This window comes from Caretta caretta, chromosome 24 (assembly GCF_965140235.1).
Source record: "Caretta caretta isolate rCarCar2 chromosome 24, rCarCar1.hap1, whole genome shotgun sequence".
Classification (NCBI taxonomy): Eukaryota; Metazoa; Chordata; order Testudines; family Cheloniidae; genus Caretta; species Caretta caretta.
Genome location: NC_134229.1, coordinates 19692737 through 19763185, shown reverse-complemented (window position 1 = coordinate 19763185; position 70449 = coordinate 19692737). Strand labels below are relative to the sequence as shown.

The 70449-nt window shown below is 48.5% G+C and overlaps 4 protein-coding genes across 4 annotated transcripts; 2 read left to right on the top strand and 2 right to left on the bottom strand.

The window, feature by feature from the left end:
- Positions 1-3854: 3854 nt before the first annotated feature.
- LOC125625990 (C-X-C chemokine receptor type 3) lies at positions 3855-15225 on the top strand. The gene is made up of 3 exons (XM_048828658.2): positions 3855-3956; positions 7248-14159; positions 14687-15225. Exons 1-2 carry the CDS (start codon positions 3873-3875, stop codon positions 8313-8315), a joined length of 1152 nt encoding a protein of 383 aa, XP_048684615.2. The 5' UTR covers positions 3855-3872; the 3' UTR covers positions 8316-14159; positions 14687-15225.
- Positions 15226-34928: 19703 nt separating this feature from the next.
- On the top strand, positions 34929-38909 carry LOC125625992 (serine protease 1-like). The gene is made up of 5 exons (XM_048828660.2): positions 34929-34968; positions 36925-37081; positions 37219-37478; positions 38417-38553; positions 38726-38909. Exons 1-5 carry the CDS (start codon positions 34929-34931, stop codon positions 38873-38875), a joined length of 744 nt encoding a protein of 247 aa, XP_048684617.1. The 3' UTR covers positions 38876-38909.
- Positions 38910-47852: 8943 nt separating this feature from the next.
- Positions 47853-53084, bottom strand: LOC125626066 (anionic trypsin-2-like). The gene is made up of 4 exons (XM_075122821.1): positions 52986-53084; positions 49283-49409; positions 48209-48344; positions 47853-48037 (listed from the first exon to the last, which is right to left on the bottom strand). The coding sequence occupies exons 1-4, from the start codon at positions 53082-53084 to the stop codon at positions 47887-47889; spliced, it is 513 nt and encodes a 170-aa protein (XP_074978922.1). The 3' UTR covers positions 47853-47886.
- Positions 53085-60075: 6991 nt separating this feature from the next.
- Positions 60076-62945, bottom strand: LOC125625780 (serine protease 1-like). The gene is made up of 5 exons (XM_048828267.2): positions 62906-62945; positions 62657-62822; positions 61601-61860; positions 61245-61381; positions 60076-60225 (listed from the first exon to the last, which is right to left on the bottom strand). The coding sequence occupies exons 1-5, from the start codon at positions 62943-62945 to the stop codon at positions 60076-60078; spliced, it is 753 nt and encodes a 250-aa protein (XP_048684224.2).
- Positions 62946-70449: the final 7504 nt, after the last annotated feature.

The following is a 70449-nucleotide window of genomic DNA, read 5'->3' as shown; positions in this document are numbered from 1 at the left end:
TGCACACAAGTAACAATATTCACATGCACAAACCTTTGCAAGCTCTTTGGGGCAGGGACTGTCTCACTCTGTGTCTGTGCAGCGCTCAGCACAACGGGACCCCAATCTGTGCTGGAGCCCACACAACAATCTGCAATGCCCTCCTCCCCCATCTCAGTGTTTGTACGGTGCCTGGCACAATGTGGGCCCAATCTCACCAGGGGTTTCTGCAGCACTCAGTGCAATTTCCCCTTCCCCACTTCAATCTCAGCATCTATGTGGTGCCCAATGCAGTAGGGGGTCCTCAATTGGTACTGGGACCCTCGAGGCACTTCCATAACCCAAATTATTAAATCCCAAATCGATCCAGCCCTGGATCTACCCAGCCTAGCGCTGCATTGTCCCACAGGGAGGAAAGTGGATCTGTGCACAGCAAGGATGATGTGCCTTCCAGGGACATGCTGACAAGGAGGGTGCGCTCAGGGCTGATTGCTTGTAAAACAAAAGCAAACCACAGTTTCGGAATCAGTGCTGCTCGGTGTTCAGGCTGGCATTTTTGACAATTACACTGACACACACTGAGGCAAAGCCAAGTTCAGTCAGTGGTGAGTGATATTACACTGATGGCTCAGGAATTCCCACCAGCGGCCTCCAGTGGCAGCACGCTGCAAATCCCATTTTGGGACTTGCTCCCTTGCTGACCCACAGAGACCTTCCTACCAAGACTACAAAGAGAAGGATTCTGGGTGGACTCCTCCTGAAGGTCGAAACAGTAGACTGGACTTCTACATAGAGTGCTTCCGCCGACGTGCACGGGCTGAAATTGTGGAAAAGCAGCATCACTTGCCCCATAACCTCAGCCGTGCAGAACACAATGCCATCCACAGCCTCAGAAACAACTCTGACATCATAATCAAAAAGGCTGACAAAGGAGTTGCTGTCGTCATCATGAATAGGTCGAAATATGAACAAGAGGCTGCTCAGCAGCTGTCAAACACCACTTTCTACAAGCCATTACCCTCTGATCCCACTGAGGGTTACCAAAAGAAACTACACCATTAGCTCAAGAAACTCCCTGAAAAAGCACAAGAAGAAATCCGCAAAGACACACCCCTGGAACCCCGACCTGGGGTATTCTATCTCCTACCCAAGATCCATAAACCTGGAAATCCTGGATGCCCCATCATCTCAGGCATTGGCACCCTGACAGCAGGATTGTCTGGCTATGTAGACTCCTTCCTCAGGCCCTACGCTACCAGCACTTCTAGCTATCTTCGAGACACCACTGACTTCCTGAGGAAACTACAATCCATCGGTGATCTTCCTGAAAACACCATCCTGGCCACTGTGGATGTAGAAGCCCTCTACACCAACATTCCACACAAAGATGGACTACAAGCCGTCAAGAACACTAACCCCGATAATGTCACAGCAAACCTGGTAGCTGAACTTTCTGACTTTGTCCTCACCCATAACTATTTCACATTTGGGGACAATGTATACCTTCAAATCAGCGGCACTGCTATGGGTACCCGCATGGTCCCACAGTATGCCAATATTTTTATGGCTGACTTAGAACAACACTTCCTCAGCTCTCGTCCCCTAATGCCCCTACTCTACTTGTGCTACATTGATGACATCTTCATCATCTGGACCCATGGAAAAGAAGCCCTTGAGGAATTCCACCATGATTTCAACAATTTCCATCCCACCATCAACCTCAACCTGGACCAGTCCACACAAGAGATCCACTTCCTGGACACTACGATGCTAATAAGCGATGGTCACATAAACACCACCCTATACCGGAAGCCTACTGACCGCTATTCCTACCTACATGCCTTCAGCTTTCATCCAGACCACACCACACGATCCACTGTCTACAGCCAAGCTCTATGATACAACCGTATTTGCTCCAACCCCAAAGACAGAGACAAACACCTCCAAGATCTCTATCAAGCGTTCTTACAACTACAGTACCCACCTGCTGAAGTGAAGAAACAGATTGACAGAGCCCGAAGAGTTCCCAGAAGTCACCTACTACAGGACAGGCCCAACAAAGAAAATAACAGAATGCCACTAGCCATCACCTTCAGCCCCCAACTAAAACCTCTCCAACGCATCATCAAGGATCTACAAGCTATCCTGAAGGACGACCCATCAGTCTCACAGATCTTGGGAGACAGGCCAGTCCTTGCTTACAGACAGCCCCCCAACCTGAAGCAAATACTCACCAGCAACCACACACCACACAACAGAACCACTAACCCAGGAACCTATCCTTGCAACAAAGCCCGTTGCCAACTGTGTCCACATATCTATTCAGGGGACACCATCTTAGGGCCTAATCACATCAGCCACACTATCAGAGGCTCATTCACCTGCACATCTACTAATGTGATATATGCCATCATGTGCCAGCAATGCCCCTCTGCCATGTACATTGGTCAAACTGGACAGTCTCTACGTCAAAGAATAAATGGACACAAATCGACGTCAAGAATTATAACATTCAAAAACCAGTCGGAGAACACTTCAGTCTCTTTGGTCACTCGATTACAGACCTAAAAGTGGCAGTTCTTCAACAACAAAACTTCAAAAACAGACTCCAACGAGAGACTGCTGAATTAGAATTAATTTGCAAACTGGATACAATTAACTTAGGCTTGAATAAAGACTGTGAGTGGATGGGTCATTACACAAAGTAAAACTATTTCCCCATGTTTATTATCCCCACACGCCCCCTCCCCCCCAGTTCCTCACACATTCTTGTCAACTGCTGGACATGGCCCACCTTGATTATCACTACAAAAGGTTCCCCCCACCCCCCGCTCTCCTACTGGTAATAGCTCACCTTAAGTGATCACTCTTGTTACAGTTTCAGAGTAACAGCCGTGTTAGTCTGTATTCGCAAAAAGAAAAGGAGTACTTGTGGCACCTTAGAGACTAACCAATTTATTTGAGCATGAGCTTTCGTAGCTCACGAAAGCTCATGCTCAAATAAATTGGTTAGTCTCTAAGGGGCCACAAGTACTCCTTTTCTTGTTACAGTGTGTATGGTAACACCCATTGTTTCATGTTCTCTATGTATATAAATCTCCCCACTGTATTTTCCACGGAATGCATCCGATGAAGTGAGCTGTAGCTCACAAAAGCTTATGCTCAAATAAATGTGTTAGTCTCTAAGGTGCCACAAGTCCTCCTTTTCTTTTTGCTATTGAATGATCATCAGTAAGATCAAGTCTTTCCTTATGTGCCCTAAAGACAGCCAGGTGGCCCATACCTCTAGCTCCACAGCCCTGCAATGGAGGCGTCTGCCCCATTCAGACAAGAAAACAAACAACTGCTGGCAGCACATCAGAAATGCACATCATCAGGAATCACAGCTGCAGCTCCCATTCCCACCAGAGCAGCAGGGCTCCCAGAGTGCATCAAACTGCACAAAGGGCTGCTTTTTGGGGAGAACAGGTTATGGTCTGTTGTTCAACGCATGCCACCTCCAAGCACAGACACCCCAGATCAAATCTTTCCTCCCTCTCCACCTAGTACAGCCTCGCAAATTAAAGCTTTCCTGTCCCTCTTCCCTTCCTCCAAAACAGTCATGGGGCATCCAGGACTCTGGGAGTCAACCTCACCCACATGGACTAGAGATTTAATCATTTACCAGACACATAGACTCTGGTGAAAGTTGTGGGGAACAGAAGGCATTCCCTAAAATCTTTTCAACAGGGGGGCTCTGCTAGTCTGCACCCAGCCTCATGGTTCTACCTATCAGTAGTTTCTTTCCCTAACACAATCAGTACTTTCATCACCGGAAGCTTTTCTATTAGCTACAAGATTACTTGCTGGACAGTTCTGCTTTTTGCTATGGGTCTCACCTTTAGTTTCAGTGCATGATCAGGGAGGGTCTGGCCAGCAGCAGAATCAAGTCCATTGGAAACATGGGTCTCACCACAGTGTCTGATGATTTCTCTGAGGTAAGTGTCTTCCAGAGCTCAATTTACTGTCTATAAATTTGTCACAAGCTGTGGGTCTGTAACAGAATGTACCCCACGCCCGTGCCCTATACACTATTGTAATAATATGTGTACAAGGTATGTCTTGTAAGATATCATTTGAAAACTCATAATTTGCTGGTCAATATTATCCTGATAAAATGTATGTGGCAACCTTGGATGTGAAGTTATACGATTTCGCTGTATGATATTATTAACACGTGTACCAAACTGAGGTTTGTCTCAAACAAAGGAATGTGTCCTGTGCTTAATTTGCATATAAGCAGTAAACAGAGTCATCAAGCACAAAGGGAGACAAAGGGAGTTCAAGCAGTTGGGAAAACCAGCAGGGAACATCCTTACATATGGGCACGCTCTTCTGAATCTCAGCTGGAAATGTTTTCCAAGAGGAGGGCTGACACTTTAAAAAGGGGGACAAACACCACAAAAAACCTCCTCCTCCCTCTCTCTCTGTCCATCGATTCATTGCACAAGAAGGGACAAAGGAAGAAGCCATTAAACAGAAGAAGGGGTCCTGGTCCAAGAAGTTTGGTCAGTAAGAGTGTTGAGGATATGTGGTGAGAAAAACTTTGCTTTGAATTTAACATAGTTTGTTACGTGAGGCACCAGTTGCATTTTTTATCTTTATTTTTCTTGTAACCATTTCTGACTTTTATGCCTCATGACTTGTATTCACTTACAATCTCTCTCTTTACAGTTAATAAATTTATTTTACTGATTTATTGAATCCTGTGGCTGTAAATGGAAGTGTCTGAAGAACTCTGAAATAATATGCTGGCATATGATTATATTAAAGAAATAAAAGACTTAACATACTTGCATTGTCCAGGAGAGGGCTGAGCAGTACAGGACCAAGATTTCTAGAGAAAAATCTGAGAGTGGGTTGGGATCTGGTACTATAACCAAGGCTGGTGAGAGCCCGGGGTGGTTGGCTGACTGCAGCACACACAGACATAGCTGGGAGTGACTTGCAGGTTGGAGGCTGTTTGTGAGCAGTCCGGGCTGGAGGCTACAGCAACCAAGCAATGTAAAGGGCACCATAGGTCAGAGGGCAGGGGTGACACAGCTATTCATTGGTCTGAATTGTACAGGGTCACTGGGAGAAAGAATGCTGGAATCCTAATGTATCATTTCTGAACCAGGGGGGTTAATGGCATTAGTAATGGCCATTCACCCAGGAAGTCAGACGGTGTCATCGGTGTGATGGCCACGGAGGCCAGACTCTGACCGGGGGCATGGGGGGTTTGTATTAGACACATTTGCCCCAGTGTGATATTTAACCTTTGGGGAATGCTAATTGAGCTGACCGGGAGTTTGGGGGCTGGCTTCCAGGCTAAATTCTTCAAACCTGACCCTAGTGTGTTTAATAGTAAGTGAAGACACGTTCCTGCTGCGCAGTGAGTGAGACTGATCATTACTCATTTGAAGCTGATAAAGGCAGCCTTGGGGCCTTGGAGGGTAGGGATAGGATACAGAGGGACCTAGACAAATTAGAGGATTGGACCAAAAGAAATCTGATGAGGTTCAACAAGGACAAGTGCAGAGTCCTGCACTTAGGACGGAAGAATCCCATGCACCGTTACAGACTAGGGACCGAATGGCTAGGCAGCAGTTCTGCAGAAAAGGACCTAGAGGGTTACAGTGGACGCAAAGCTGGATAAGAGTCAACAGTGTGCCATTGTTGCCAAGAAGGCCAGTGGCATTTTGGGCTGTATAAGTAGGAGCATTGCCAGTAGATTGAGTGGTGTGATCATTCCCCTCTATTTGGCATTGGTGAGGCCTCATCTGGAGTACTGTGTCCAGTTTTGGGCCCCACACTACAAGAAGGATGTGGAAAAATCGGAAAGAGTCCAGCAGAGGGCAACAAAAATGATTAGGGGACGGGAACACATGACTTATGAGGAGAGACTGCGGGAACTGGGATTATTTAGTCTGCAGAAGAGAAGAATGAGGGGGGATTTGATAGCTGCTTTCAACTACCTGAAAGGAGGTTCCCAAGAGGATGGATCTAGACTGCTCTCAGTGGTAGCAGATGACAGAACAAGGAGTAATGGTCTCAAGTTGCAGTGGGTGAGGTTTAGGTTGGATATTAGGAAAAGCTTTTTCACTAGGAGGGTGGTGAAGCACTGGAATGCGTTACCTAGGGTGGTGGTGGAATCTCCTTCCTTAGAGGTTTTTAAGGCCTGGCTTGACAAAGCCCTGGCTGGGATGATTTAGTTGGGGATTGGTCCTGCTTTGAGCAGGGGGTTGGACTAGATGACCTCCTGAGGTCCCTTCCAACCCTGATATTCTATGATTCTATGATTTATGGCCCATCACTTACAGCCAGAATGAGAAGGCAACAGATGTGCACTGCAAAGCCAAAATGACTGTGCAACGCTCCAGAGATGTTTTAAACAGGACAGTAACTGAAACACACTGAGCTTTCACATTTAAAGCAGCAAGAACGAAGGGCAGATGTATCCTATAGGGGCCCTACCATAATACCAGCAGCATATGCCCCATAGGTAAAACTTTCGCCAACACCTGAGTGATTTACGAACCAAAGTGCTGTTTTCAAGGGTCTCAAATCCCCACATCTCTTGAAAATGGGATTTAGGAGGCTAAGGCACTGGAACTTCTGAAACTTCTACCCATCGTCCATTTCCATTTCTGTGGGTGTGGCCCCAACAGGGCCCATGCAAGGCCTGGGGCCCCACTGTGCTGGGGACTGTACAGGAGTCCCTGCTAGGGTGACCAGATAGCAAGGGTGAAAAATCAGGACAGGGGCTGGGGGATAATAGGCACCTATATAAGAAAAAGCCCCAAATACCAGGACTGTCCCTATAAAATCGGGACATCTGGTCACCCTAGTCCCTGCTCGCAAATACTGAGGTAACAGATCGGGAAGGCCAAGGGAACAAGAAGACTATCATGATGTTTGATTACTAATGCTGCCAGCTGCCCCCATGCCACAACCAGGTGCAAATCATTATTATTCAGCCCACTCTCCAGCATCCGCCTCCCATGGCGAGCACATAGGAAAAAATAAAAGCTGTCCACAGAGAGCCCCACCCCACATGGCTCAGCAAGGCTTGGCAGGCGATGTCACCGGTATGTCTGTCATTCCCCTCTAATTCCCCCTTCTGGGTTATGCTGGTGTCAGCCCAGGCGCCCCTGCCTGGCACAGTCACAAAGGCTACAGATGGCAGGTAAACGGGCGACTCTCTCTGGCATCCCCTCTAAGCCCTCCTCTCTGTCTCTCCCTCCCAGGACTACACCAGCTACCCAGACATCAGTGAGGACACTGCCCCCTGCAGGCTGGATGCGGTCGGTGCGTTTGGACGGTACTTCATCCCCCCTGTCTTCGCCCTGGTCTTTGTGGTGGGGCTGGCGGGGAATGGGCTGGTGTTGGTGGTGCTGGGGCGGCGACGATGCCCCTGGCACCTGGCGGACAGGTATCTCTTCCAGCTGGCGCTGGCTGACATACTGCTGGTGCTGGGGCTCCCCTTCTGGGCTACGCAGTTTGCCCATGGCTGGGTGTTTGGGGAGGTGCTCTGCAAACTGGTGGGGGCGCTGTCGACTGTGAACAGCTACAGCAGCATCCTGCTCCTCGCTGGCATCAGCATCAACCGGTATCTGGCCATTGTGCATGCCATGCAGCTGTTCCGGCGTCTGCGAGCCCTGCACCTGCACCTGGCCTGCGCCCTCCTCTGGGCCATCTGCCTGGCCCTCTCCATCCCGGAGCTGTACTTCCGCACTGTGCCCTTCCAGCCCCAGGGCCGTGCCTCCATCTGCCACCGGGGCTTCAGAGCCCATGAAGCCCAGGCCTGGCGGGTGGGGCTGTGCCTCACCTCCTTCTTCCTAGGCTTCCTGTTGCCGCTGCTGGTGATGCTCTTCTGCTATGGCCGCATTTTCTGCACACTGGATCGGGCACAGCTGCTGGCCAGGCACCGCCCACTGCGGCTGGTGCTGCTGCTGCTGGCACTCTTTGTGCTTTGCTGGGCCCCCTTCCACGTCTTCCTGCTGCTGGACAGTCTGCAACGCCTGGGCTATGTTGGCCGCCACTGCGCCCTGGAGCGGGTGTTGGACTTCGGGCTGCTGGTGACTGAAGTGCTTGGCCTGCTGCACTGCTGCCTCAACCCCCTGGTGTATGCCTTCGCTGGTGTCAAGTTCCGCAGGGAGCTCTCCCAGCTGTGCTGGAAGGGACCGCGCCACAGCCAGGGCTCGAGCCAAAGACAGATCCTCTCCATCCGGGAGCAGAGCCACCATAGAGGGGGAACGTCAGTACACAGCACCCCAGAGGGGGACACAGACCATGACTACTCAGTCATGCTGTGAGAGTGGCTGAGGACAGTGCGCGCCCTGCTCCAAAAGGCTGGGACAGGGCCTCTCTGCTCAGGATCATACCGATCAGGGGCACCAGTGAGGACACTGCACACCCCATGCATCGCACCCAGTCCAGACTCCCATCCCTCCCTCCCCCAGGGACACTGGAACTGGCTCCTGCACAGAGAGACCCTTTCATCTGTGGTTTCCACCCCACACCAGCCCCTTACAAGAAAGGATGAGGGGTGTTGCAACAGCCCCAGCTGGTTACAAAATGCCGAGGATGTAACATCCTGCCCTGCTGCACATTTGACTGGGAGCAACTGGGATCTACCCTCCAGGGTTCATCTGTCTGTCTGGGCTCCAAGCTGAGTCCCGGGGCCAAGGCCCCAAGCACAAACAGACACCGAACCACCAGCTCCACCCGCAGGGTGCTTGCATGGAGAGCTCTGGAGTCAGCTGCCGAAAGAGCTACCCCTTGGAGAACATGGCTCCTTTCAGCTCAGAGACCAAGCCAGTAAGGGCCCTGCCACTCTAGGTGCAGCATTTCATAACTGAACAGTGAGATCATTTATCCTCAACCCTTAAAGGCTAAAAGCCCTATAGAACAAAAACACAGGAAAGTACAGGGGTAATTCCTCTGTTTTGCCTGCAATCAGCAAGGATATTTGTAAAAGGAAGGGATATTTTAAGCAATAATCTGCCACCCCAAAAGGGGTAGAAAAATGTTCTTTTTGTCTTTCAGAACTTCAGGAAAAGCTGGTACCATCTGAAGAGCAACCCGGAATACCAAGAATCTACTTTCACGACAAAAATTGTGTTTTGTGTTTTAAGTTTTGTCTTGTGTTGTTTGTCTTGTTGCTAGCATTATTGTGTATTGTGTTACAAAAAAAAACAAACCCTACTGCATTAGGCAGAAAAGGATTAATAAGCATTTTAACTGTATTTACAGAAACCAGTGTTGCAGAACGGCGGAGGTCAAGGAATGCCAGTCTGTTAATAGGGTTTTGGAGCAGAGATTATGAATACTGTAGACCTGGTGGTAATTAAGAATAAGTTAAGTTCCTTGTCACAACTGCAAGATAGTCTCATTCACAAGCAGGCAGATACTACTGTGGACTTGGTACAAATAGAACTAGGAAACCTAAAACCAACACGGAATATATGGTGGTGGTTGAACACCACCACGTGGCTGCTGTATAAACAACAACTAGAATTAGGGAATAAAACTGCCTTGGCTGTAGGATGTACTGAGACACAAATTCTTAGTTTAGCATCACTTGAACATGAAATGTTTTGAGTAATATCTGGGAATGTTAGGGTATTAACACATCTTTTAAAACAACGGAATAGGTCCTAGTTCAACACCTACGAATATGAATGGATGCAATATGTTTCCAGCATGTTTAAGCCTGATTTGCTATTAGGTGAAATTATTGTTAAAATTGCTCACCGACAGTCTGTGGAGACAGAAATATGGAAAGTGAGCCCGCTCCCAAAACTGACCATAGGATCCTTTTGGTTACCCCGGGTTATGAGTCAGTGGGCTGGGAAAGAGGAGAAATTATTGTATACCCAAGGGTGTACGGAGTGGAGCCCTCAGAAATGGGTGTGCTTTTCCCTACCTGTCACCACAGAACCATGTAGTAGGGATACATCCTTGGGAACACGTGTGTGGGATGAACTAGAAAATGTTATGCATGCTTTGTACAACGGACATTGTGTATGTGTTACATCCCGGGAAACAGTATTTTGGGAAGATGCAAGTATCAGCCAACCCCCAGTGGATGAATATAGATGTAATGCCAGCGTATTATATACTAGCAATCACATGTACAATTTACCAAAGATAGAAAAAGCACAGAGCACTATACCTGCTACCCTGGTTAATTTCTCTGTTACCCTTGGTCTGGACTCGCACGATTTAATTGATCACTTGTTGTCAGAAACCAAGGTGACTCCGTTTTTACAACAGACACAGAGGGTATGTCTACAATACAAAATTGGGATATAGGGAAGCGTGTCATTCAAATATTACATGCAAATGGACACATGCTAAAAATTGCTAGGTCTGAAAAAGAACGAACAGCCTATCATTGGTATGATGTTTTTACAGGCTGGTCCCCGACTTCTAAGGGCATATTGTTTATCATGTTTCACCCATTGCTAGTTGTGTTAATATTGTCCTGTGTTTGCTTGCTAGGAATGTGTTGTATGTGCTGTTGGACAAAAAGAATGTTTGTTAAATTACAAGCTCAAATGGCCTCTCAGTATATTGCTATGAAACAGTTGTATAAAATAAGACCCACTTAAGAATTGTTCTTGAGGGGTCAAAAGGGGGATATGTAGTAGTAGGATTTTATGTTTGTATTTTGTATAATTTAGAATAAAGGATAAAGAATAATAATGTAGCATGCATTAAATGTATTGATGTATGATTTGATCATATTCTGCTAACCACTCTTTCTGAAAGCAGAAATGAATGGCCTAGTGTGCCATTGGTAAAGATGCATCAGCCAGAATCTTGTGTCTGAAGCTGATTTCAAGGCAGTGACAGACCTTTAGAGTCACCATTTTGTTGTAGGTTTAGCATTTTTGAAGTAAATAAAAGAATGTAATGATTGTTTTCTTTTGCATTGCAACTTGATGTTCCTGTTCAAATGCTTTGTGTAAAATCAATCCTGTTTTGTGTGTGAATGAGGAATGTGTATGTTAGAAGATAAGTGTGAAGGCCATCACCGGATGTAAAGGCGACAGGAGATTGCAAGATGCCCCTATTGAGATGTCAGAGGATGGCAGATTGACAACTCTAAAAGATGTGGCAGGCACCCATCAATGGGGACAAGATAGCTGTGATCAAAACTAGCATGGGGTAACTCCCTGAGAGACTGATGAAAGAACAAGATAAAGGATGAGAAAAACAATTTAAGAAAACAAGCACTCCAGCAATTGGTTACAGCATGACGGTGCAAAACTCATGGGTCCCAATGAAGGAAAATCACAATATAAACAGGGGGCCTTGCCATGAAACGTTGGTTTCATCCTGCCAAGACTTCCCCGGAGCATCTTGTTGCGACCGACGGAACCCGGCTCCTCCCTACCCGTGATCAATCTAGCTGGCCACTAGATTGATCCGGACTCTGGACTGGTAACTATAACATCAACTGGCAGGACAGTGTGTGTGTGTGTGATTGAATGCATATGCTAATTGTTGTATCTCCAATAATCGGGGCGTGTTGCCTTTTCCCCTCAAAAAGATCCCGTGTGTTTCTTATAAGCATAACATTTTTGGTGGAGAATTGCGAAAGGGGGAAGACATGCACTGTGATTGTTGAAAATATTGCTAAAAGGTATACCATATATATAAAGTGAGTGATCATTCAGGTGTGCACACTCCTGGTCGTAGAAGTGCCGGGCAATAGGGGGAGGATTAGATTCCTTGCTCCTACCCGTCTATCAGGGAAAAATTGCATAGGTGAATATACCCTCGGTCTTAGCAGGATTGAGCCCAAAAGGTACGGGACTTAGCTTTCCCCCCCTCCAGCTCTGTCAGGCAGAGTTTTTAGTGGGTATAGACTTTTTGTGTTTTGTAAATCCCAGCACAAAGTGTGGGCAAATTAGGAGTAGATTTCTGTATGATCTCACTCTGAAGGATATAGGAGTGTGGGATATTGTTGTGATTTCACAATTTTAAGAAAAATGTTTAAGAAAAGGGACTAGGAGGGGTGGGGGCTAGTTGAGGAGCCCTCCTTCCTTGCTAAATGGTTAGTGGGACAAAGCCAGTGCCCACAGGAAGGGACAGTTCAGCGAGGAAAGCAGGATCGGGCCCAAACAAGCAGGCAGGCAACAGATAAAGAGATTGGAAAACTGGTTGGGAGCCTTGAGGGGCATAGTGGCAGGAGTAAGGGAAGCAGTAAGCACAGGCAAGGGGATTTCAGATCCCTGGGACAATACAATGGTAAAATCTGAGATGATGAAGGTGTCATTTTGGGAGATAAGCAAGTGATTTAAGGAAAGAGAGTGAGAAGTTAACTCTGCAGAGGCTGGAGAGAATTAAGCAGTTCAATGTTGTAAAAATGTTAAAAAGGAAAAGTGTTATAGAAAGATAATTCTTGGTTTCTTTGCAGCCATTCTGAAGGAAAAATGGGCCCTTTTCCAAAGGAATGTCTGTAAATAAATGAGGCAAAGAGACAGTCTGATTTAAATCATTTGACTATGAACAATTTAGTCAAATTCGCTAAAAGAACATAAGAGGCTTCTATTGGAACTTACCTGCCCCCAAATGTATACAAATGTAATCTACGTACAGCTGTGTAAAAATTAAAGCAGAGCAAGGGATGTTAAGAAAAAAAGAATGTGTGTATAAATATATTGTGTAAATATCTGGAGTGTTTATAACCTAAACCAACACTCCTGGTTTCCCCTTAAAGACTAACAGATTTATTTTGGCATAAGCTTTTGTGGGTAAAAAACCCACTTCTTCAGAAGCAGGAAGTGAAAATTACAGATGCAGGCATTATTATATTGACACATGAAGACAAGGAAGTTTCCTAACAAATGGAGAACCAGTGTTGGCTAACACTGTTTCTCCACTTGTTAGGTAACTCCCTTCTCTTCATGTGTCCAACACTGGTTTTCCGCTTGTTAGGTAACTCCCTTCTCTTCATGTGTCAGTATAATAATAATAAGGTGCCACCGGACTCCTCGTTGTTTTTGTGGATACAGACTAACATGGCTACCCCCTGATAATTGACTCCTGGTTTGTAAAACTCTTGTTTTGTAGGTTTAAGATAAATTGGTTTTGTTTTGTTTTTAAATAACACCACTAAAATCCATTTGAATCTTTCATTCAAAGTTGCAAAACTGAGAAATGCTTTTTGCCAGACACAGGTAACGAGTGTTGTTTGGCTTTGGTATTTAGCATTTAACCCTTAAGGTACCTTAGCCCTGATCTACACTAGGACTTTAGGTCGAATTTAGCAGCGTTAAATCGATGTAAACCTGCACCCGTCCACACGATGAAGCCCTTTATTTCAACTTAACAGGCTCTTAAAATCGATTTCCTTACTCCACCCCTGACAAGTGGATTAGCGCTTAAATCGGCCTTGCCGGGTCGAATTTGGGGTACTGTGGACACAATTCAACGGTACTGGCCTCCAGGAGCTATCCCAGAGTGCTCCATTGTGACCACTCTGGACAGCACTCTCAACTCAGATGCACTGGCCAGGTAGACAGGAAAAGAACCGCGAATTTTTGAATCTCATTTCCCATTTGGCCAGTGTGGCAAGCTGCAGGTGACCATGATGGAGTCCCAGAATCACAAAAGAGCTCCAGCATGGAGTGAACGGAAGGTACGGGATCTGATCAGTGTATGGGGAGAGGAATCCGTGCTATCAGAACTCCGTTTCAGTTTTCGAAATGCCAAAACCTTTGTCAAAATCTCCCAGGGCATGAAGGACAGAGGCCATAACAGGGACCCAAAGCAGTGCCGCGTGAAACTTAAGGAGCTGAGGCAAGCCTACCAGAAAACCAGAGAGGCGAACGGCCGCTCCAGGTCAGAGCCCCAAACATGCCGCTTCTATGATAAGCTGCATGCCATTTTAGGGGGTTCAGCCACCACTACCCCAGCCATGTTGTTTGACTCCTTCAATGGAGATGGAGGCAACACGGAAGCAGGTTTTGGGGACGAAGAAGATGATGATGATGATGAGGTTGTAGATAGCTCACAGCAAGCAAGCGGAGAAACCGGTTTTCCCGACAGCCAGGAACTGTTTCTCACCCTGGACCTGGAGCCAGTACCCCCCGAATCCACCCAAGGCTGCCTCCTGGACGCGGCAGGTGGAGAAGGGACCTCCGGTGAGTGTACCTTTTAAAATACTATACATGGTTTAAAAGCAAGCATGTGAAAGGATTAATTTGCCCTGGCATTCGCGGCTCTCCTGGATGTACTCCCAAAGCCTTTGCAAAAGGTTTCTGGGGAGGGCAGCCTTATTGCGTCCTTCATGGTAGGACACTTTACCACTCCAGGCCAGTAACATACTCGTTCTTTATTTCTCTGTGTTATCCTCAGGAGAGTGAGATATCATTCATGGTCACCTGGTTGAAATAGGGTGCTTTTCTTCAGGGGACACTCAGAGGAGCCCATTCCTGCTGGGCTGTTTGCCTGTGGCTGAACAGAAATGTTCCCCACTGTTAGCCACGGGGAGGGGGGAGGGTTGAGGGGGTAGCCACGCGGTGAGGGGAGGCAAAATGCGACCTTGTAACGAAAGCACATGTGCTACGTATGTAATGTTAACAGCAAGGTTTACCCTGAAAGAGTGTAGCCACTGTTTTATAAAATGTGTCTTTTTAAATATCGCTGTCCCTTTTTTTTTCTCCACTAGCTGCATGTGTTTCAATGATCACAGGATCTTCTCCTTCCCAGAGGCTAGTGAAGATTACAAAGAAAAAAAAACCTACTTGTGATGAAATGTTCTCTGAGCTCATGCTGTCCTCCCACACTGACAGAGCACAGATGAATGCGTGGAGGCAAATAATGTCAGAGTGCAGGAAAGCACAAAATGACCGGGAGGAGAGGTGGCGGGCTGAAGAGAGTAAGTGGCGGGCTGAAGACAGGGCTGAAGCTCAAATGTGGTGGCAGCGTGATGAGAGGAGGCAGGATTCAATGCTGAGGCTGCTGGAGGATCAAACCAGTATGCTCCAGTGTATGGTTGAGCTGCAGCAAAGGCAGCTGGAGCACAGACTGCCGCTACAGCCCCTGTGTAACCAACTGCCCTCCTCCCAAGTTCCATAGCCTCCACACCCAGATGCCCAAGAACGCGGTGGGGGGGGCCACCAGCCAACCAGCCACTCCACCACAGAGGATTGCCCCAAAAAAAAGAAGGCTGGCATTCAATAAATTTTAAAGTTGTAAACTTTTAAAGTGCTGTGTGACATTTTCCTTCCCTCTTCCACCACCCCTCCTGGGCTACCTTGGTAGTCATCCCCCTATTTGTGTGATGAATGAATAAAGAATGTATGAATGTGAAGTAACAATGACTTTATTGCCTCTGCAAGCGGTGATCGAAGGGAGGAGGGGAGGGTGGTTCGCTTACAGGGAAGTAGAGTGAACCAAGGGGTGGGGGGTTTCATCAAGGAGAAACAAAGAGAACTTTCACACCGTAGCCTGGCCAGTCATGAAACTGGTTTTCAAAGCTTGTCTGATGCGTACCGTGCCCTCCTGTGCTCTTCTAACCGCCCTGGTGTCTGGCTGTGCGTAACCAGCAGCCAGGCGATTTGCCTCAACCTCCCACTCCGCCATAAACGTCTCCCCCTTACTCTCACAGATATTGTGGAGCGCACAGCAAGCAGTAATAACAGTGGGAATATTGGTTTCGCTGAGGTCTAAGCGAGTCAGTAAACTGCACCAGCGCACCTTTAAATGGTACCAGTACTGTACTGTCTGCTGCCAGAAGGCAAGGGGTTGCTGCTGCTGTGTAGCAATGCCGTACCGCGTCTGCCAGCACCCAGGAGACATACGGTGACAGTGAGCTGAACGGGCTCCATGCTTGCCGTGGTATGGCGTCTGCACAGGTAACTCAGGAAAAAAGGTGCGAAACGATTGTCTGCCCTTACTTTCACGGAGGGAGGGAGGGAACGGGGGCCTGACGATATGTACCCAGAACCACCCGCAACAATGTTTTAGCCCCATCAGAATGCTCCATTGTGACTGCTCTGGACAGCACTCTCAACTCAGATGCACGATTGTTTGCAGTTGCTCTGACGCAGGGAGGGGCGACTAATGACACGGCTTACAGGCTTGGCTTCAGGGAGCTAAAATCAACAAAGGGGGTGGCTTTACATCAACGAGTATTTCAGGCAGGACTTCACGGAGGGTTCCAATAAGAAATGGTGCACCTAAGTTATTGTTCTTATTGGAACAAGGAGGTTAGTCTGGCCTCTGATTGATACATGGCTAGATTTACCTCGCTGCACCTTCTCTGTGAGTGACTGCAGTGTGACCCAGAGGAATGAGTCCCCTAGACGGGGGGCAGCTTTGCAAATGAGTACAAAACAAATTTGGTCTATTTCTTGTTTTGATCCACTCCATCTATCTTTTACATCTTTGGCTGGCAGCAGACGGTGCAGAAGGACTGCATGCCATCCACATCTCATGGCTGCCCGGCAGAAGATGATGCAATAGGACTGCTAGCAATCCGTATCGCCTGCCTGCTCACCATAAGATAGTTCAATAGGACTGACTGCAGGACTAAAGAGAGTGACTTGATCAAGTCACTCCAACTTTAGTTCCTGCACCCATGTCTGCCCAGGCGCTCCTGATCGACCTCACACAGGCGACCAGGAGCACCTCGGACATGACAATGACGGCTACCAGTCCTATTGCACTGTCTGCTGCCACAAGGCAAGGGGTTGCTGCTGCTGTGTAGCAATGCAGTACCATGTCTGCCAGCACCTAGGAGACATACGGTGACAGTGAGCTGAGCGGGCTCCATGCTTGCCGTGGTATGGCGTCTGCACAGGTAACTCAGAAAAAAAGGCGCGAAACGATTGTCTGCCCTTGCTTTTATGAAGGGAGGGAGGGAACGGGGGCCTGACGATATGTACCCAGAACCACCCGTGACAATGTTTTTTGCCCCATCAGGCATTGGGATCTCAACCCAAAATTCCAATTGGCAGCAGAGACTGCGGGAACTGTGGGATAGCTACCCACAGTGCAACGCTCCGGAAGTCGACGCTAGCCTCGGTACTGTGGAAGCACTCCGCCAAGTTAATGCACTTAATGCACTTAGAGCATTTTCTGTGGGGACACACACACTCGAATATAGAAAACCGATTTCTAAAAAACCGAATTCTATAAATTTGACCTAATTTCGTAGTGTAGACATACCCTTACTGCTTTATAAGTTCAATATCTTTTTAAAGACCAAAGCCATGGCTGCAGCAAGGCAGTCAAAACCAGAAGAATGGGAAGAGATTCTGGATTTGTTTTTTGGTAACAAAATAGCAGATAAGAGTGTAGTAAAAAAATAAGAAATTAAAAAAAAAAAAGACAGTGCCCCACACTGAGCCTTAAGGTGGCTCTGTGTAATCAAACTGTCACTTTAATAAGGGTACATAAAAACTCTGTGAGCACAAAAGAAACAGCTACTCCCTATATAAAAATTTATATGGCTAATCTTATAGAAGTTAAACTATGGAAGCAATGTGCATTTTCCCCAAAACGTGTGCAGTGTATATTGTAGAAGGGGTAAAAGAAATGTGAAAACATACCATACTACTTAATTAAAATCCTATTAGGGATCCAAAGGGAGACACAATAGGTTGTGTTTTCTTTTTCAAATCGCTGTATGTTTTGGAAGCAGAAGTTAAAAGTGGAAAGAAATCAAAACTCTGTTGGAAGTTGCTTGTGTCCCTTTTAAGACAGAGTCTCTGAGGTGCTGATGGCTTTGGATTGAAAAGTAAGCCAGAAAGCCTCTGTGTTAATGCAAATTACCTAACTGATACAGGAAGAAAAGAACTGCCCATAAATGGCAGCACAAAGGAGTCAAACTAAAGAATAAGAGAGGGACAGGTTAACCCTAAGTAGAAAACATATACTAATTTTTGTGTGTATGAAGTGCTGAAATCTGAAGACAGGTACAAAAGGGGTCCGTTTATATGCATGACACCCCTACCTTTTAATTCACCTAAACCCCAAGGATATAATTAAATTTAAAAGCCTGTACAAGGAATTTCAAGAGAACACTGAACACACTGGCCTCAAAAACAAATTTTCTAAATAAAAAACATGGGATAACAAGATACTTTTAATAGATTTGATGTTAATATTAAGTTTATCCCAATGTTTAATGTTACCTTTAAGGTCATATGGTAATGATGCTTCTCAGCTATTACCTGTGAATAAACTTAAAGCTTAGCACAGCAGAAAAAAAAAGCATTACAAACTTGGTCTTCTGTATAAAAAAGGGAAATTGAGGCACAATCTCAAACACTAATGAAAAAAGTTTTGGCACTAATTCAGGAAACAGGGTTTAAAGTAGCCTTAGACAAGGCTCAGTTGGTGCTACCTCAGGCTACATACCTTGGCATAGTTGCTGGACAAGAAGGGAGACAGGTAGATCAGAGGAAGGTAAGGGCACTGGTAGAAATGCTGGCCCTTACCGTCACCCATTCTTTAAGAGTACTGTTAGGAGGATTCAATTTTCTTAGACCACACATTTATAAATATGCTGAAATAACTCACCCATTGTGGAAACTGCTAAAGAAAAAGACAGAATGGGAAGGGGGGAAAGGGCAGGACTCCGCTTTAACCCTGTTAAACAAAAGGTTCTCACAGCCCCAGCCCTGTGTTTCCCTGATGAATCTCAGCCTTTTGTTATTCGTTTGGCAGCCAGTAATATGGCCTTGGCTGCCACACTGTTACAAAATAATGAAGAGGGAAAGCTAGTGCCAGTAGCAAATGAATCCAGGAAATTACAAGGAGCAGAAATAAATTTTGATCCCTGTGAATGTGAGTGTCTAGCAGCTATCTAGGCAGTACAATCTTTTGAGCCCCTCAAAGGAATGGCCCCTATTACTATCCAAAGCACCCACACTCCTCTCAAGTACATTTTGTCAGGGAGATTAATAGGAGGTAAAGCCTCAAACACCCGAACCGCTCAATGAATGCTTATTTTAGTTAACATAGGGGTGACCACAGAAAGAGTGTCCAAGCCAGACATGCTAACACATGCCCTTATTGAAAAAGGAAACTGACATGAATGTCCAGAGGTCACTCTGGAGCAAAGAATTGCCTTGGTAGAGGCACCCCCACTGGAAGAATTAAATACCATGGGTCAAGAAAAGCACATCTGATTTACTGATGGGAATGCAATGGGAGTAAAAGGGAAAAGATGTGTAAAATACGCTGCTGTTAACTTACAAGAGGAAGTCATTCAGGGACATTTAGACCATGGATCGGCTCAGCATGCCAAGCTCCATGCAATTTATCAGGTTTTAAGGCAATACGAAAATTCCCCACGGCCCATGTATATTTATGCTGACAGTGATTTTTGTGTGAAGGGGATACAGATTTGGATACGTGATTGATATCGGAACAAGTGGAAAGCAGAAGATGGAAAGGATATTGCATATTCAGAGGAATGGAAATGGATTTACCAGTGGGTAACAAAGAAGGTGCGACATGTAAAGGCACACAATAAAGGAACGGGTATGGAGGCCACCTGGAATAACCGGGTAAATACAATAGCCCGACAGCATGGCATAGCAGTTGTAACCAGAGGTCAGAAACGGAGAATCTGTGCTGACACATCCGAGCCAACAGATGGCACTACAACCCACCCTAACCAAGTTCCAGGAAGAATAGAAAGACGGGAAAAAGAACAGGAGGACTTGGGGCACCTTAGAGACTAACCCATTTATTTGAGCATGAGCTTTCGTGAGCTACAGCTCACACTTAACGTAGCCCATCAGTTGATGCATGAAGGAGTGGTAGGGACTTTAAGAAGGCTAAAGCAAGTAGCAGAATGGGAGTGTATGGAAGATGATGTTAAAACATGGGTGCGAAATTGTGTGCGGTGCGCTCAGGACAAGGCTCATCCTCCACACTGAGAACCCATGATGCACCAACAAAGGCTTGGGCTGTGGCACAAGGTTCAAATTGATTTTACTGATAGGAGTAAGGAAGGATTCCAGTATTTATTGGTGATAATTGATTTCTTTTCAGGATGGGTGGAGGCAGTTCCTACTAAAGATAATAGCACCAGGGTAGTGGCCAAAAAGTTTTTTAATGAGGTAGTATATAGATATGGCACCCCTGAAATAATAGATTCTGACAATGGGGGAGCCTTTGTAGGAGAAATTTTTACAGCAATGATACAAGCCTTGGGAATTAAACAAAAGCTCCATATACCATACCGGCCTCAGTCCCCAGGCCAAGTTGAGTGGATGAACCGCGCTATTAAGGAAGCTCTCCGGAAGGTAGTAAATCACACCAGGAAAGACTGGCTGAATAAACTGCCTCTGATTTTGGCTGCCATCCGCAGCAGTAATAGACTAAGAACAAAAATTCAACCCTTCCAAATTCGGTTTGGACATCCAATGCGCCTAATGATTGATCCTAGTTACCTGGTACAGGGTCAAGAAGAGAGCTCTAATATAACCCATTTGTTAGTCTCTAGGGTGCCATAAGTACTCCTTTTCTTTTTGCGGACACAGACTAACACGGCTGCTACTCTGAAACCCAGCATGATTATTTTCAATGGCTCAAACAGTTACAAGAAGATAAAACCACCCTCCAGTATCAGGTTAATCAGGCCATCGATCACATGAACAACAAAATTCAGAAACAAAGGCCCACAAAGGCAGCCCTGTGGGAAACAGGGGACCAAGTCATGTACCTTAACATGGGGAAAAGGGACAGCTCACTGGAATCAAAGTGGATAGGTTCTTACTCCATAGTGGACCACCGTAGCCCACTGGTATACCGCATTGAAAAAGATGGAAAACTGAAATGGGTACATATTTCACAAATTGAGCTGTTTACATAAATAATGATGTTTGGATTCTTTGCAGAAAAGGACATCCCAGAACCTGCACACGAGGTGCTGCTATAACCTCCATAAGTCTAATCCACAGAGAATGAGACTCCAGTGTAAGGTCTGGCTTTACCTGCTTCTGGGAACTTTTAGTTGGGGCCAGGTGACACCTTCTGCCTGGGAAACTGGACAAAGGCTGGAGGAAGAGCTGGGAAGTGTGGTTGGGTGAGACTGCGGGAGGGGGTTTCAATTTTCCAGCTGGCTGGGGAAACAGAGGGAGGTCCAGCACCGGGGTCTGGGCTCCCTGCCACCCAAGATGGACCAGACTGAGGGGTCCTGGTTTCTGTACCTACAAGCTCTGTTTTGGGCTGTGTTCCTGTCGTCTAATAAACCTTCTGTTTTACTCACTGGCTGAGAGTCTCAGTGAATAGCAGGAAGTGGGGGGTGCAGGGCCCTGACTCCCCCACACTCCGTGACAACTGGTGGGAGAGATGGGATGTACTGCACCCCGTGGATGGCACTTCCTGCTGTAAGTGACTGGGGAGCAGTAAAATGAAGGGGTATTAACGAGGACCAGGTGTGCTGAAGGCTCAGAGAGGAGCAGTTTCGGGGGAAGGAGAAGCTACTCTTAACCCCTGGGAGGGTGTGACCAACAAGAAGGACTGTTGAAGTAACAGGGTCCCCCGGGGATTGCGGTGAGCAGTTCCAGGGTGGAGGAGTCTGCAGCTTGACCCTGGGAGAGAGAAGGACTGTTGCAGGAACGGGGTCCCCCTGGTGACCAGGGCAGAGGAGTCTGCGGCTTGACCCTGGGAGAGAGGTGGTGACCTGGATAAGGGCTGGCACAATAGGGGTTTTTCCTGGAAACCACGGGGAGCTGAGAGCACACAGGCCTGTGACTCCACAGCCACTTGGGAACAGCGAGACGATGTATAACCATCGCCTTCAGAGGGACCTGGTCGAGCCATGCAAGCAGAGAGGCCTGGGCTTTGGGAAGCTCACCAAAGAACAGCTGATTGCCCAGCTGGAGGAGGAAGATCGCGCAGAAGAGCCAATCCCTGTCTCTGAGGGGAGCAGCCCGACAGATGCAGCGTGGGCACTGGTGTCTGTCCCGGCTGGGAGGGGTCAGACTGCTGCCGAGAGCGCTCCAAGGGCCCTCCTACCTATGGCTATGGGAGGGGCTGGAAGGAGCCTGGTGAACCCCAGGGGCACCATGACCCTTGTGGCCAGCTCCTTACTGGACCCTTACGGCGGAACTCCCCATTCCTGGAGCTGAGGTGGCTGGAATGGGAGAGGGAGATAAAACTGAAAGAGCTGGAAGATCAGGAGAAACAGCGGCAGCATGAACTGGAGTTGGCAAGGCTGAGGAGCAGAGAGCCCCCTGCTGCGTTGAGTGAGGGGGGGACCCAGGACAGCATGGAGCTTTGATAAGCGCATCCTGTCCAAGTTTAAGGAAGGGGAGGACATAGATGAATTCCTGATTGCCTTTGAGAAGGCCTGTGAGCTGCACAGGTTTGACCCTGCAGACAGGCTCTGGTTTCTCACCCCCTTACTGGACCCCAAAGCCATAGGGATATACAGCCAAATGGAAGGGGTGGAGACAGGGGACTATGAACTGTTCCAAAAGGCCCTGTTACACAAATTTGGGATGACTCCCGAGGCATACCGGAAAGAGCTCCGGAGTCAGCGTAAAACCCCTGAGGTCATATATCTGGAACTGATCCTCTGAATGGAGGGTTATGTCCACAAGTGGGCGGATGGGGCCCAGACTAAGGAAGACATGGTTAAACTGATTGTACTGGAGCACCTGTATGAACACTGCCCATCCGACTTGAGGCTGTGGTTGGTGGACAAAAAGCCAGAGGACCTGCAGAGCGCAGGTCTGGCTGATGAGTTTGTGGACAGCCGGTCAGGAGGTGGAAAGGAGGAGTCCCAAAAGAATAAGCCCACCATGATGCAAAGAAAGAAACACCCTGGGACCCCCCAAAGGGGGAATGTGGAGAATCGCCTCCCAAAGGGAACAACCGGTATCAGAACCAACTGCCCGGCTCAAGAGGACCCATGGGACATGAGCTGCTATTACTGTGGCCAAAGAGGCCACATATGGACCCAATGCCCCAAGCTCAAGGACAGACTGAGCAAACCGAACCAGCACAGGGTTAACTGGGTAGGGACCCAGCTGGAGAAGGGGCAGGCTTCCCAGGAAGAAGGGGCTGGTCCAACTGCTCAGGAGGGAGGAGTTCCCCAGGCCAGCTCCTGTGGGGGGCTGGATGGTCCGGACTCAAGCTTCTCAGTTTACTGGGTGGGTATAGGGCTGTCCCTGTGGAGCGAGTGCCTTGTTCCCCTGGAGGTGGATGGGAGGAAGGTGAATGGATACTGGGATACAGGTGCAGAGGAGACGCTCCCGGCCTGAGGTGGTGGCCCCAGATCGGGTGGTGCCCAACACCTACCTGACCCTGACGGGTGTGGGTGGGACCCCATTCAAGATGCCCGTGGCAAGGGTACATCTGAAATGGGGAGCCAAGGAGGGCCCGTTGATGGGGGGCAACCTAGAGGACTGGCCAAACAACCCCCAGAACACCCTAGTTGTGACCCAGAGCCAGCAAGGGCACTAGGCCCTGACATCGGGGAGAGTACCTCACAGGAGGTACAGGACCCTACCCCAGTGGGGAGAGAGTGCCCAGGGACAAGGCTCAGAGGGGTGACGCCTTCCCCAACTGCCAAGTTCCAGGCCGAGTTTCAGAAAGACCCCTCTTTGTGGAAGCTCAGGGACCTGGCTGGCCTCAGTGCGGCACAGACCCTAGGGAAAGGCTGCCAAGAGACGTTCCTGTGGGAGAAGGGGTTCCTGTACCAAGAATGGGCTCCCCCAGGGGAAGTGGAGTCGTGTGGGATCAGGAGGCAGCTGGTGGTACCCCAGAAGTATCACCCAAAACTACTGTACCTAGCCCATGACATCCCCCTCTCAGGGCACCAGGGAATCCGGTGCACCTGGCAGAGGCTGCTACAGAACTTTTACTGACCTGGGGTCTTTACTATTCTCGAACAGTATTGCTGATCCTGTGACCCCTGTCAGAGGGTGGGGAAGGCCCGGGACAAGGGAAAAGCGGCTTTGAAACCTTTGCCCATCATAGAGGAGCCTTTCCAGAAGGTGGCCATGGACATCGTGGGGCCTCTCAGAAAGACGACCCGGTCGGGGAAAAAATACATTCTGGGAGTGGTAGATTTCACTACCCACTACCCCAAGGCAGTGGCCTTGTCTTCTATCGAAGCAGACACCGTGGCAGATGCACTGCTGACCATTTTCAGCCGAGTGGGGTACCCCAAGAACGTCTTGACAGACCAAGGCTCCAACTTCATGTTGGCCCTGCTCCGGTGCTTGTGGGAGAAATGTGGGGTCTGGCACAACTGGGCCTCAGCTTATAACCCCCAGTCCAATGGGCTGGTGGAGAGGTTCAATGGAACTCTAAAGATGATGCTGAAAACCTTTATGAGCCAGCACGTGCAGGATTGGGACAAGTATTTACCTCACCTGCTGTTTGCGTACAGGGAGGTGCCCCAGGAGTCTACCGGGTTTTCGCCTTTTGAACTGTTATATGGAAGAAGGATAAGGGGGCCCTTGGACCTGATGAGAGATGAATGGAAGGGCAAGGCCTTTCCCGATGAAGAATCAGTGATGGAGTATGTCTTGACCTTCGAAGAAAGACTTGCTGAGCTCATGGGCTTAGCCAAGGAGAATCTGGCCAGAGCCCAGAGGAAGCAGAAGGTCTGGTATGACCTCACAGTGCAGGCCCACGCCTACGCCACCGGAGACCAGGTGATGGTTCTCATCCCCATGAGAAGAAACAAACTACAGGCCGCCTGGGAAGGCCCTTTCAAGGTTGTCAAGCAACTAAGTGAGGTAAACTATGTGGTGGAGCTGTCTAAGCAGGCGCACCACCGCCGGGTGTACCATGTTAATATGATGAAGCCATATTATGACAGGGGGAATGTGGTGTTGGCCGTGTGTGGACATTGGGAGGAGCAGGGACATAACCCTTTAGTAGATCTATTCCCTGAGACAGGAGCTGGCTCCTCCCTGGAACCAATTCTTCTCTCTGATCAGCCCAGCCCAGCCCTGCCGAGCAAGCTGAGGTCAGGGGGGTGCTGCATCCGTACCGACAGCTGTTTTCCAACCAGCCTGGACTCACTAATCTGACTGTTCACTGGGTGGAGACAGGGTCGCACCCATCTATAAGATGCTCCTCCTTTCAAGTCACGGGGAAACTGCTCAGGACCTGGAAAGAGAGGTCCGTGACATGCTGGCTTTGGGGGTGATCCAGCCATCTTCCAGACCTTGGGCCTCGCCTGTGGTGCTGGCCCAAAAAGAACGGGTCGATCCAGTTGTGTGTGGACTATTGGAAGCTTAATGCCATCTCCGTGTCTGATGCCTACCCCATGCCCAGGCCTGACGAGCTCCTAGAGAAGCTGGGAAGAGCTTGGTACCTTACCACCATGGACCCTATAAAGGGCTACTGGCAAGTGCCGCTGGATGCAGATGCCCGGCTGAAATCGGCCTTTATCACCCCTCTGGGGCTCTATGAGTTTCTGACCCGGCCTTTCGGCCTCAAGGGGGCACCAGCCACCTTCCAGTGCCTGGTGAATCAGCTACTGAGGGGGATGGAGAGTTTTGCCCTGGCGTATATTGATGACATCTGTGTCTTTAGCCAGACCTGGGAGGACCACGTGTCCCAGGTTAGACAAGTGCTGGACCGGCTCCAGGGGGCTGGGCTGACTGTAAAAGCAGAGAAGTGCAAGGTGGGGATGGCGGAAGTATCTTACCTGGGCCACCGGGTGGGGAGCGGCTGCCTAAAGCCAGAACCAGCCAAGGTGGAGGCGATCAGAGACTGGCCCGCTCCCCACACCAAAAAGCACAACCAAGCCCTTTTTGGGATGGCTGGGTATTATCGAAGATTTGTGCCACACTTTAACTCCATAGCTGCCCCCAACACTGAGCTATGTGTAACCCTTCTGCCCGTCAGAGTTGGCAGCAACAAGGGCCAGGTTCAGTATCTAGGGGTTCCATTCCAATAACACAATGCAAAACTGGCTCGAGCCCCCACCCAGTGACCTGGGACAACTATATACCACCCCTGCTGGGCGCCTCTAAGAGGCAATACTTCCCCTCTCGCAAGCACAGTCTGAGAGTAGCAAAAGCCTTTTAATAACAGAGAGAAACAATGTGGCATTTTGTTGGGGAAACACCACCAACAGGATTCATAACACAACCCATGAGCAAAACCCATCCCAAGCAAATTGGGCTGTGTCCTTTCCCTTTGGTTCTTGAGTCCAGCAACCCAAAAGTCACCCAAAGTCCCAAAAGTCCAACAACCCAGAAGTCTCTGCCCCTGGTCAGTGCAGCCCCAGAGTTCGAAAGTTTATCTGCAGAGTTTTACCTCCCAACCTGGGTGGAAATGGGAGGGTTAAGGGGCACCTTACGGCTCTGCTCCGCTCCACCAGCCGTCCCACAAATCGCTCTGCTCTGCCAGCCCCCACCCATGAGCTGCTCCAGCCACACCGCTCTGCCAGCCATCCCGCAGCAAGTCCCACAAACTGCTGCTCCGCAATATATCTTCAGGCTCCCCCAGTACTTAACACAACACTCAGTGATCTTAACTCTTAGTAATTTAGGTCTTTTGCAATTTCAGCTTGTAGTAGGGGACCCTCAGTGCTGGTACACCATTGGCTCAAAGTGAATTCAGCTCAGCAACCTGTAACTAGACTCCTAATGGAATCAAAATTAGCTCTGACATTTCACAGTAGAGGAAGAAAGTGCAATTAACATGTATAGCCCTCACCAGGGGCCCATACCACCAGGTATTCTATCCCCAGCCTCTCTCCAGTCACTGAGTTTGGAACCCATATCCCTTGCCTAGCAAGTGCTCCTGAGAAGATGGCGAGTCCCTCCATCATAACAAAAGGCCAAATACAGTTCCACTGTCCTTGATTCACATAATCAGGATAATAATTTATTCTTCCTGCCCCAATAACAGAGAAACTGGGGATCCCACAGCAGCCAAAGTGACCATTTGGGCAGCCATGGCTCATGCTAGGAGGGGTGGGTGTGCCTATGCAAATGAGATCAGCCCCTGAAGTTCTTTTCCACAACTTGCCACACCTCACAACCAGATGTCAGGGTGGAGCTCATCCTGACTCTGCTTACATATGGAAGAAAGGGAAGCAAGACAAGGTGGTCTGGACCGAGCAGTGCCAGAGGGCTCTCTGTGCGCTGAAGGAGGCTCTGGTCAGTGCCCCAGGTCTGATAAATCCAGACTTTGACAAGCCCTTTATGGTGTTCACTGATGCCTCAGACACGGGGCTGGGTGCGGTGTTAATGCAGGCTGATGAAAAGGGGGAGAGACACCCCATCGTGTACTTGAGCAAGAAGTTGTTACCTTGGGAACAAAACTATGCAGCCATCAAGAAGGAGTGCCTGCCTATGGTATGGGCCCTTCAGAAACTAGAGCCCTATCTCTTCGGGCGACACTTCACCATCTACACCGACCACTCTCCCCTGACCTGGCTGCACCAGATGAAAGGAGCCAACGCCAAGCTCCTGATGTGGAGCCTGCTCCTGCAGGATTACGACATGGACATTGTCCACGTGAAGGGAAGTGCCAACGTGATAGCGGATGCGCTGTCCCGGAGAGGGGGGCCTGAACTTCCCCAGGTCACTGGTTAGATTGTCTCTGCTCAGTTCAGTCTCGAAGGGAGGAGAGATGGGACGCAGCAGGGAGTGGGGAGTACTGACCTGGTAATGTTGCGTGGGAGTTTTACTGGTACTGTCTGCAGTGGTGGTGGGATATCAGGGTGTGACTTCACTTGAGGAATGATCAGAGGTGAAAATAAGCCGGTATGCCCCAGTACGGCGTACTGGCAAGAGCTGGTGTGCCATACTGGGGCAGCCCAGCTTCCCCAGGGGGCAATTTAAAGGGCCTGGGGCTCCCAGCAGTGCCCCTCTGCTGGAGCCCTGGGCTAGCAGCTGTGGGGCTCCGGCGGCTATTTAAAGGGCCTGGGGCTCCCCTGCTTCTACCACCCCAGCCCTTTAAATAGCCGCCGGAGCCCCGCCACCGCTACTCCAGGGCTCCGGGGGCTATTTAAAGGGCCGGGGCTCCAGCTGCCTCTGACGCCCCGGTCCTTTAAATAGCCCCCGGAGCCCCAGGCTGCTGCTGCTACTCCAGTGGGGGAGGGGGGAAGGAGGAAGAGGAGATGGGGGGGCACTTACCTTACAGGGTGGGCTGGGGCTGGCTCTGACCCCCTCAGCCCCGCCCTTCTGCCCTAGGCCCTGCACCTTCTGGGGGCCAGCGCTGGCCCCAGTGTACCGGTAAGTCACTCGACTTACTTTCACCCCTGGGGATGATACTTGAGCCTGTTACCTCAGCCCAGGAGGGGGCTGGGGCCAGGTGACACCTTCTGCCCGGGAAGCTGGACAAAGGCTGGAGGAGGAGCTGGGCTGTGGTGGGGTGAGACGGCGGGAGGGGGTTTCAGTTTTCGAGCTGGCTGGTGAAACAGCGGGCGGTCCAGCACCGGGGTCTAGGCTCCCTGCCCCCTAAGATGGACAGGACAGAGGGGTCCTGGTTTCTGTACCTACAAGAACCTGTTTGTACTTGGTTTGGGCTGTGTTCCTGTCATCCAATAAACCTCTGTTTTACTGGCTGGCTGAGAGTCTCAGTGAATCGCAGGAAGTGGGGGGTGCAGGGTGTGACTCCCCCACACGCCGTGACATCCTCCTCATCCCCCAACCCCCCATCCTTTCCCACCAATCTACCTATTCCCCCTCCCCATCCCTTCCCATCAACCTACCTACCCCCGCACCCCCTCATCCCATCCCACCAATCTACCTATCCCTCTCCTCATCCCCCCCGCCCCCATCCCTTCCCACCCATCTATCCTGCCTCCTCAAGCCGCCATCCCCCATCTCTTCCCACCAACCTGCCTATCCCCCTCCTCCTCCCCCCAATCTTCCCATCCCTCCACACAGACATTATGACCACCCCTCTCCCTAGACACACATCCCTCCAACCCAAGCACCCCTCCACACACATGCAGCTCCTCCATCCCACCCCATCCACCCAAATCCCCTCTTCCATACCTCCATACACACGGGGTCAGACGCAGAGACGGTGCGGGGGGGGCGGGGGCGGAATAGGAAGGTCTGTTGCTCCACACTCAGCTGGGACAAGTGGCCCCTTGCCAGCACATCCTGCTCTCCCAGCAGTCCAGCTCCTGTCTCCTAGCCCATGAGGAGGAGGGGCACAGACTGAAAGCCTGTCCCTCACTGCCAATAGCACCACTAGTTAAACACTAGGAAAGATAGACTGTAATTCACTGCTGGGACAGCTCTGCCCAAGGCAGCAGGAGAGTACAACGGGCTCAGGTTACTGTACTATCGGCATGGCTGACTTTCCGACTCTGGGGTCGGGGCCCCATCACACCCCTTGCTGTACACACCGGAGACAGACCCTGGGCCAGAGCTCACAGTCTAAGCAGCCAGCCAGTAAGGAGCTTCCTTTGCTCTGTAGCCCTGTCTGTACTGGAGAAGAGCCAAGGTCCCCAATGGCCCAGTGCAGGCACAGCCTTGGCAAGACCTCCTACAGGAAGGGAGCCATCAGGCAACAACCCTGCCATTCTCACAACTTCCTCCAGGTGCACTCTGCATTCCTCTCTCAAAGCTTATTGGGATTTGCCAGGACAGGGGGCTTAACAGAGACCTGTCACAGTCGATAGCATGGGGTCTTCAGCAACCACAGAATCGACGGCCAGGGCCCACACTGACTGCAACGGGAGAGTGCCCCCATTCACATCCCCACCTTATTCCCTGCCCTACAGCGCCTCCTACTGCCATGATGGGGTACTGGGGCCAGCACTGACTGTGAGGTGAAAGTGCCCCTATTCACATCCCCACCTTGCTCTGTGCAATACAGCACCCCCTAGTGCCAAAACGGGGTACTGGGGCCAGCACTGACTGAATGGGGACAGCACCCCCTAAGAGACCCCAACCCACTGACTGTAACACAGCAACCCCTAACAGTGCACTTGGGCATTGACTGCAAGGGAAGAGCATCTCTACTGAGCTCCCATCCCACTCCCTGTAGCAACCTGGGTTTTTACTATGGCCAACTGTTAGGAATGGGACCCTGAAGTCCAGACACCTGCCATTGGACCGCTCCTATGGTGCATATTGACGTGTCTACTACTAGAAAAATAAATCTGACTAAGAATCAGAAATAAACAAGTCAGTCATACTTTAGCACATGATTCATTGCAAGGTAAGGTAAAGCGCTCTGGGCGGCTTTATTGTGGTACAAAGTGCAAGTGTAGCCAAGCCCGTAGATTCTTTGACAAGATTCTTTGACAAAGAATTCTTTGTTCTGTGAGTGAACAGTCTGTGTCTCAGGTTCAGAGGGAAGACTGGGTAGATGGCAGGTCTACTCTCACCTCTAGACACTTTGGATATGACTTGTAGTCTCTCAGTGAACTTAACATCTAATTCCGTGTGGAAGCTGAAAATGGATGGTATCTCTTTAAGACAGAGTCTAGCCTTGGAATCAGTAGCAGTTAAGGATCTGAAAACTGGTGAACTGGCTCCTGTCTGTGGTAATGCAAATTACTTGACTGACTGGGAGAAGACTTGCTAATAGCTAGTTTCAGAGTAGCAGCCCTGTTAGTCTGTATCCGCAAAAAGAAAAGGAGTACTTGTGGCACCTTAGAGACTAACACATTTATTTGAGCATAAGCTTTCGTGAGCTACAGCTCACTTCATTGGATGCATGCAGCGGAAAGGAGATTCTCCACTACATGCATCCGAAGAAGTGAGCTGTAGCTCACGAAAGCTTATGCTCAAATAAATCTGTTAGTCTCTAAGGTACTACAAGTCCTCCTTTTCTTTTTGCTAATAGCTGTTAGCATAGACGGCACACCCAATCAGCCAGTGAATTCTGTTAAGCAAGAGAAATCAGGGTTTGATCCTTCAGGACAGGAAGGAAAGAGAGACCTTAATTTTGCAAAGGGAAGCCACAGGCTAACCCTAACAGGCCCAAACCTCAATGGTATTGAGCCAAAGGTGTGGCATGACAAAAATGATTGTAAATGGACACTTGCAATGAATTTCTTGTTATTGCTAATGGTAATTCTTGTAACTAATGTGTTGCTATTACCAAAAACTGTAAAAATGTGCAATGTGCCCAATCTTTTGGAAAATCCCTTGAATATGTTAAAAGCTATACATAAGATCACACTTTATGTAAAAGGCCTTCTTATGCTGATGTTGCACAGTTAATGCCTGTGAACAGTCTTGGAACTGATGTGCTGTATGAAAGGGGAAACTAAGGCACACTACCAAATTGCTTTCACGGCTAAATGCCAAGATTTCTATACCATGGACAACATCAATGTCTACATTGACTTGATGTTAATTGGGTTTCAAACATTTGCCAGAGCTTGTATGGATAAAGTAGCTATGTTCTTGAGCTCTTGGCAAGATCACGTGAGACATACAGGAACTACGCTGCAAGAGCAGATCCAATCCACTATTGTTCTCACCAAGTTTTACCTTGAGTTTGTAAAGAGATTCATTCATGTTATTCGCAAAAAGAAAAGGAGTACTTGTGGCACCTTAGAGACTAACCAATTTATTTAGTCTCTAAGGTGCCACAAGTACTCCTTTTCTTTTTGCGAATACAGACTAACACGGCTGTTCCTCTGAAACCTGTCATTCATGTTATTGAACATGACTTTGATAAACCATTTCTGTTATACACTGGTACGGCTCCTAACCCAATACTAACTGTAGTAAGACAGAACCAAGGATGGGGAGCTCTTGGGATGCAGTCAGTGATGTTTGTGTCATCCCTTCCTGCATCAATTTTGCTTTGGGGGCCGTATAGAACATTGTTGCAACTAAGGTCCTGTAGTGGTACCAAATCTTGTATAAAGGGGGTCAAATAAGGTGTCTAAAACAAGGTTATGGTTTGCTGGTTATGATTATACTGTCTATATGTTTGAATCATTTTTGTAGTTAAAGTTATGAATATTGGCTCTATACTGTCTGTATTTCAAACTTATGGTATGCTTCTGGGTGACACCCCAGACAAGTTGGTGTCAGCTCTGCCTAGCCTGCTGGATGGCCCATTAAGGACCATCAGCTATACCATTGACCCACTGAGAGAAGGCAAATAGGCCTTGTGACTCAGCAAAGTATGCAGGGACTTGCCCATGTGACTCCAAACTCCATTTTGCTGTAATTTTCCACAGTAAGAACAAAGAGGCATTCTTACACCTGGAAAAGATGATAAAAGGCTGATGCCTTATCTCCATCTGGTCTTCAATCCTGCTTCTTACCTCTGGAGGGACTTTGCTACAAACGGAACCTCTAAACAAAGGACTGATGACCCATCCCAGCTGTGGATGCACTCCAGAGACTTGATTTGAACCTGCTGTTTATTCCATCACTGCTACAAGCCTGAACCAAGAACTTTGCCATTACTGGTCATGACCTGGTTATGTAATTGATTCCATTTAACCAATTCTTGCTCTCATCTATATCTTTTTACTTTTATGAATAAACCTTTAGATTCTAAAGGATTGGCAACAGCGTGATTTGTGGGTAAGATCTGATTTGTATATTGACCTGGGTCTGGGGCTTGGTCCTTTGGGATCGAGAGAACCTTTTTTCTTTTACTGGGGTATTGGTTTTCATCACCATTTGTCCCCATAACGAGTAGCACTGGTGATGATACTGGGAAACTGGAGTGTCGAAGGGAATTGCTTGTGTGACTTGTGGTTAGCCAGTGGGGTGAGACCAAAGTCTGCTCTGTTTGGCTGGTTTGGTTTGCCTTAGAGGTGGAAAAACCCCAGCCTTGGGCTGTAACTGCCCTGCTTGAATCATAGAATATCAGGGGTGGAAGGGACCTCAGGAGGTCATCCAGTCCAACCCCCTGCTCAAAGCAGGACCAATCCCCAGTTTTTGGCCCAGATCCCTAAATGGCCCCCTTGAGGACTGAACTCACAACCCTGTGTTCAGCAGGCCAATGCTCAAACCACTGAGCTATGCCTCCCCGCAATTTGTCCTGCATTGGCACTCTCAGTTGGGTCCCATCAGAACCAGCATCATTACAACTGGCTACCACAGTAAACAGAGGGAGCCCCTGTGCAATAGCATGTGTGGAAAAGCCTGGTGGCCTTAGCTGGGCTGATCTGGAGCTAAGCTGTGAGCTAGGCCTCTCTGAGCAAAGGCTACTCTCCTGTTGCTTTTTTAGCCAATGATGTCGCCCCCCAGCCTCTGACCAATCCCAGGAGCACACGAAGCGCTTCAGCAACTCAGGTCAGTCCAACTTCAATATCTGGGCAGATAGGGGAACAAAGGATTAGGAAATCCATTGGAAAGCCTCTAGAGAATATCAGGGTGATAAGCAATAGCCAACCGCTTCATCGGAGGTTTTAAGACCAGGCTGGACAAACATTTGCCAAGGAGATCTTGATACGCTTAATCCTGCCAGCGTGGGGGATGGACTGGCTCAGTCGTTCTCAACCAGGGGTACCTGTATCAATGTGGGTACCCCCAGAGGTCTTCCAGGGGGTACATCAACTCATCTAGATATTTGCCTAGTTTTACAACAGGCTACACATAAAGCACTAGTGAAGTCAGCACAAATTACAATTTCATACAGATGATACATATATAACCACATTAGACACTGAAATGTAAGTACAATATTTATATTCCAATTGATTTATTTTATATGATAAAAATGAGAAAGTAGCCATTTTTCAGTACTAGTGTGCTGTGACACTTTTGCATTTTTATGTCTGATTTTGTAAGCAAGTAGTGAAACCTGGGAGGTACACAAGACAAATCAGACTCAAATAAGACCCCTGAAAGGGGTACAGGAGTCTGGAAAGGTTGAGAGTCACATGACTAGATGATCTCGAGGTCCCTTTCCACCCTACCTTTCTAGGAGATGTCTGTGTGTGGTTCTTGCCCCTATCTCTCTGTGCGACAGGTGAAACCACACTGAGATCTGCACACTCAGTTATGCGAGAACAGCAGTGATACAGGAAAGCAAACAGCATAAGCAAGGAAATAGCATGGCCTAGAGCAGCGGTTCTCAAACTTCATGGCACAATGACCCCATTCTGACAACAAAAATTACTACACAACCCCATGAGGTGGGGGGACCAAAGCCTGAGCCTGCCTGAGCCCCACTGCCCTGGGTGGGAGGGCCAGAATGGAATCCCAAGGGCTTCAGCCCCAGGCAGGGGGCTTGTAACCTGAGCCCTGCAGCCCTTGGCTGAAGGCTTTTGCCCTGGGCGGTGGTGCTTGGGCTTTGGCCCCAGCATGTCTAAGCGAGCCCTGGCCACCCCATTAAAATAGGGTCGCAACCCACATTGGAATCCCAACCCACCGTTTGAGACCCGCTGGCCTAGAACAGTGACTTTCGCACTTTAGCAAGCACAAAACCAGCGCAACGTGTCTCAGCACCAAAATGGTACCTCCCGTAGCACAGCGCCCCCTAATGCCGTGCCAGGGTCCTGCGGTCAGCCCTAGCCGCAAGGGGAGAGCGTCCCCGACTCAGACCCACCTTACTCCCTGCAGTACAGCACCCCTGAGCTCTGGGTGGGGGAATGGGGTCGGCTCCATGAGGAGAGAGTGCCCCCCTATTGAGCTCCCACCACCCCCTAGCACTGAACTGGGGCATTAGTATCAGCACTGACTGTGAGAGGAGAGAGCCCCCCTACTGAGGTCTCATCCCACTTCCTGAAGACAGCTGTTAAGAGAGGTCTCTGGAACGCCTGCCATTGTACTGCTCTTATGGTGCATATTGAGGGGTCTGGTATTAGAAGAATCAATCTGGCTAAGAATCAGAAATAAAGACGTCAGTTGTATTTTAAGGCATTATTCATTGCCCTATCAGTGGCTCATGTGAAAGCTGCATCTGCTGCCCACATGGAGAAATCCCCAGCAAGCAGATTAGGAATAAACTTTCCATAACAGCTCCCCTATAAATACCTGAGGGCTGGGGCTTGTTCTTTCATGTCCAACAGCCTGGATAGAAGTATGACAATGTGGCTCGTACTGGCGTTGCTTGCGGTGGCAGGTAATTATCTTGTGTGCAGCCAGGCTAGCTTGTGGAGCTCGGTAGTGACGAGGGGCCAGGACCTAGCTGCAAAATCAGAGTGAAATTAAACAGGCTCCAGCTAAGGGTTAGAATGAAACAAAGTGTAATTTCTGCAGGAGCTAGTGCATTAGTAAAGGAGCAGCTGAAACCTCTGGGTTTGCCTGGGCATCTCTGCATTAGGGGTGGATGAAGGGCCAGGTCCTCTGCTGTGTCCTGGCTCTGCCCAGCAGGAGTGGAGGCGTGTGTTGATTAATATATGCTGGGCTAGTGTTTATATATCTCACATTATCAATAGGAATATATCAGTAAGTATTAAGCACATAAGAATAATATAACAGTAGTTACATAGCCTAGAGTGGCCTATACTTGTTATAGAACCCTACTCACTTATGCTGAGTGTCCCATAACCCCTTGCATTTACTTAAAGAAAGTTTTGGCTTAAGCAAATAAGGAAGCTGTCAAGCCCAGGACAGATGACAGCTTTACCATAGCACCAGATAGGGAGTTGCTCTTACAGGCCTATACTGGAATGTCCCTAAGGAAAAGGACAAGACATGATCGTTCTACCCTCGCTCAGACCCAGGAGGTGCCTTCATGCCCTTTGTTCCCTGGAATGCAAGTCTTCAGAACAAACCTGATACGGGTAGGACATGGTACCAGGAAAACAAGGTAGAAAGCTGATTAGTTAAATCTAGCTTCAGATTACATACACAGCACCTTGTACTTGTAAACAGGCAGGACATAAAAAGATGGCTTTAGGGGCGTAACTTTGTGAGCATACCTTCTGTGTCAGGTAAATGTAACAATGCTGAATGAGACAGCTTCCTGGAGACTGGTATCGTATAGAACCTTTTCCCTGCACTTTCTTATTATTGGCTTTCAGCAATAAACCTCACTGATCCTGGTTATTTGGTCACTTGAATCTACCTCATAACAAACCGAAGTGTAGTCAAGCAACTGCCTATGCAATTTAACAATCAATGCAGATAAATGGGAACAGAGCAGTGGCCCATTGCCGCACAGGAGAGAGCCCTGTCTATCTAACAGTGGTATTTAAAATGACTGTTACCAAAATAAGGCCCCTAATCCAGCAACATATAGTGCGCAAACCCAATGGGCTGACTCACCTGAGTAAGGTCATATGTATGTACGAGTGTTTGCAGGATTGGGGCCTAAGCAATGAATCCCACAAGCCAAATGGGCATCCTAGACTCACACATGCGCAGTCTGTGCCACCTTGCCAGTGCTCACAAGAGTTTAAAGCTCCTGACAACAGACACCTTCCCTCCCCTGCAGATTGTAAACAAGGCCCTTTATCTCTCTAAGAGTTTATCCCAATGACGTTGGAGGGTCATTTTCAATGTCTAAAATGTTCCCATGTCACTGATCATGGCAGAGACTGGTGCAAAAGCCTGGGTTCTATTCACCCTGTATGGGATTTATTCACCTTCTGCATTTTGCTCGTCTCAGGCAAGTGGAACAAGGCTCAGCAGTTTCATTACCTGGCTTCTGTCCGCATGAGTCAAGGCTCTTGTGGTGTGTTTCCAACACAGCAAGAAAATGTAAAAAACCCAAGGAGAGACAGCAGCAGTCCCCCGATCCCACAGTCTGACCTGTATGGAGAGCACTAGCCCATTGGAGTCCCACTGAGAGAACATCTGCGTGGATCCCACTGCACGAGTAGGCCCATGGGCCCATTAAAGCAACACTCCTGGTTTTAGGTTCTCTAAAGTCCTCCACTTACAAAATTCACACCTGAAGGATTCGACACTCTAACAGCATCCACCCTGGTCAGCGCCAGAGCCCACCACCAGCTCGTCAGACCCAAAGCGGGGACAGGAACAAGAGTCCAGAGCTTTCCCAGCCCCGCTGCATGCATTGCCGCTTCATTACAAATGTCACCCATGTAATCCAGTGAACGCTTTCTCCCCACAGCTGCTGCACCACACGGAGGAGACAAGATTGTCGGGGGATACGAGTGCACCCCCCATTCACAGCCCTGGCAGGTCTCCCTTAATGTCGGGTACCATTTCTGTGGTGGATCCCTCATTACGGACCAGTGGGTGGTGTCAGCTGCCCACTGCTGGTACTAGTAAGTGAGGAACTCAGCGTCTGTGTGTGCGTGTCACTGTGTCTTCATTGCAGTACCAGGGGGGTGGGAGCAGGCTGAGATTACAGGGGCTGGTGGGGCCTGTCCAGAGGGGCTCTGAGCCACCGTTTGTTTCCCAGCCCCAACTCCATGCAGGTGATCCTGGGAGACCACAACATCCAGGTCTTTGAACATACCGAGCACCTGATGCGCATCGAGACCATCGTGTGGCACCCCAGCTATGACTACCAGACAATGGACCACGACATCATGCTGATCAAGTTGGCCCACCCTGTCCAGACTGACGCCTACGTCCAGCCCGTTCCCCTGCCAACCGCCTGCCCAGCTGCTGGCACTTCCTGTGTGGTGTCGGGATGGGGCAATATCCTCAGTGACGGTGGTGAGTTTAGCCCTCTCTCTGTCTGAGGAGCTCCCAGGCTGCTCAACACCATCATCTGCTGATAACACGGCCCACAATGTGCCAGGCATTTGTGGACGTCCCTGCCCAGAGAACTCCTAGTCCAAGCACAGACACGGAGAGGCAGGGTTGGGGGGAGGTACAGCAAACAGGGATTTTATACAAGTGGGGCACCCTGACCTGGCCTGCCAAACCCCACTGGAGCCCCCTTCCACAACCCTAGTGATGAGCTCTGAGCCCATCTCTGTGCACCCTCCACCCTGTATTGATACTGCCCAGACCTGGCCAGCTGGCACAGCCCAGAGGTTAGTGTCCACTGAGGCTGGCTGTGAACTGGTGCCTCGAACGGTGACAGGTGCATGGAGTTAGCACAAGGCACTTGTTCACATACCTGAGAAAACAAAGGCCAGATACAAGGTGATGGGTATTGCCAACAGTAACTAAACCATCCTCACATGTGCCCCTTCCCCACCCCACAGGGAGCCCAACCCCATTTTACAGAGGGGGAACTAAGCCAGAGCTCCTCCAGAGCTGTGGAAATAGCCCAGGAGTCCTGACTCCCCCGCTCCACACACACCCTACTCTAACCCACTAGCCCCTATTCCTCCTTCAGAGCCAGGATAGGACCCAGGAGTCCCAGCTCCCGGCCCCCCCCGCTCTAATCCACTAGACCCCACACCCTCCCAGAGTTGGGGAGGAAACCCAGGAGTCCTGACTCCCACGCCCACCCTGCTCTAACCCACTAGCCCCTACTCCCCTCCCAGAGCCAGGGAGAGAATCCAGGCATGCTCACGCCCACTTTCACATTCAGAGTATTCTGCCTCCCTGACTAGTGTTCAGGATAGCGATTTTATCCCTCCAGGATGCAGCATGGGAAGGAGGAGAATGCCTAGTGCTAACAATTCCCCTCTACCTTTCAGTGTTCAGCCCATACAACCTGCAGTGCGTCAACATCCCCATCCTCAGCAACGCAGAGTGCGAGGGCTCCTACCCTGGGATGATCACCAACACCATGCTGTGCGCTGGCTACCTGGAGGGAGGCAAGGATGCATGCCAGGTGAGGGCTAATGGCCACGGCCCTGTCAGGCTGTTAGAGAGACTCTAGCCCTCCTGCCAGCAAACAGGGGGAAGGACCTGGGGACTGCATGCAGTATAATGGATGGGGAGGTACGGTGACTTTAACCGTCCCTTAATTTGCTGGCATCTCCTTCCTCTCAACTTACACACAGGGAGACTCTGGTGGTCCACTGGTCTGCAACGGGGAGCTGCAGGGCATTGTGTCCTGGGGGATCGGCTGTGCCCAGAAGGACCAACCCGGTGTCTACACCAAAGTCTGCTCCCTGCTGCCCTGGATCGAGAGCACCATGGCTGCCAACTAGTTCAGACAGAATGCTTCACGTCTGGGAACATGTACGCTCCCACCGCTCCACTGGACCCAGACGAGGGGAAGAGGGAGGGCAACTCAGTGTGGGTTGGTGCACTACCACTGTAATGCATAGCCAGAGCGAGTGCAAGAGGTGGCAATAAATCCAGCTGACCCCACAAGTTATTCCTGTTTGTGTTGTGCTCTGGGTCCTGACGATTACAGGCTCAGCTAATTAACAATAATTAACATAGCAACTAGCCGTTTTAAGGCCAGAAGAGACCTAGTCCGATCCCCGGAACAGCACAAGCCAGAGAATCTTTCCCAGCGACTCCTGCACTATAGGGAAATGTTCTGCCCTCTTTGTGCCCCCTTTTTATTCAGTGCTTCTCAAACAGTCCCCGAACCTGCAATCAGATCCGAAGGCACAGAAGGTCACCAGGGCCTGACGACACAGATCCCGCTGCACACTCAGTGCCACGCAGTCACATCAGTAACTCACCCAGCGCCGCATGTTTGCACTTTCTGTAGTAAAGGGCACTGGTTTAAAAGTGTGCTGGGGCTGGGTGCTAGGCGCCGACCCCCACCCCCAGACACTGCACACATATAACCTGAGAGGTAAGTTTCAGAGTGGTCCTTGTGGCACCTTAGAGACTAACAAATTTATTTGGGCAGAAGTTAAGTTCCTCTCCGCCAGCCCCATCAGAGTATTAAGGCTTTCAAGACAGATTGTGGAAACACAGGAAAGGCACATAGTGGGGTTGGGTGTTTCCGTGCAGTGCACAACAGTACAATTTTGGGTTTACACTCCCGAGGGGGTGTGCACTTGAGTACTAGGCAATTCCCCAGCTGAGTCTTCCCACGCAGAGCTGATTTCAGTGTCTGTGTCTTTCTGCAGCTGGGTGTGTCCCTACCTGTGTGTGTGCTGGAGGAGGCTTGAGGGCCTGGCTCAGCAGGAAAGGGTGAGGGAGCCGAGGCTGGTGGAACAGGCGGGCTCAGATGTATCCCAGTATATCAGGTAGCACCCTGGAAGGTGGGGGGCTACCCGTCACAACAACAGCATAAGAATGGCCATAATGGGTGTGACCATGCCTCAGTGGGTCACAACTGAGGATGCCAAATTCAGGACGAACTGCTGAGAAATAGGGCAGATACACCCCAAGACTGGTGGCTATTCCCCCATAGGATATACCAAACCAGCAACAAAAGTAAACTTCTGTCATAAATATAAAGGGAAGGGTAAACACCTTTAAAATCCCTCCTGGCCAGAGGAAAAACCCTTTCACCCCTGTAAAGGGTTAAGACTGGTGGCTATTCCCCCATAGGATATGCCAAACCAGCAACAAAAGTAAACTTCTGTTTCACCAAATGGGCTAACAAGAAGTAAAAAAACCAGATTCCTTGGGCATCCCAGTCCTTGTATTAGCACTGAAAACACTGGATTTAATGGTGAGTGGTTCCTTACAACCAGTTTCATCAATTAAAGGTTCCTCTGATCCCAAAGGACCAGCCACACACTCAGGTCAATATATAACTTAGATCTTACCCAAAAATCACGCTGATGCCAATTCTTTAGTATCTAAAACTAAAGGTTCATTCATAAAACGAAAGAAAGAAAGAAAGAAAGAAAGAAAGAAAGAAAGAAAGAAAGAAAGAAAGAAAGAAAGAAAGATGAGAGTTAAAATTGGTTAAAGGAATCAAATACATACAGTAATTGCAAAGTTCTTGGTTCAGGCTTGTAGCAGTGACGGAATAAACTGCTGGCTTAGGTCAAGTCTCTGGCTGATTCCAAATCATTGGAAGGGCCTCAGTCCATTGGTTAGAATGCTCCCATTAGTATAAATTCATAACCCAGGGGCTGGAGCAGGATGGAGGCAAAATGGAGGGGTTTCCAGGCCATTTATATCCTCTGCCATGTGGAGGGAAACACACTGTTTCAAAACAAAAACCTCAGCATTGCTAGTGGAGAATCACAGGTGACCAGATAGTGTTTTGAGTCACATGGACAAGTCACATGTTCATGCCCAGTTTTGCTCAGTCATTGCAGGAAACCATTACCTATACTTCAAGGATTTGGTTTTAAAGCAATTTCAAATTACATCTGAAATGTACAGAGTAAACTTTTGAACCCTTAAGAGAGGGCCTGGACTAAGTAATGTGGCTTATCTAAACCAGATGAAGGATCTGTTAGATAAATGGGTCCAAGGAAGGGGTGTCACTAGCTTTAACGGAATGTGTGATTTGATAGCTCAGGAGCAATTCCTGAATATGTCCAAGGAGAAAAAAAACAACAGACAGACAGAGAGAGCCTTTGTTTCTCCCCCCCTCCAGCTTTGAAAGTATCTTGTCTCTTCATTGGTCATTTTGGTCAGGTGCCAGTGAGGTTATCCTAGCTTCTTAACCCTTTACAGGTGAAAGGGCTTTTCCTCCGGCCAGGAGGTATTTTAAAGGTGTTTACCCTTCCCTTTATATTTATGACACGCCCCCCCAAATCACAGATAGGGTGAAACGCTGGCTGGGATTTCTTCCTGGAGCTCTAGGAAAAAACAGAGTGAATAAGACACATGCACCTCTAAATATACTACCAAGTATATAAAGACTAACAATATTTTCCACATCTCAAGGACGATTTTAACCAGTTGATTCTGTGAAACTTTCACGGGAGAGTGCATCAGCCACTTTGTTAGATGCTCCTGAGATGTGTTGGATGTTGAAATCAAAATCTTGGAGAGCTAAACTCCACCGAATAAGTTTTTTGTTATTTCCCGTGGCGGTATGAAGTCACTGTAGCGCAGTATGGTTGGTTTGCAGGTGGAAACGCCATCCCCAAACATGTGGGCGTAGCTTTTCTGGGGCCCTTAGTACAGGGTCAGACATGAGTGTCGCTTTAAGCTGGTTAAAAGCCTTCTGACACTCTTCGGTCCACTGAACGGCATTTGGCTGTTTCTTTTTGGTTAGGTCTGTCAGTGGGGCGGCGATTTGGCTGTATTGCGGTACAAATCGTCTGTAATAACCAGCCAAGCCTAAGAAGGATTGCACCTGTTTCTTTGACTTTGGGACAGGCCACTTTTGTATAGCATCCACTTTGGCCTGTAGGGGGTTGATAGTTCCTTGACCCACCTGGTGTCCAAGGTAAATCACTCTGTTTAGGCCTATTTGACACTTCTTAGCCTTAACAGTTAGTCCTGCCTCCCTTATGCGCTTGAAGACTTTTTGTAGATGTTCCAGGTGTTCTGCCCAGGAAACCGAAAATATGGCCACATCGTCAAGGTAGGTGACTGCATCTCCTAATCATAGAATCATCATAGAATCATAGAATATCAGGGTTGGAAGGGACCTCAGGAGGTCATCTAGTCCAACCCCCTGCTCAAAAGCAGGACCCATACCCAATTAAATCATCCCAGCCAGAGCTTTGTCAAGCCTGACCTTAAAAACTTCTAAGGAAGGAGATTCCACCACCTCCCTAGGCAATGCATTCCAGTGTTTCACCACCCTCCTAGTGAAAAAGTTTTTCCTAATATCCAACCTAAACCTCCCCCACTGCAACTTGAGACCATTACTCCTTGTCCTGTCCTCTTCCACCACTGAGAATAGTCTAGAACCATCCTCTCTGGAACTACCTCTCAGGTAGTTGAAAGCAGCTATCAAATCCCCCCTCATTCTTCTCTTCTGCAGACTAAACATCCCCAGTTCCCTCAGCATCTCCTCATAACTCATGTGTTCCAGACCCCTAATCATTCTTGTTGCCCTTCGCTGGACTCTCTCCAATTTATCCACATCCTTCTTGTAGTGTGGGGCCCAAAACTGGACACAGTACTCCAGATGAGGCCTCACCAATGTAGAATAGAGGGGGATGATCACGTCCCTCGATCTGCTCACTATGCCTCTACTTATACATCCCAAAATGCCATTGGCCTTCTTGGCAACAAGGGCACACTGCTGGCTGATATCCAGCTTCTCGTCCACTGTCACCCCTAGGTCCTTTTCCGCAGAACTGCTGCCTAGCCATTCGGTCCCTAGTCTGTAGCTGTGTATTGGGTTCTTCAGTCCTAAGTGCAGGACCCTGCACTTATCCTTATTGAACCTCATCAGATTTCTTTTGGCCCAATCCTCCAATTTGTCTAGGTCCCTCTGTATCCTATCCCTGCCCTCCAGCGTATCTACCACTCCTCCCAGTTTAGTATCATCCACAAATTTGCTGAGAGTGCAATCCACACCATCCTCCAGATCATTTATGAAGATATTGAACAAAACCGGCCCCAGGACCGACCCCTGGGGCACTCCACTTGACACCGGCTGCCAACTAGACATGGAGCCATTGATCACTACCCGTTGAGCCTGACAATCTAGCCAACTTTCTACCCACCTTATAGTGCAAAACCTTATAGTATAATCCCGCTAGGAGACCATCTACAAGTCTTTGGAAGGTGGTGGGTGCATTCCACAGCCCGAAAGGGAGGACATTAAATTCATACAGCCCGACATGTGTGGTGAAGGCTGACCTTTCCTTGGCAGATTCATCTAGTGGTACCTGCCAGTACCCCTTGGTTAAATTCAAGGTAGAGAGGAACTGGGCCCGTCCCAGTTTCTCTAATAGTTCATCTGTGCGTGGCATTGGATAGTTGTCTGGGCGAGTTACAGCATTTAGCTTACGGTAGTCCACGCAAAAACGTATCTCCCCATCTGGTTTGGGAACCAGAATCACTAGAGATGCCCATGCACTGCCAGAGGGGCGGATTACTCCCATCTGTAACATATCCTGGATCTTCCGTTCTATAGCAGTTTTAGCTTGAGGAGACACCCGGTAAGGTTGGACTTTAATTGGGTGAGCATTACCTGTGTCAATGGAGTGGTATGCCCATTCAGTCAGTCCTGGGGCGGCTGAGAATGTCGGCACGTAGCTAGTGCACAGCTCCTGGATCTGCTGTCGCTGCATATGCCCAAAGGTCATGGAGAGGTTCACCTCTTCCATGCCACCAGCACTTTTCCCTTCGTAGTAGACACCTTCAGGCCACTCAGCATCGTCTCCTCCCTGGGCTGTAAATTGACAAACCTTTAATTCTCTGGACTAAAAGGGCTTTAGAGAATTACTATGGTACACCTTAGGCTTTCGGTTGGAGGTGGGGAACGCTATGAGACAATTAACAGCTCCCAGGCGCTCCTGGACCATGAATGGCCCTTCCCACAACGCTTCCGTTTTTGGACCTGGAGCGCCTTTAAGACCATGACCTGGTCCCCTACTTTGAAGGAACACTCTCTGGCATGTTTATCATACCAGGTTTTTTTTTTCTTTTTGAGCATCCTGTAGGTTTTCTTTAGCAAGGGCTAGAGAGGTTCGGAGGGTGTTTTGTAGGTTGGTTACAAAGTCCAGAATGTTAGTTCCTGGAGAAGGTGTAAATCACTCCCGTTGCTGCTTCACCAACTGTAATGGCCCCTTAACCTCGTGGCCATATACAAGTTCAAATGGTGAAAACCCTAAACTGGGATGTGGTACAGCTCTGTAGGCAAAGAGCAACTGCTGCAACACTAGGTCCCAATCATTGGAGTGCTCATTTATGAATTTACATATCATGGCCCCCAAAGTTCCATTAAACTTCTCCACCATGCCATTTGTTTGATGGTGGTAAGGAGTGCAAACCAAGTGATTTACCCCATGAGCTTCCCAAAGGCTTTCCATAGTTCCTGCCAGGAAATTAATCCCTGCATCTGTGAGGATGTCAGAGGGCCAACCTACCCTGGCAAAAATGTCTGCTAGTGCCTGGCACACACTTTTAGCCCTGGTGTTGCTTAGAGCTACTGCTTCCGGCTATCGGGTGGCAAAATCCGTGAAAGTCAGTATGTACTGCTTTCCTCTGGGTGGTCTTTTTCGGAAAAGGACCCAGAATATCCACAGCTACTCTCTGAAATGGAACTTCAATGATGGGGAGTGGCTGGAGAGGGGCTTTGACCTGGTCTTGGGGTTTTCCCACTTTTTGGCATACCTCACAAGACTGGACATAGGTAAAAACATCCTTGCCCATTCCCTCCCAGTGGAATGACCTCCCCAACTGGTCTTTGGTCCTGTTCACCCCAGCATGGCTACTAGGATGATCGCGGGCTAAGCTCAAGAGCTTGACCCGGTACTTAGTTGGAACTACCAACTGTCTCTGAGGATGCCAGTCATAGAATCATAGAATCATAGAATAGTCTTCCTGGTGTCCACCAGAAAGAGTTTCCTTGTATAAAATTCCTCTTTCTACAACAAACCTGGATCGATTAGAAGAGCTGAGAGGTGGTGCGTTGCTCCATGCCGCCGTCCAAGCTCTCTGGAGGCTTTCCTCTGCTTCCTGTTTGGTCTGGAACTGTTCCCTTGATGCTGGAGACATCAGTTCCTCATTGGATTGTGAACCGAAGCTTGGTCCCTCTGGAAGTGATGTAGGGGATGGGGCTGTTTCCGTTGACTGTGAACCGCTCTCCGTTGGGGCACTATGTTGGGGTTCAGGCTCCGGCTGAGCCTCTTGTGTAAGGTTATGGGCTGCTGCCGGTTCAGGTTCGGTGGGGCCGTCTGGTGTTGGGGTTGCAAGTACTGGATTCAGTGCGGTCAATGTGTCTGGTGCTAGTTGTTCTGCCGGTTCCAGTTCTGGCTCTGTCTGGGTCTCTGGGACTGGATCCACTACTGCTGTTGCAGACATTGGCATGGGGTCCGGGTCCATCACCTCTGACCGGGTCCTGGTAGAAGTTGCCAGAACAGAGCTAGGCGTCACGGCTGGTTTAGCCTGGCTGCGGGTGACCATTCCCACCCTCTTGGCTAGCTTCACATGATTGGCCAAGTCTTCCCCCAACAGCATGGGGATGGGATAATTATCATAGACTGCAAAAGTCCACGTTCCTGCTCTGGCCCCAAAGCAGAGAAAAAAACTCCAACTGCTTCCAGTTGGAAACCTGCTTTCCAGCAGCCCAAAGGAAAAAAAATTCCCTTTTAAAATCTGTGTTTCTGGTACAAAAAATCTCAAATTGATCTCAAAATGATTTCAAGTTAATCCCACCACTCTGCCACCATGTCAAGGTTCCTTCCCCACTCTGAACTCTAGGGTACAGATGTGGGGACCTGCATGAAAACCTCCTAAGCTTACTTTTACCAGCTTAGGTTAAACTTCCCCAAGGTACAAACTATTTTACCTTTTGCCCTTGGACTTTCACTGTCACCACCAAACGTCTAACCGGGTTTATTATTGGGAAAGAGTTGTTTGGAAACGTCTTTCCCCTCAAAATCCTCACCAAAACCTTGCCCTCCCTTCCTGGGGAAGGTTTGATAAAAATCCTCACCAATTTGCATAGGTGACCACAGACCCAAACCCTTGGATCTTAAGAACAATAAGAAAAGCATTCAGTGTCTTACAAAAAGAATTTTAATAGAAGAAAAAGTAAAAAGAATCACCTCTGTAAAATCAGGATGGTAAATACCTTACAGGGTAATTAGATTCAAAACATAGAGAATCCCTCTAGGCAAAACCTTAAGTTACAAAAAGACACAAAGACAGGAATATCCATTCCATTCAGCACAGCTTATTTTCTCAGCCATTTAAAGAAATCATAATCTAACGCATACCTAGAAAGATTACTTACTAAATTGTAAGACTCCATTCCTGTTCTGTCCCCAGCAAAAGCATCACACAGACAGACACAGACCCTTTGTTTTTCTCCCTCCTCCCAGCTTTTGAAAGTATCTTGTCTCCTTATTGGTCATTTTGGTCAAGTGCCAGCGAGGTTATCCTAGCCTCTTAACCCTTTACAGGGGTGAAAGGGTTTTTCCTCTGGCCAGGAGGGATTTTAAAGGTGTTTACCCTTCCCTTTATATTTATGACAGAAGTTTACTTTTGTTGCTGGTTTGGTATATCCTATGGGGGAATAGCCACCAGTCTTGGGGTGTATCTGCCCTATTTCTCAGCAGTTCGTCCTGAATTTGGCATCCTCAGTTGTGACCCACTGAGGCATGGTCACACCCATTATGGCCATTCTTATGCTGTTGTTGTGACGGGTAGCCCCCCACCTTCCAGGGTGCTACCTGATATACTGGGATACATCTGAGCCCGCCTGTTCCACCAGCCTCGGCTCCCTCACCCTTTCCTGCTGAGCCAGGCCCTCAAGCCTCCTCCAGCACACACACAGGTAGGGACACACCCAGCTGCAGAAAGACACAGACACTGAAATCAGCTCTGCGTGGGAAGACTCAGCTGGGGAATTGCCTAGTACTCAAGTGCACACCCCCTCGGGAGTGTAAACCCAAAATTGTACTGTTGTGCACTGCACGGAAACACCCAACCCCACTATGTGCCTTTCCTGTGTTTCCACAATCTGTCTTGAAAGCCTTAATACTCTGATGGGGCTGGCGGAGAGGAACTTAACTTCTGCCCAAATAAATTTGTTAGTCTCTAAGGTGCCACAAGGACCACTCTGAAACTTACCTCTCAGGTTATATGTGTGCAGTGTCTGGGGGTGGGGGTCGGCGCCTAGCACCCAGCCCCAGCACACTTTTAAACCAGTGCCCTTTACTACAGAAAGTGCAAACATGCGGCGCTGGGTGAGTTACTGATGTGACTGCGTGGCACTGAGTGTGCAGCGGGATCTGTGTCGTCAGGCCCTGGTGACCTTCTGTGCCTTCGGATCTGATTGCAGGTTCGGGGACTGTTTGAGAAGCACTGAATAAAAAGGGGGCACAAAGAGGGCAGAACATTTCCCTATAGTGCAGGAGTCGCTGGGAAAGATTCTCTGGCTTGTGCTGTTCCGGGGATCGGACTAGGTCTCTTCTGGCCTTAAAACGGCTAGTTGCTATGTTAATTATTATTCGTCAGGACCCAGAGCACAACACAAACAGGAATAACTTGTGGGGTCAGCTGGATTTATTGCCACCTCTTGCACTCGCTCTGGCTATGCATTACAGTGGTAGTGCACCAACCCACACTGAGATGCCCTCCCTCTTCCCCTCGTCTGGGTCCAGTGGAGCGGTGGGAGCGTACATGTTCCCAGACGTGAAGCATTCTGTCTGAACTAGTTGGCAGCCATGGTGCTCTCGATCCAGGGCAGCAGGGAGCAGACTTTGGTGTAGACACCGGGTTGGTCCTTCTGGGCACAGCCGATCCCCCAGGACACAATGCCCTGCAGCTCCCCGTTGCAGACCAGTGGACCACCAGAGTCCCTGTGTGTAAGTTGAGAGGAAGGAGATGCCAGCAAATTAAGGGACGGTTAAAGTCACCGTACCTCCCCAGTCCATTATACTGCATGCAGTCCCCAGGTCCTTCCCCCTGTTTGCTGGCAGGAGGGCTAGAGTCTCTCTAACAGCCTGACAGGGCCGTGGCCATTAGCCCTCACCCGGCATGCATCCTTGCCTCCCTCCAGGTAGCCAGCGCACAGCATGGTGTTGGTGATCATCCCAGGGTAGGAGCCCTCGCACTCTGCGTTGTTGAGGATGGGGATGTTGACGCACTGCAGGTTGTATGGGCTGAACACTGAAAGGTAGAGGGGAATTGTTAGCACTAGGCATTCTCCTCCTTCCCATGCTGCATCCTGGAGGGATAAAATCGCTATCCTGAACACTAGTCAGGGAGGCAGAATACTCTGAATGTGAAAGTGGGCGTGAGCATGGCTGGATTCTCTCCCTGGCTCTGGGAGGGGAGTAGGGGCTAGTGGGTTAGAGCAGGGTGGGCGTGGGAGTCAGGACTCCTGGGTTTCCTCCCCAGCTCTGGGAGGGTGTGGGGTCTAGTGGATTAGAGCGGAGGGGGCCGGGAGCTGGGACTCCTGGGTCCTATCCTGGCTCTGAAGGAGGAATAGGGGCTAGTGGGTTAGAGTAGGGTGTGTGTGGAGCGGGGGAGTCAGGACTCCTGGGCTATTTCCACAGCTCTGGAGGAGCTCTGGCTTAGTTCCCCCTCTGTAAAATGGGGTTGGGCTCCCTGTGGGGTGGGGAAGGGGCACATGTGAGGATGGTTTAGTTACTGTTGGCAATACCCATCACCTTGTATCTGGCCTTTGTTTTCTCAGGTATGTGAACAAGTGCCTTGTGCTAACTCCATGCACCTGTCACCGTTCGAGGCACCAGTTCACAGCCAGCCTCAGTGGACACTAACCTCTGGGCTGTGCCAGCTGGCCAGGTCCGAGCAGTGTCAATACAGGGTGGAGGGTGCACAGAGATGGGCTCAGAGCTCATCACTAGGGTTGTGGAAGGGGGCTCCAGTGGGGTTTGGCAGGCCAGGTCAGGGTGCCCCACTTGTATAAAATCCCTGTTTGCTGTACCTCCCCCCAACCCTGCCTCTCCGTGTCTGTGCTTGGACTAGGAGTTCTCTGGGCAGGGACGTCCACAAATGCCTGGCACATTGTGGGCCGTGTTATCAGCAGATGATGGTGTTGAGCAGCCTGGGAGCTCCTGAGACAGAGAGAGGGCTAAACTCACCACCGTCACTGAGAATATTGCCCCATCCCGACACCACACAGGAAGTGCCAGCAGCTGGGCAGGCGGTCGGCAGGGGAACGGGTTGGACATAGGCGTCAGTCTGGACAGGGTGGGCCAACTTGATGAGCTATTTATTTGAGCATAAGCTTTCGTGAGCTACAGCTCACTTCATCACTGTAGCTCACGAAAGCTTATGCTCAAATAAATTGGTTAGTCTCTAAGGTGCCACAAGTACTCCTTTTCTTTTTGCGAATACAGACAAACATGGCTGTTACTCTAAAAGGGGAAATAGGTTACCTTGCATAATGACTTAGCCACTCCCAGTCTCTATTCAAGCCTAAGTTAATTGTATCCAATTTGCAAATGAATTCCAATTCAGCAGTTTCTCGCTGGAGTCTGGATTTGAAGTTTTTCTGTTGTAATATCGCAACTTTCATGTCTGTAATCGCGTGACCAGAGAGATTGAAGTGTTCTCCGACTGGTTTATGAATGTTATAATTCTTGACATCTGATTTGTGTCCATTTATTCTTTTATGTAGAGACTGTCCAGTTTGACCAATGTACATGGCAGAGGGGCATTGCTGGCACACGATGGCATATATCACATTGGTGGATGTGCAGGTGAACGAGCCTCTGATAGTGTGGCTGATGTTATTAGGCCCTGTGATGGTGTCCCCTGAATAGATATGTGGGCATAGTTGGCAACGGGCTTTGTTGCAAGGATAGGTTCCTGGGTTAGTGGTTCTGTTGTGTGGTATGTGGTTGCTGGTGAGTATTTGCTTCAGGTTGGGGGGCTGTCTGTTATGGGTAAGGACAAAGTCACAAAGTTCAGCCACCAGGTTAGCCGTGACATTATCGGGGATAGTGTTCTTGACGGCTTGTAGTCCATCTTTGTGTGGAATGTTGGTGTAGAGGGCTTCTACACCACGGCTAACCTGGTGGCTGAACTTTGTGACTTTCTCCGTACTCATAACTATTTTACATTTGGGGACAATGTATACCTTCAGATCAGCGGCACTGCTATGGGTACCCGCATGGCCCCACAGTATGCCAACATTTTTATGGCTGACTTAGAACAACGCTTCCTCAGCTCTTGTCCCCTAACGCCCCTACTCTACTTGCGCTATATTGATGACATCTTCATCATCTGGACCCATGGAGAAGAAGCCCTTGAGGAATTCCACCATGATTTCAACAATTTCCATCCCACCATCAACCTCAGCCTGGTCCAGTCCACACAAGAGATCCCTCTTCCTGGACACTACAGTGCTAATAAACGATGGTCACATAAACACCACCCTATACCGGAAATCTACTGACCGCTATTCCTACCTACATGCCTCCAGCTTTCACCCTGACCACACCACACAGATCGTCTACAGCCAAGCTCTGCGATACAACCGCATTTGCTCCAACCTCTCAGACAGAGACAAACACCTACAAGATCTCTATCAAGCATTCTTACAACTACAGTACCCACCTGCGGAAGTGAAGAAACAGATTGATAGAGCCAGAAGAGTTCCCAGAAGTCATCTACTACAGGACAGGCCTGACAAAGAAAATAACAGAACGCCACTAGCCGTCACCTTCAGCCCCCAACTAAAACCCCTCCAACGCATTATTAAGGATCTACAACCTATCCTGAAGGATGACCCAACACTCTCACAAATCTTGGGAGACAGGCCAGTCCTTGCCTACAGACAGCCCCCATCCTGAAGCAAATACTCACCAGCAACCACATACCACACAACAGAACCACTAACCCAGGAACCTATCCTTGCAACAAAGCCCGTTGCCAACTGTGCCCACATATCTATTCAGAGGACACCATCACAGGGCCTAATAACATCAGCCACACTATCAGAGGCTCGTTCACCTGCACATCCACCAATGTGATCTATGCCATCATGTGCCAGCAATGCCCCTCTGCCATGTACATTGGTCAAACTGGACAGTCTCTACATAAAAGAATAAATGGACACAAATCAGATGTCAAGAATTATAACATTCATAAACCAGTCGGAGAACACTTCAATCTCTCTGGTCACGCGATTATAGACATGAAAGTTGCTATATTACAACAAAAAAACTTCAAATCCAGACTCCAGTGAGAAACTGTTGAATTGGAATTCATTTGCAAATTGGATACAATTAACTTAGGCTTGAATAGAGACTGGGAGTGGCTAAGTCATTATGCAAGGTAACCTATTTCCCCTTGTTTTTTCCTACCCCCCCCCCCCAGCCATTCTTGTTAAACCCTGGATTTGTGCTGGAAATGGCCCACCTTGATTATCATACACATTGTAAGGAGAGTGGTCACTTTAGATAAGCTATTACCAGCTGGAGAGTGGGTTTGTGGGAAGGGGGGGGTGAGAAAACCTGGATTTGTGCTGGAAATGGCCCAACTTGATTATCATACACATTGTAAGGAGAGTGATCACTTTAGATAAGCTATTACCAGCAGGAGAGTGGGGTGGGGGGAGGTATTTTTTCATGCTTTGTGTGTATAAAAAGATCTTCTATACTTTCCACAGTATGCATCCGATGAAGTGAGCTGTAGCTCACGAAAGCTAATGCTCAAATAAATTGGTTAGTCTCTAAGGTGCCACAAGTACTCCTTTTCTAGTTGCTACACCCTTTCCCAGCCACACACTAGCAACAGGCAAAATACAAGGACCAGCATTGTCTGGTCTCTGGGATTTTGCATAGACACTAACTGGATGCAACCTAGTTACAGTGTCATTCTTCCTAGCACAGACAAACTTAGGACCATTCCCTTCCTGGGCTTTAGTTGAATTCAGAACCAACTCTGAGACAACTGCACTATTCTCAACCATCACAGGCTGAAAGACACCTTCTGTCTGCTCCACAGACAAAGAAGAGCCAGAGACACATTCTCCTTTACCAGACACACAGCTTGGGATCTCATTTCCCTGGTCCCAGCCCTGTGTGACAACAGACAACTGCTTGGAGACTGGAGAAGCTCCCTCCATAGGCAAGTCAATACCCCTAACAGACACAGGCACATTTCTTTCACTGTTACAATTCTCCACCCAGGTAACCGGTAAGCAACAGGGACACTCATCTTCCACTGTCCTTGCCTTCCCCAACTGCTGACTAGACAAAGCCATCAGCTCACAAGGCTGCCTAGGCTCATCCAGACTTTCCTTACCAGGCACATTGCCACTCCCCACAGATAAACTGCTGCTCTTCTCACTACCCTGAGCTACTCCCAGCAAATCACAGTTACCCTTTCCAGATTCACTTTTACAAACTGTACTAGCCAAAAAGAAAAGGAGTACTTGTGGCACCATCAAAAATCTACCCTTTCCTTTCTCAGTTAGGGCTTTAACCTGACCATCCACTTTAATCTGCTCCTGAGAAACACTGTCCTGACCAATGAGTTCTTTCTGTGCTTGATCTAATTCCAGATTCACTTCGGAGACATTAGACAGACATTCACAGACAAACTGATCTTTTCCTCAGACAAACATTTGGAGAAACCCTCCCCAGGCAAATCATTGCCCATAATAGACACAGGTTTAAGATCATTCCTTTCCTGTGACTGGCTACCTGGACTGAACAAAGCTTTAATATTTTCCCCAATCAAAAGATCCTTAGGCAATAACTTCCTTACACCAGCTATAACTTCATGCTTAGTACCATTCCATTCAAGGTGGATTCTGGCTAAAGGCACATTTACAGTAAACTCACAGAGGACAACAACATTCACACTCTGATTTGGTAAGTAATCTTCCTCTTTGACGAGATCTGCTTTAACAATAATGATGTTAGAAGCCATAATTTGCCCTAAATAGATTTTACCATTAACTTTTACACTCTCTATGAAAGGTTTCAGAGTAACAGCCGTGTTAGTCTGTATTCGCAAAAAGAAAAGGAGTACTTGTAGCACCTTAGAGACTAACCAATTTATTTGAGCATGAGCTTTCGTGAGCTACAGCTCACTTCATATGTTTCATGTTCTCTGTGTATATATAAAGTCTGCTGCAGTTTCCACGGTATACATCTGATTAAGTGAGCTGTAGCTCACGAAAGCTCATGCTCAAATAAATTGGTTAGTCTCTAAGGTGCTACAAGTACTCCTTTTCTTTTTACTCTCTATGAAGTTTCCACTACCACTTCCATACAGAGCATTGGCACAATTTATGGGGACACCCTCTACTGAACTCACAGTAACAGCATTTACATAAAAGGTGGCAGTGTTGGGGTACATTTGGTTACACCCAGACAACTGCTCAGAGTTATACAACATACCAACATTGTTCTATACTGGACTTTCAAGAGGATACAATTTCTGCTGTTCTTCCCTTGCTTTTTTGACTTGGAGTTGAAATCTTTCCTCTTTTGCCTTAGCTTCTAGTTCCTGCAATCTATTTTCTGCCAGTCTTTGTTCATGGTCAAGTTGCAGTTTACTTGCTGCCTTTTGCATTCCAATTGCTTCTGCAGCTTCTGTAGCATCAGGTGAGAGCTGTGCTCCTGCCTCTGATCACTGGCCATTAACAGATTTCTCAGTTCTTGATTTGTAGCTTTCTTTCTAAAACTTATCCCCTTTTCTGAACACAGATCTTCCAGGGCATTTTTGCCAATGCCCTTATATGCTCTTTGCTCACCCATTGCAACTGCTCTTTAACCAACCAAACTCTCAATACCAAAATTCAAATTTGGATAGCGTGGGGTTCTGACCCAAAGCTTAATTGACCTGGTTCTGTGGATCCTCCCGACTACGCCACTGTAACGATGCTGGTTCTGATGGGACCCAACTGAGAGTGCCAATTCAGGACAAATTGCTTCAAGCAGGGCAGTTACAGCCCAAGGCTGGGGTTTTTCCACCTCTAAGGCAAATCAAATCAGCCAAACAGAGCAGACTTTGGTCTCACCCCACTGGCTAATCACAAGTCACACAAGCAATTCCCTTCGACACTCCAGTTTCCCAGTATCATCACCAGTGCCACTCGTTACGGGGACAAATGGTGATGAAAACCAATACCCCAGTAAAAGAAAAAAGGTTCTCTTGATCCCAAAAGACCAAGCCCCAGACCCAGGTCAATATACAAATCAGATCTTACCCACAAATCACGCTGTTGCCAATCCTTTAGAATCTAAAATCTAAAGGTTTATTCATAAAAGTAAAAAGATATAGATGAGAGCAAGAATTGGTTAAATGGAATCAATTACATACAGTAATGGCAAAGTTCTTGGTTCAGGCTTGCACCAGTGATGGAATAAACGGCAGGTTCAAATCAAGTCTCTGGAGTGCATCCACAGCTGGGATGGGTCATCAGTCCTTTGTTTAGAGGTTCCGTTTGTAGCAAAGTCCCTCCAGAGGTAAGAAGCAGGATTGAAGACCAGATGGAGATAAGGCATCAGCCTTTTATCATCTTTTCCAGGTGTAAGAATGCCTCTTTGTTCTTACTGTGGAAAATTACAGCAAAATGGAGTTTGGAGTCACATGGGCAAGTCCCTGCATACTTTGCTGAGTCACAAGGCCTATCTGCCTTCTCTCAGTGGGTCAATGGTATAGCTGATGGTCCTTAATGGGCCATCCAGCAGGCTAGGTAGAGCTGACACCAACTTGTCTGGGGTGTCACCCAGAAGCATACCATAAGTTTGAAATACAGACAGTATGGAGCCAGTATTCATAACTTTAACTACCAAAATGATTCAAACATATAGACAGCATAATCATAACCAGCAAACCAAAACCTTGTCTTAGACACCTTATTTGTCCCCCTTTATACAAGATTTGGTGCCACTACAGGACCTTAGTTGCAACAATGATCTATACGTTCCCAGATTATGTCAATAACGTCACAATAGTTACTAACCCTGGTCCCTAAGTGTCTGCTAATAACCCGAGTCCCTGGGCCTTGGTTACCATGGCCTGTGGCCCTGCCGAATCCTGGGGCTGACACTTGAGTACTAAACTGGGGCCAATTGCTGTCGAGGGGAGGCTCACCATGCTCTCACCTGGGTGTGAGGGGCAGAGGTGCTGGATCTGTGGGTGCCTCACTGGGTCTGCCAGCTTCTGAGCGCGCCCTCCTGCTGCCCTAGCTCCATGGGCCCCATCAGCATCGCTGAGGAGTGGGGGTAGTAGGGTTAGCCTGTAGAGCCTGTTGCTGTTGCATGTGAGGTCTGCGGATGCTTGAGGGGTGAAGAGCTGCATCATGCTCTCTGGGTATTTCCTCACTCCTGTGCTTCCCCCTCAATAGCTGGCTGCTCCCAGCCAGGTTGCCTCATTCCCATTTCCCTCTCACCCAGCAGTGGGAAGAACCCAGCCCCGCTGGGATTCTCAGGCCCATTGTGAACCTGTCTCCTCCCCCAAATGCAGTGAGCACTGGGTCTGACTCTGAGGCCAGTGCATGAGAGCGCAGAGGGAAGTAACCTCTCGGCTGTTTCACCCCAGGATGAGGGCATGTGGCAGCTGGCTGGTTTCTCAGGGTTACCAAGGAGGAGCCAGAGGGGGGACTACACCAAGGCCAGTCAGCTCTGTGTTCTTGGGGAACCAGAGCGCAGTATCCAGCCTGTCTGACTCATGAAGGACACCCCCTCCCCAGCCTCTGCTTGAACCAAAACTGATCAGAGAAAAGACTTGCAGAGGGCAGTGAAGGGCGGTGGGAGACACACCTAGACTCCTCCTGACAAGGGTGATAGGATTAAGGCAACTCCCCTAGCCTCATCTGCATCAAAGATGGGACAGAGAGGCATCTCCATTAGCATACAGAATGGAGAACAGATATTCCAAGCCAAGAACTGCACTGAACTCTGGGACCAGAAAAGCAGGGAAGCACTGCATCATGGGGATCTCTGCTTCAGATGTTAATGAACCTACCCCTGCTCAGCAGTTATCAGACCAATTCTAGTAATGAATCCTTGATTGATATCCAAAATACTGAAGCTGCCTAATTGCATTGTGAGCTCCCTGGAAGGAACACCACCCATAGCCAAGAGTGACCAGCTCCTATTGTCTAGCCTAAAGAAAACCCTTGAGTCATCAGTTTACCCATAAACAAATCTAGTGTTCTCCCTTGAACCGTTGTTGTTTCCCTACAAAAAACCCTATCCACGCTCAAGTAAGTGTTCTGATGCATGGACCCAAACTCTGTATCAGTTCCACTGGGATTTCATCTTCTCCTGACTGATTGTACTCGGGCCTCTGCCTGTCTCCAGCACTCAGGACCCTGAGCTACCACCATCACCTGGGAACCCTGACCAGTTCAAGCTTCGTGGAGTGGTGAGATCCCTCTCTTTCTCTCTCTCTGTTTTCTTTTCTACCTCAGGTATAACTTTCTAACCCTGACTTGTTTGATCAGGTATAGATTTCTATATATGACTTTTGTAACCTTTAATAATGTAACTGTTCTGTTTGTTTAGGCTCTCCTTGTTTAGTTATCACTATTATTCAATAAATAACTTTTATTGTTAAGCTGGTTGCGTCTCTCTCTCTCTCTCTGAACTTTACTCTTTTGTGTTTTTTAGCTTCCCCATTTACTCTGCTGCAATGCTTCTCTTACCTAAGCTAAAGATCCCTGTAGAGCCCAAAAATACTGTGGGGTTTGCTCATCAAGTGGGTTACTACCAGTACAATTGTAACGTAAAAGTTGGGATAGGGACGTACTGAACCTGTGACATATGAGGGTGGCAGCTTGGAAGTGCTGCTCAACCCAGCCCATTGAGTCCAGGGACATATAAGGGGTCAGCTTGAAAGTGCTGATTGACCTATTGCACTCAGACTTGGGGTGTCCGTGTGAGTGTAGGAACCCAGCCCTAGGTCCTGCAGAATAGCTCCGTTGGGGGGGACTTGTAGAAGGGAGTAGAGCTCCATACGCAAACACAGGTGACACAAGCAGTACATTAATAGAATTACAGAACACCCCCCACCCCAGAAGAGTAACCCTAGTAAATAAGCATACCCCAAAGTAACAGGCAAATCTGGTAACAGTCTCCCTCTTACCCAGCAGTGGGAAGAACCCAGCCCTGCTGGGATTCTCAGGCTGGCTGTGAACCTGTCCCCTCCCCCAAATGTAGTGAGCACTGAGTCTGACTCTGAGGTCAGTGCATGAGAGTGCAGAGGGAAGTAACCCCTCAGGATGAGGGCATGTGGCAGCTGGCTGGTTTCTCAGGGTTACCGAGGAGGTGCCAGAGGGGGGACTGCACCAAGGTAACCATCTGCTGAGAGCTTCTCCATGGAATAAACCCAACCTGCCCAGCCTCTCTGATGCCAGCCAATCTTCCTGGCCCTCAGCCTGCTCCACAGCCCAGCTACTGTCTTTGACCCCCCCAGGGGATGGAGGGGGGCAGAGGATTGGGGGGAAGCTGCAGTGGAGACAGGCTAAGAGGCAGAGAGCCTGGTGTGTGATTGGAGCAGGATGTGGATGAGATGTGAGCGGGGAGAGGGGGAGGATTCTGTCTTGTTGCAGAGGAAGAAGGTGAAATTCCCGTAGGGGGGAGGATCTATGGACTGATGCTGTGGGCATCGCCCCCCAGCATAACTAACGTGCTCAGGTTCAGATGCACCTGTGCAGTCACTCTGGCTCCCCTAGACTTGTTGGGCCATACTCCATGTGGACATGGGGCAAATTCAGACTGGGAACCGCGATGCCCATGTGTTCATAGGACACCTTGCATGGCTGCAGAGCCTTTATTTTCAGGTGCTTTGCACTAGGGCCAAGAAGACCTAGCCTGGGGACAAGGCCCTGCTGTGCCAGCCCCTGCTGTATGATAACAAGGTAGTCCCTGCCCTGAGAGCTCACAGTCTGCATGTGAATACTCATGGAGCACTCAGCCAGGAGCTGTAGCTGGGGGAAGGCCACCTTTCACAGCTGCTGCGGTTCTGTGGCATGGGACTTAACACCTCCACCGGGGGTCTCCACTCCTCCACACACCTCCCCTCTTGAATGCACCTGTCCCCAGTGTGACGTTGTACTCTATATGATTTTATGAAAATATGCTGATGAGTGTGACTATAATGTAACTAAAATATGCTCCATGCAAAAGGTCTCTTGCAAGATATCATTACAAAGCTTATAATCTACTGAGTGTAGTCATCGTATTTGTATAAATGGATCACTCTTGTATCTGAAACTAGAAATATGAAATATAACTCTGAGGGCCTATTGTAATTACGCAAAATGTGGGCCATTCATGGTGGTTTGGAATCTTGATGGCTCCCAGCAGCCAGGACAATTGACTGTGGATGGCTCTGTTTGCAGGCAGGCCTTCCTGTGAGGGATGAAGGCTTGGGGTCTTACAGTGACATGTGACCATGTCACCTGAATTGGAATCCATCGTTAACCTGGTGCTTTTCCATTGAGAAGGAGGCATGGGAACCCAGAGGGACAAAGGATTTCCGCCTTGTGCAAAAGATATATAAGTGGGTGGAACAGACCAAAGGGGAGCCATCATGAGGAATCCCCTAGCTCCCACCTGGGCTGGAACAAGGGCTGTACCAGGGGAAAGGATTGTGCCCAGACTAGGAAGGTGTCCAGTCTGTGAAAGAAACTTATTGACACATCTCTACGGGTGAGATTTTATCTGTATTCAGTTTTATTACTGTACTAGACTTAGACTTGTGTGTTTTATTTTATTTTGCTTGGTAATTCACTTTGTTCTGTCTGTTACTACTTGGAACCACTTAAATCCTACTTTCTGTAGTTAATAAAATCACTTTTTACTTATTAATTAACCCAGAGTTAATTAAGGGGGCATACAGCTGTGCATCTCTCTCTGTCAGTGTTATAGAGGGTGTATAAGCTTTATACAGGGTAAAATGGATTTATTTAGGGTTTGGACCCCATTGGGAGTTGGGCATCTGAGTGTTAAAGACAGGCACACTTCTGTGAGCTGCTTTCAGTTAAGCCTGCAGCTGTTAGGGGACGTGGTTCAGACCTGGGTTGGGTTTGCAGCAGGCTAGCGAGTCTGGCTCAAACCAGGCAGGGCACTGAAGTCCTAAGCTGACAGGGCAGGAAAGCAGGAGCAGAAGTAGTCTCGGCACGTCAATTGGCAGCCTCCAAGGGGGTTTCTGTGATCCAACCCATCACACCCGGTTGCCATCTGTGGTGACTGATATTTGTAAAATGCTTTTACAACACTTGCCCTGCAAGGAAGAGCTGGTGACTCCTCGAGGAAATGGGACAGAACCCAGGAGTCCTGTCAAAACCCAGGCAAAAATCTTACTGAAGTGGATGAGATTCTCAGTGACTTCCACACTAGGGACATGCTATAGATTGCCAGCCTCCTAGGCTGTTCCCCATGAGTCCCAGCCCCTCACCCCATACAATGCAGCAGGGGCATCTGCTGGGACTACAGCTATCTGCAGCCAATTCGTAGCTCAGACTTCCTGGGTGCCCTTGGGCAAGTCACTGAATCTCTCTGCAGCTCAATTCCCCAGCTATAGAATGGGGACCTGGCTTTGTCAGTTTCATCTGGAAGCTCTTTTGGGCTGGGTGTGTCACTCGCTGTGTGCTGTGCAGCACCAAGCCCAGCAGCGGCCTCCTGAGCTTGCTGTCATAATATTCATCTAATTATAACTATATCAGTATGGGATTCAAGCGCTGATCTGGGCTAAAAATGCCAAGTATTCAGCAGGATGTAGGAACTGAGTTTTATTGATGAGTTGGGATTTCAGACCCGCATTTGATGTGTCTCTCCTAAGCTTCTTGTGTCTTCCTTACTGGGTTTCTTGGCATCACGGCAGGCCCCCTATTTTACTGAGAAGGTTTCAATCACTTTTATCCAGGCAGCAGGCGAAGTGGGACAGGGGAGGTCTGAACATGTCAGTTGTTGGCAATGACCTCCTCAATCCAGGACACGTAGTTACACACTGTGGTATAGACACCAGGGTAGTTCTTCTGGGCACACCCGTTGCCCCAGGACACCACCCCCGTCAGCTCTCCATTACAGACCACTGGCCCACCAGAGTCTCCCTGCAGGGAACAAAGAGTTGTGCAGGTCTCTTCATGACATTAGAATCTGGCAAGAGAGCTGTGCCCAAGCGAGTTGGAGTCACCACCTAGGGCTGGATGTGGCTGTCAGCCCAGGTCCAGGTGATGTCGATAACAGTGGAAAGACCTGCCCATCCCAGGCCCCCCATCCTTCTCCCTCACACATGCCCTCGCTGGGACATCCCAGCACCAGTGAAGTGCTAGGGTGGGAAGTGCCAGACCACATCACAGGAACCTACAGAGTCAAAGCAGCTTAGGAGACTGAATCAACTTGCCTGAGGCACAGGGGCCAGTGCACAGCCCAGGGGCTGTGTACATTAGGGGGTTAGTTAGTCGGAGTTCTTTGGTGCCTAGGTCCTGGGCTGGAGCAGAATTTCAGGGCTTTGCCTAGAAACTGTAGGTCAGATATTGCTATTGGTGTGGATTTATTGTCTAGCAAGTGGTAGTGACCTCTCTCCGCAGAGCTGCAAGCTGGGGTAAGGTGTCCTCTTTGGAACGGACATAACCTCCTATGCATATTCATGCACATACACATTACTGTGCATGCATTAACACCCCCTTCTGCAGGCACTACTAATACATATATGTATCCTAGCACCAGACACACCAACACACACCGCCTTCTGTAAACAGTAATGTGTACAAACCCCTTGACTTACACACCTATCTGCACAAACGCACATATTGCATATTCCTCTGCACACATGAACACCCTATGACTCATGTGCGCCCACACACACAGACACCTGGCTGCACTGAGAGGAAATATCCCAGAAACGTGCAAGTGCACCCCATAATGACGCCAATGACATCATGATCACCCAATCCTGACTTCCCCAGGACACATGCCTAGAGGTCATCGTCCTTGTACTTGCAAATCCCAAGCATAGTGATTTCTTGCCATGTACTGAGGAAACAGCATTCGCTTTGAACCCCAGTGTAGCTGAATGAAAGGCAACCTCCTCACACACCCCAAACCTAACCAGCCACTCCCTCCATACCTGGCAAGAGTCCTTGCCCCCCTCTAGGTAGCCAGCACAGAACATGTTTGTGGTGATGCGACCGGGGTAGGCGGCACGACAGGCAGAGTCAGAGAGGATGGGCACATTCAGACACTGTAGGGCATCCGGGTACTGAACTGGGGAGGAGAGAGTATGGGGATAAATGGGGATCTAATGGCACAGACTATTCAAAGGCAGAGAAGCACCCTTCAGATGGGGCCTGATTCCCCCATCACCCATGCCAGTGTAAATCAGGAGTAACCCCATTGGAGACGGTGTAAGTCAGGATTATTGCTGATGGCCCCCTCCCCCTTGAAGATGTTCCCTGAGCTGAAGTTGTCTCCACTGTATCTTACCCCCAGACGTGAGGAGATTCCCCCAGCCAGAGACCAGGCACTGCTTCCCTGGCACAGGGCAGCTGCTGGAGATGGGGATGGGCTGCACGTAGGCACTGAACCGGGCCGGTTGGGCTAGCTTCACCAGCATGATGTCATTATTCATGGTGTATTGGTTGTACTTGGGGAATGGGAAGGCTTTGGCCACCTGGATATGCTGCTCAGTGCCCTCGTCTGCACTGGTGTCATGCTCCCCGAGATGAGCCACCAGGGTCCTGGGCCTGCAGGGAACAGCCACAGAGTATAGAAATGCAGGGCTGGGAGAGATCTCGAGAAGTCATCACATCCTGCCCCCCTGCACCAAGGCAAGACCAAGTAACCCTAGACTAGCCCTGACACATGTTTGTTCCTCCTGTTCTTAAACCTTCCAGTGATGGGGACTCCACACCATCCCTTGGAGCCTGTTTCAATGCCTAACTACTCCGAGAGTTAGAAGGTTTTCATAATATCTAAGATAAGTCTGCCTTGCTGCTGATTACACCCATTGCTTCTTGTCCTACCTTCAGTGGACAGGGAAAACAACTCATCACTGGCTTCTTTATAACACCCCTTTTCATATTTGAAGACTGTTATCAGGCTCCTCCCTTAGACTTCTTTTCTCAAACCTAAACATGCCCAGTTGTTTTACCCTGTCCTCAGAAGTCAGGTTTTCTAAATCTTTGATCATTTTTGTTGCTGTCCTCTGGACTCTCTCCAGCTTGTCCACATCTTTCCTAAAGTGTGGCACCCAGCTTTGGACCTATTACATTAGCTGAGGCCTCCCCAGGTCCAAGTCAAGTGGCCCATGACCTCCTTTGTCTGATATGCAACACTCCTGCTAATACACCCTAGAATTATATTAGCCTTTTTTGCAACTGCATTACAGTGTTTCCCATGGTTCAGTTGCTTGGGAAATACAACCTAGGCCCCCATGTAACACCCACAAGGCCTGGGTCCCACCAAGATTCGCTTCATCCCTACAGGGGCCTGTGCCTTGTGCTAGGACAGGGATGAATTCTCCTGAACTGCTCGACTCACGTTTTGTAGCAATGAGCTGCCGAGATGATCCACCACTCATTGATGAGAGACCCCCCGCACCAGCGATAGTTTGAGCCATACGTGAAATAGACCTGCCAGGGCTGGGAGTGGGGCGAGCATTCATATCCATTTATTATCTTATCATCATCTTCCAGCTGTGAGGCAGCTGAAAGGCAAACAGGATGATGGGAATTAGCCTGGGGGGGTTAGAACAGGGAGAAAGGAGAGGCCAGTGGGGAGAGCAGATACCTGTGGCACTCAGCAGAAGAGCGAACAAGAAGATCTCCATGGTGCCAGCCTGAGTTGGACACAAGGAGCGGGTGGGTTTATACAAGCTGAACTGTTCACATGATCCAACAGCTGTCAGTGATTAGGGACTGAATTTAGAAACAAAACCACATCTGTCTCCCCAGGTAAATAACTGTCTGCTCCACCTGCTGCATTCCCTTGGGGAGGGGTTTACTGCAGAGGAGGGAACAGGGGCTAAAAATAGTTCAGGGCACAACCTGCTTCCTATGCCATTTGGGTGAAATTTGCCCAGTGCAACTCAACCTTCAGCATGGGCTGGAAGTGATAAATAGGCATTGGGCATGTCAAATCCACCAGCCCAAGGCTCGGCAGCCCACATAAGGCCTCCAAATAGTGGGCTTCCATGGGAATGAATGGTGAGGAAATGCAAGGCTTTTTTATTAATGTGCTGGACTGGGACTCAGGGCTCCTGGGTAGAGCTGGTCAGGAATTTTCCAATTCAACTTTTGTTGTTGTTGGAAAATGTTGATTGATCAAAACAGTAACTGTTTGTGAAACAGTGTCGGGTTTGATGGAATACTCACTGTGACGGGTTCAGTCACAGAGACTCCCTTGGGACTGTCACCTGATGTGCTGAAACTACCTCTGAGCCCATCTTCCCTGCCAGCTTGGGACTCCAGAACCCTGCCTTGTTGAGCCAGACTTAGTAGCCTGCTGCAACACAGACCCAGGGTCTGAACCAAGCCTGCAAAGCTGCAGGCTCAACTGAAAACAGCTCAGCAAGTGCTCCTGTCTCCAGCACCCAGACACCCAGGTCGCAATGGGATCCAAACCCCAAATAAATCTGTTTTACTCTGTATAAAACGTATACAGGGTAAACTCATACATTGTCTGCCCTCTATGACACTGATAGAGAGAGATGCACAGCTGTTTGCTCCACCAGGTATTAATCACTTACTCTGGGTTAATTAATAAACAAAAGCGATTTTATTAAGTATAAAAAGTAGGATTTAAGTGGTTTCAAGTAATAACAGACAGAACAAAAAGAAAAGGAGTACTTGTGGCACCTTAGAGACTAACCAATTTATTTGAGCATGAGCTTTCGTGAGCTACAGCTCACTTCATCGGATACATACCGTGGAAACTGCAGCAGACTTTATATATACACAGAGAATATGAAACAATACCTCCTCCCACCCCACTGTCCTGCTGGTAATAGCTTATCTAAAGTGATCATCAGGTTGGGCCATTTCCAGCACAAATCCAGGTTTTCTCACCCTCCACCCCCCCACACAAATTCACTCTCCTGCTGGTGATAGCCCATCCAAAGTGACAACTCTTTACACAATGTGCATGATAATCAAGTTGGGCTATTTCCTGCACAAATCCAGGTTTTCTCACATCCCCCCCACCCCCATACATACACAAACTCACTCTCCTGCTGGTAATAGCTCATCCAAACTGACCACTCTCCAAGTTTAAATCCAAGTTAAACCAGAACATCTGGGGGGGGGGGGGGGTAGGAAAAAACAAGAGGAAATAGGCTACCTTGCATAATGACTTAGCCACTCCCAGTCTCTATTTAAGCCTAAATTAATAGTATCCAATTTGCAAATGCATTCCAATTCAGCAGTTTCTCGCTGGAGTCTGGATTTGAAGTTTTTTTGTTTTAAGATAGCGACCTTCATGTCTGTGATTGCGTGACCAGAGAGATTGAAGTGTTCTCCGACTGGTTTATGAATGTTATAATTCTTGACATCTGATTTGTGTCCATTTATTCTTTTACGTAGAGACTGTCCAGTTTGACCAATGTACATGGCAGAGGGGCATTGCTGGCACATGATGGCATAGATCACATTGGTGGATGTGCAGGTGAACGAGCCTCTGATAGTGTGGCTGATGTTATTAGGCCCTGTGATGGTGTCCCCTGAATAGATATGTGGGCACAATTGGCAACGGGCTTTGTTGCAAGGATAAGTTCCTAGGTTAGTGGTTCTGTTGTGTGGTATGTGGTTGTTGGTGAGCATTTGCTCAACGCTTCCTCAGCTCTCGTCCCCTAAAGCCCCTACTCTACTTGCGCTATATTGATGACATCTTCATCATCTGGACCCATGGAAAAGAAGCCCTTGAGGAATTCCACCATGATTTCAACAATTTCCATCCCACCACCAACCTCAGCCTGGTCCAGTCCACACAAGAGATCCACTTCCTGGACACTACAGTGCTAATAAACAATGGTCACATAAACACCACCCTATACCGGAAACCTACTGACCGCTATTCCTACCTGCATGCCTCCAGCTTTCACCCTGACCACACCACACGATCCATCGTCTACAGCCAAGCAATGCGATACAACCGCATTTGCTCCAACCCCTCAGACAGAGACAAACACCTACAAGATCTCTGTCAAGCTTTCTTACAACTACAATACCCACCTGCAGAAGTAAAGAAACAGATTGATAGAGCCAGAAGACTTCCCAGAACTTACCTACTACAGGACAGGCCTAACAAAGAAAATAACAGAATGCCACTAGCCGTCACCTTCAGCCCCCAACTAAAACCCCTCCAACGCATTATTAAGGATCTACAACCTATCCTAAAGGATGACCCAACACTCTCACAAATCTTGGGAGACAGGCCAGTCCTTGCCTACAGACAGCCCCGCAACCTGAAGCAAATACTCACCAACAACCACATACCACACAACAGAACCACTAACCCAGGAACTTATCCTTGCAACAAAGCCCGTTGCCAATTGTGCCCACATATCTATTCAGGGGACACCATCACAGGGCCTAATAACATCAGCCACACTATCAGAGGCTCGTTCACCTGCACATCCACCAATGTGATCTATGCCATCGTGTGCCAGCAATGCCCCTCTGCCATGTACATTGGTCAAACTGGACAGTCTCTACGTAAAAGAATAAATGGACACAAATCAGATGTCAAGAATTATAACATTCATAAACCAGTCGGAGAACACTTCAATCTCTCTGGTCACGCAATCACAGACATGAAGGTCGCTATCTTAAAACAAAAAAACTTCAAATCCAGACTCCAGCGAGAAACTGCTGAATTGGAATGCATTTGCAAATTGGATACTATTAATTTAGGCTTAAATAGAGACTGGGAGTGGCTAAGTCATTATGCAAGGTAGCCTATTTCCTCTTGTTTTTTCCTACCCCCCCCCCCCAGATGTTCTGGTTTAACTTGGATTTAAACTTGGAGAGTGGTCAGTTTGGATGAGCTATTACCAGCAGGAGAGTGAGTTTGTGTGTGTATGGGGGTGGGGGGGATGTGAGAAAACCTGGATTTGTGCAGGAAATAGCCCAACTTGATTATCATGCACATTGTGTAAAGAGTTGTCACTTTGGATGGGCTATCACCAGCAGGAGAGTGAATTTGTGTGGGGGGGTGGAGGGTGAGAAAACCTGGATTTGTGCTGGAAATGGCCCACCTGTTGATCACTTTAGATAAGCTATTACCAGCAGGACAGTGGGGTGGGAGGAGGTATTGTTTCATATTCTCTGTGTGTATATAAAGTCTGCTGCAGTTTCCACGGTATACATCTGATGAAGTGAGCTGTAGCTCACGAAAGCTCATGCTCAAATAAATTGGTTAGTCTCTAAGGTGCCACAAGTACTCCTTTTCTTTTTGCGAATACAGACTAACACGGCTGTTCCTCTGAAACCAGTAATATATCAGTTTCTCTCTTATTCTCCTAACACCAGACATAGAAATAATACATGCAAACAAATGGGATGAACACACTCAGTAGATGATAAGCTTTGTAATGATGCCTTACAAGAGACCTTTGCATAAAGTATATTCCAGTTACATCATATTCACACTTATAAACATATTTTTCTAAAGCATAAGGAGTGCAATGTCACACTCAACTTGAAACATTTTTGGTTAAAACAATTTCAGAACTGTAGATCCAGTAAGTTTCAGCATTTTGAGTCAAACTAACTTTTTGTTTTAAAGTGTTGGTACATTTGCACTAAAAAAGAGAAATGAAAATAAGGTAAATTGAAACACAATGTTCTGAATTTACTAAAACAAAATCTTTGACCTGAACCAAAAATTATTTCTGATTTTTGGTTCACAAAAATGTTTAAGATTTTGACTTTTCATCCCAATTTGAGATCGGAGAGAAAATATGAATGTTGAAACTTCTCCTGAGCTGGGTGGGAATCAGTTTTCTGCCCAGCCCCACTCCAGAGTTTGATCCTGGTTCTGCCACAGACTCAATGAATCATAGAATCATAGAATCATAGAATATCAGGGTTGGAAGGGACCTCAGGAGGTCATCTAGTCCAACCCCCTGCTCAAAGCAGGACCAATCCCCAATTAAATCATCCCAGCCAGGGCTTTGTCAAGCCTGACCTTAAAAACTTCTAAGGAAGGAGATTCTACCACCTCCCTAGGTAACACATCCAGTGTTTCACCACCCTCCTAGTGAAAAAGTTTTTCCTAATATCCAACCTAAACCTCCCCACTGCAACTTGAGACCATTACTCCTTGTCCCGTCCTCTTCTACCACTGAGAATAGTCTGGAACCTTCCTCTCTGGAACCACCTCTCAGATAGTTGAAAGCAGCTATCAAATCCCCCCTCATTCTTCTCTTCTGCAGACTAAACAATCCCAGTTCCCTCAGCCTCTCCTCATAAGTCATGTGTTGCAGACCCCTAATCATTTTTGTTGCCCTTCGCTGGACATTTTCCAATTTTTCCACATCCTTCTTGTAGTGTGGGGCCCAAAACTGGACACAAGTACTACAGATGAGGCCTCACCAATGTCAAATAGAGGGGGACGATCACGTCCCTCAATCTGCTAGCAATGCCCCTACTTATACATCCCAAAATGCCATTGGCCTTCTTGGCAACAAGGGCACACTGTTGACTCATATCCAGCTTCTCGTCCACTGTCACCCCTAGGTCCTTTTCTGCAGAACTGCTGCCGAGCCATTCGGTCCCTAGTCTATAGCGGTGCATGGGATTCTTCTGTCCTAAGTGCAGGACTCTGCACTTGTCCTTGTTGAACCTCATCAGATTTCTTTTGGCCCAATCCTCTAATTTGTCTAGGTCCCTCTGTATCCTATCCCTACCCTCCAGTGTATCTACCTCTCCTCCCAGTTTAGTGTCATCTGCAAACTTGCTGAGGGTCCAATCCACACCATCCTCCAGATCATTAATGAAGATATTGAACAAAACCGGCCCGAGGACCGACCCTTGGGGCACTCCACTTGATACCGGCTGCCAACTAGACATGGAGCCATTGATCACTCCCCGTTGAGCCCGACAATCTAGCCAGCTTTCTATCCACCTTATAGTCCATTCATCCAGCCCGTACTTCTTTAACTTGCTGGCAAGAATACTGTGGGAGACGGTGTCAAAAGCTTTGCTAAAGTCAAGGAACAACACGTCCACCGCTTTCCCCTCATCCACAGAGCCAGTTATCTCATCACAGAAGGCAATTAGATTAGTCAGGCATGACTTGCCCTTGGTGAATCCATGCTGACTGTTCCTGATCACTTTCCTCTCCTCTAAGTGCTTCAGAATTGATTCCTTGAGGACCTGCTCCATGATTTTTCCAGGGACTGAGGTGAGGCTGACTGGCCTGTAGTTCCCAGGATCCTCCTTCTTCCCTTTTTCCTTTTTGGTCCCCATCTGTAAGAGGGACAGTGTTACCTGCTTCCCCCTGTGGGTGAGACTGAATGCTAGTCTACATGAGAAGCACCACAGGGGTGCAGCTGCACCGATGGGAGAGAGTTCTCCCGTCAGCATAATAAAACCACCTCCACAAGAGGCGGTAGTTATCTGCACCGGCGCTTAGGTCAGTGTAACTTATGTTGCTCAGGGGGTGGCTTATTCACATCCCGGAGTGATCTAAGTTATACCGATCTAACCTGTAGGGTAGAAAAGCCCTGAAAGATGCTTGCGGCCATAGAAGGACCTAGCTAGACAGGCCTGAAAGGTACATCAGCGTTGAGCTGCCTGCTGCACTGGGGTGACTGGGGGAAGAACCCAATGCACAGCTACAGACTAGGGACCGAATGGCTAGGCAGCAGTTCTGCGGAAAAGGACCTAGGGGTGACAGTGGACGAGAAGCTGGATATGAGTCAGCAGTGTGCCCTTGTTGCCAAGAAGGCCAATGGCATTTTGGGATGTATAAGTAGGGGCATAGCGAGCAGATCGAGGGACGTGATCGTTCCCCTCTATTCGACATTGGTGAGGCCTCATCTGGAGTACTGTGTCCAGTTTTGGGCCCCACACTACAAGAAGGATGTGGATAAATTGGAGAGAGTCCAGCGAAGGGCAACAAAAATGATTAGGGGTCTAGAACACATGACTTATGAGGAGAGGCTGAGGGAGCTGGGATTGTTTAGCCTGCAGAAGAGAAGAATGAGGGGGGATTTGATAGCTGCTTTCAACTACCTGAAAGGGGGTTCCAAAGAGGATGGCTCTAGACTGTTCTCAATGGTAGCAGATGACAGAACGAGGAGTAATGGTCTCAAGTTGCAGTGGGGGAGGTTTAGATTGGATATTAGGAAAAACTTTTTCACTAAGAGGGTGGTGAAACACTGGAATGCGTTACCTAGGGAGGTGGTAGAATCTCCTTCCTTAGAGGTTTTTAAGGTCAGGCTTGACAAAGCTCTGGCTGGGATGATTTAACTGGGAATTGGTCCCGCTTCGAGCAGGGGGTTGGACTAGATGACCTTCAGAGGTCCCTTCCAACCCTGATATTCTATGATTCTATGACTTTCCTTGTGCTGAGCCGGCAACTGCAGATACAACCCTCCCTCTACCCCTCTGTTGCTATAACCGTGGGGTTGTTCATGTCCAAGTATGATCTGCATTTCTAGCGAGCCCACAGTCTTGAATGGCCAGTGGTCATTGTTCACTCTCCTCAGACCCCAGGACTGAACCCCAACGCTGGTTCCCCCTGGCTCTGCGAGCACATTGGACGTGTCATCATTTTCTTTGCTCTGACAAGGGAAAGTAACTAACACCAGTAGGCAGAACAAGTTCTAATCAGTGTTTGATTTTCCAGTGAGTGACCCTGGTAGTGGTGGTATTATCGGGATTATTGGGCAACCTTCTCTTTCATTTGTTAGCATATTAAGCATTGTTAAATGTATCTCCAAAGGGCTGACCTGAACCACCCTCCTCCTACATGGGAAAATAAACACTAAAGGGACATGGGCACAAACCCACCCAGTATGTAGAGAATTCACCATCTGTCAAGGTTCCTTCCCCACTCTGAACTCTAGGGTACAGATCATAGAATATCAGGGTTGGAAGGGACCTCAGGAGGTCATCTAGTCCAACCCCCTGCTCAAAGCAGGACCAATCCCCAATTAAATCATCCCAGCCAGGGCTTTGTCAAGCCTGACCTTAAAAACTTCTAAGGAAGGAGATTCTACCACCTCCCTAGGTAACGCATTCCAGATGTGGGGACCTGCATGAAAACCTCCTAAGCTTACTTTTACCAGCTTAGGTTAAAACTTCCCCAAGGTACAAATTAATTTTACC

What these genes read in the sequence shown, in the direction of transcription:
- LOC125625990 (XM_048828658.2), top strand. Translation starts at nt 3,873, where the DNA reads ATGATCAGGGAGGGTCTGGCCAGCAGCAGAATCAAGTCCATTGGAAAC. An exon ending in TGTCTGATGATTTCTCTGAG is followed by an intron (nt 3,957 to 7,247) that starts GTAAGTGTCTTC and finishes TCTCCCTCCCAG; the next exon opens with GACTACACCAGCTACCCAGA.
- LOC125625992 (XM_048828660.2), top strand. Translation starts at nt 34,929, where the DNA reads ATGACAATGTGGCTCGTACTGGCGTTGCTTGCGGTGGCAG. An exon ending in CAATATCCTCAGTGACGGTG is followed by an intron (nt 37,479 to 38,416) that starts GTGAGTTTAGCC and finishes TCTACCTTTCAG; the next exon opens with TGTTCAGCCCATACAACCTG. An exon ending in GAGGCAAGGATGCATGCCAG is followed by an intron (nt 38,554 to 38,725) that starts GTGAGGGCTAAT and finishes ACTTACACACAG; the next exon opens with GGAGACTCTGGTGGTCCACT.
- LOC125626066 (XM_075122821.1), bottom strand. Translation starts at nt 53,084, where the DNA reads ATGGCTTCTAACATCATTATTGTTAAAGCAGATCTCGTCAAAGAGGAA. An exon ending in CAATATTCTCAGTGACGGTG is followed by an intron (nt 48,345 to 49,282) that starts GTGAGTTTAGCC and finishes TCTACCTTTCAG; the next exon opens with TGTTCAGCCCATACAACCTG. An exon ending in GGAGGCAAGGATGCATGCCG is followed by an intron (nt 48,038 to 48,208) that starts GGTGAGGGCTAA and finishes TCAACTTACACA; the next exon opens with CAGGGACTCTGGTGGTCCAC.
- LOC125625780 (XM_048828267.2), bottom strand. Translation starts at nt 62,945, where the DNA reads ATGGAGATCTTCTTGTTCGCTCTTCTGCTGAGTGCCACAG. An exon ending in TCTTCTGCTGAGTGCCACAG is followed by an intron (nt 62,823 to 62,905) that starts GTATCTGCTCTC and finishes TTTGCCTTTCAG; the next exon opens with CTGCCTCACAGCTGGAAGAT. An exon ending in GCAGCTCATTGCTACAAAAC is followed by an intron (nt 61,861 to 62,656) that starts GTGAGTCGAGCA and finishes TGTTCCCTGCAG; the next exon opens with GCCCAGGACCCTGGTGGCTC.